Source organism: Cupressus sempervirens, chromosome 11, assembly GCF_028749045.1.
Source record: "Cupressus sempervirens isolate cs-2001-9-10 chromosome 11, ASM2874904v1, whole genome shotgun sequence".
NCBI classification, from domain to species: domain Eukaryota; kingdom Viridiplantae; phylum Streptophyta; class Pinopsida; order Cupressales; family Cupressaceae; genus Cupressus; species Cupressus sempervirens.
The window spans coordinates 799,665,256-799,737,344 of record NC_143128.1 but is presented as its reverse complement, the minus strand read 5'-3'; positions in this window follow the sequence as shown (position 1 = coordinate 799,737,344).

The following is a 72,089-nucleotide window of genomic DNA, read 5'->3' as shown; positions in this document are numbered from 1 at the left end:
AGGTCATGAACTACAAATCCAAATATCAAACTTTATATCTCATAATAAAACATCAGCAATGATGTTTTCTCCAACTTCTCTCTGCTGTTCTTATCTTCACATTTCACTCTTTGTGTTTCTTGCAATCATTCATACATTCCATACACGATAAAGGAAAATGTCCTTCCTTTATACCAAATTTATAAAATAATTCCCTAAGTCATCTATTACACCTTCTCAATTAATTATTATAGGACCTTATTAAGAACACATTACACTTGGTGATAACATTAATATTTCACCTTGTAACTTGAATATATTTCTGTACATGTAACATTATGATGAGTAAGCTTAGCTATGCCATCTCTAAAATGTCTTCTTCCCATCTTTAACTTCAGCTTGTCAGAATAACAAATCTACTAAGAGATATAACAAGTTTACCAAAACATGCTTTTGTAAACTATATCTCAAAATAGTCTTCACTGAAACTTGCATAACTACTTCTAGAATTAATATCTTATGCTTCTGAGGTTAGATGCATATACTAGGCACTTAGTATTATCTCCATTTAACCTCAATTAGTGAAAATGTTCAACTATCTATCCGTACCAACTTAGTCTTTATTGTTGTTCTTCTATCAAATACCATAGAAAATTATTATGTTGACATTAATGACAAACATAGTCATAAATATAACATGTCATCATGATAATGATCTAATCATGTTTCTACAATACTCCCCCATGGAAGTATCATCAACATTCATGCTTTGAACAAATCCATCAGGTACATTATTTGATACAATATCATAAAACTCTCCCAACATATCTGTAACTTCTACAGGTACCTCCTCTACTTCTTCTTTACTATCTTTTGGAATTATAGGAAGATTCATATGCTCATGCTTCATAACTTTGAGAAACTATTTTCTATTGACAAAACATATTCTAGCACCACTACATACCTTTCCTTCTTTCTCCTTCAATGGCTTCAACTTATGCTTCATTCCATCCTTGGTGAGAGTGTAGGTAATTACTTGCCCATTGTATATAGGATGGCTATCAAACTACCACAGCCTACCTAGCAACATATGACATATGTGCATAGGTATGATATCAAAAAGTACCTCATCTTGGTAGCTTCCAATCTTGAACTTTACTGAGCACTGCTCATTAACCATGACCTTGTGGTCATCTTGCACCTAAGAAATACGATATGGACATAGGTGTTTCTGTCTCTTCAACTTCAACTTTGTGGCCATCATTTCTAACACTAGATTTTTAATACTTCCACCATCAATGATCATATCACAACACTTATCCTCATATCTGTACCTTGTGTGAAATAAGCTCTTTCTTTCATCTTGTTCATTCTAACCACTCAGTAGGACTCTTCTATTAACTAGGACTTCTCTCCTTTTAGCATCTTTAAAATGTGATGATCTAGCATTTTCATCAACATGTGCAACTCTAACCTGGCATTTGGAATATTCATATGCTCTATGTCCTTCTTCTCTACATTAAAAAAATTTCTCACAAAATCATCCTCTTCTAGATCCTTTTCATCTACCTCTTCCTCTCTAATCTCTATTATTATGATCATGGAAATGATTGGAATTTTTTCCCCTCTAATTTTTACTGCTACTTCATGTATTCCTAAAATGTGGGCACACTTCTATGATTCATTATATCCAAGATTGCTCAAAAATGAGGTCTCGAGTGGTAGCGCATAGTTCTCTATTCATGGAGTGCAAGGGTTTGTAATGGAGGCCCTCAGTTTGACCTAGTTTGTACCCATTCAAGTAAACCATGAAATGAGATATTCAAGGATCAAAATATAAATACAAATGAAGATGCAAACTAATCTAAATGATGACAATGCAAAGCAATGCAAGAAAGGAAATCAAATATATGAAAGGAAATAATAATACAATATTAATCTATGAAAATAAATATGGATCTAAGCTGATATGAAAATTCAAGGATGAAACCTCATGATGGAATCCATGGATGTATGAGAGAAGAAGACAAGAAGATAGAAGTTCTCCACAAAAAGCTTTAGTATTCAAACTCCTTCTTCAAAAATTGCTCTCCAAACCTGGAACATAATAATAGCATAATAATGGATGTCAAAAATGAGGAGAGGGCTCTCCTTTATAAAGAAAAATGTGGAGGTGGGAAGCTTTTCACAACCAATATGAGATAATAGAGTTTGATCTATGTGAGACAAAATACCACCAATGAGAAAAGAGGAGAAGAATTAAACGAGGGAAGGAAAAATGAATTTATTTAATTTTTATTTATTTCATTTCCTTTTTCATGTGGGATTTATTTAATTAAAAGGGAGCAAATTCTTTTAATTCAATATGAAATATTTAGTTAAATTAAAAGAGGGGTTTTTCTCTTAATTAATTAAATGTGGATGAATTTAATTAAAAGAGAGGTTTTCCTTCTAATTAAATGGGGACTTATTTTATTTAATTAAAAGAGATATTTTATTTTAATTAAAAAAGACTTAGGATAAAATGATCAACCTTAGAAAAATAGATAATCAAATTTGATCAGGGAAATTGATTTCAATTCATTTAATAAAATATTGCAAACCATTGATTCAGGAGATTTGATAAATTGATAAATTGAATAATGGGGGCCCATAGTCTAGGTGACCATTTTATGGTGGATACATTTCTAGCCTCATCCTTTTTCTTTTTATCATCATTACAGCCTCCATAAGATCATCCACCATATCTTCCATCGTGACCTCTTTCACTATTCTTATTGTCAAACTTCTTGCTTAGTTTTTCCTCAAATCTAAGGAAAAACTTGTATACCTCCTTAATATTGTTCATTTGAACCAAACTCAACTCATCATAAATACTTGGCCTTAACCCATTAAGATATCATACCACTTTCTCCTTATCATCTTCTATATGGCTAGTTCTAATGAGAACTCGGTAGAGCCCTTTAGTTTACTCTTGAACAGATTTTCTAGCTTGCTTCAACCCTTGTATTTTCTTCAATAGATCAAGCTCATCATCCATGGAAATAAATTGATACTTTAGTTTAGCTATCATTTGATCCTATCTGGTGATTTTTTCCTTTCCCTTTCTATTTTTCTCTAACTGAACCTCCTGCCCCTAGATCTTTGCATGTCCCTTCAATTTTGTCTTCCCAAACTTGACCCTATCAAGATCCTCAATATCTTCATATTCAAAGTACTCCTCCAACTCATTGATCTAGTTTATTAGCTCCTCTAGGTTAAGATTCCTCAAAAATGTGGGAACTTCAAACTTAGGTCTTTTATCAATCTTGGGGATGGCCTTAAAAAGCCTCTCTTCCTCTAGGTTTATAACTGCCTCTACTTTGACATTTTCTTCTACTTCATCCTCATCCTCAATTTCATCTCTTACAAGAATATTTATTCCTCTATTCATTTTTCTTCCAAAGATTTCATTTTAGCTTTGGAGGACTCTAAAACCCTTAGGTGTAACACCTATAGCTCACCTACTATGCTCTTTTCATGGAGGCATTTTTGCACTTTCATTGAAACTCTAGTGTAAACTACCTCACAACTAGAAATCTATCTACATGCTCATCCCAAATCACAATCCTAGTGTGAACTGCCTCCCAAACAATGATCTATCCACACACTCAAGAACTCTAGCTCTAATACCACTTGATCTATCCTAATGTCTAGAACTCTAGCTATAATTTCACATGGGTGCCTTCATTATAGTAATCTTGCAAGAGTAAGCTACGAACTACCACCTAGAGTTGTTATAGCCTTTCTTAAATAGGCCATTTTATGCCTCCCGAGAAGGTTCTAGACATTGAAACTTAATACCTAAAGCCAAAAAACCCTAAAAATACACATAGAGTTGCCCAAATACATATTTGACAATTATTTTAGAAATTTTGGGTAGCCTAGCATTGGAAGGCCATAACTCTCAAACGCTATTATAACCACTTTTTGAAAATGCCAACTCTTGATCTACAGGCTTGGAATAGTACAAGCACCCTTTTGTGGAGCTTTTAAACCTCATCTAGACAATCTAAGGCCTCCAATGGTGAGCTTGAATATTTTTCTTTAAAAATTTCCACTGAAAATCTATAATAACTTCTTTGATACTTAAGTTGGAGCAATGAGATTTTTATGGTAGGCTTATAATTCTAAAATGAACCTTCATTTAAAAAATATGAACATTTTGAACTCATATGACAAAAATACTAAAAATAATACGCTCCCACAAATAGTAGCCACCCTATCTACTAGTCCTTATTAAAATAGAAAAGTCTAAAAGGAAAATATTTTTGGGTGATTCAAGATTTCTCTTACAGCCAGGATGCTCCTGCATCACATCTTTCTATCAAAGGCATTAAAATATATTGTAAGAAAAATGTTCTCCTCTAACCTCATTACTTGGAATAGCTTGTACATCCCCTTTTGAAATCTGACATTGATGTCAAAAGTAGACTCATTCTGACTTTTCTTTATATTTATTAACTCATTCAATATAAAGCTAGCATTAGTGTTATCTCCATATTGTTCTTTGAAACAACTTTCAAAGTCTTCCTAAGAGTTAACACTATTATTTCACAATCTTCTATACTAGTCTCTAGCATCTTCTGTGAGGGAATGAACAAACAACTTCATGACTACATCTTCATGTTTAACTTCATAGTCATTCAACGCATCCTTAAACTTCTTTAGGCGTTATTCACCACTGATAGTATTATTCCTAGAAAAGTTTGTAGCCTTATCTCTCAAATCATTTGGAATGGGATTTGGATGACCAAGGATGCCTAACAAAGATACCTTCTTATATCTCTCCATATACATAGGTCTTTTTGTAAAACCTATTAGACCAACAAAACTAGATGCAACAACTTGGGTCTAAACATTTGTTTTTCCTAAATGAACACCAGTTTTCTATCTTCCTATGGTAGAGGAGGAGGAAGGGCCAAGATGGGAAATAGTAATATTACTTACTATGGGTCCACAGGCTGTAGAAGGAGGCACTCCTAATGAAAATTAATTTTGGTTTTCATTTAAACTAGAAGTAGATGTTAGAAATTGGATTTCCTTTCTCATTTTTGCTACTTGGGCTTCATTTTCTACCTTTTCAAGTTCTTTGGCGACCTCTTCCCACTCCTTATCCTTCTCCAACTCTACATCTATTTTTGACATGGTAAGGATATTTTTTGATGTAATAGTGGGTCCATTTATCTTGACACTAGTTATCATCTTCTTACCTTTATCAGTGGTCTTAGTGTTGGAAATATAAGATAGGCTAAGTTACTAAAAAAGGAGAGGTGAATCAGTAACTAATAAAACTTAATCTTAATTCACCTATTAATTCCTTATGTGTATTCTAATCTAATTGCATGCATGAAAAATTGAAAGCATTCAAACATTCATAACACTTTGACACACAATATAGTGACCTAGAAACCTTCCAAATCGAAACTAAAACTAGGGTGGGGATGATACCCATAAGCTTTAGTACTTTAGTATAAATTTGGCTACTTACAATGATCACTTCTGATGATCTGCCATGTTAGGAGCAATAAGGACTACTAGGTCCACCTTGCAAAAGTATTTACAAGCATACAGTGAAGTATGTACTTGATAAAGAGATTTACAAAAGACTATTAAGTCTACCTTGTGCAAGGATTTAACTATTCCACCTATTAGGATGAGCCAGTGGTTGATCTTTTATCTACAACCTTGATTCACTGAATGAGATTCCTTTGAGTGTAATGATCACCTTGCTATGAAAGGTAAATCTTTGTTACTCCTTATAATACTTGTAGCCTTTTTACTTTTCACTTCTACTCTTGTACATATGTTTCATACTCATATTTTTTGGATGCGATATATTTCATTACATATATACCAATCCAATTTACAATTCATCAAAGTCATCTACAATACAAGTTTCACCAAAATACACAAAGTTAGAGCAACTACAAGTACTTGGGTTCTGAAGACAAACTTCGTGAGGTTCTGATACTTGTCAACCATTGTCAACACTCGGCATCATCATGCACTTGGTAGATGTAGAAGTTTGGTTCATACTAATCACTTCCTAGTAGTTTGAACTTGGTTTGCATTGGTGAATCAATGAACACTATGAAACTCAACATATATATTGAATCACTTGGTTGACACTGCATAGCTTAGTCAACATTATCACTGTGAGCTCAGTATAAACTGAATCACTTGGTTGACATTATATATCTCAATCAACACTAGATTCACATTGCTAAAGCTACACACTTAGTATACTTTGGAGAACTCAGTTTGCACTAAGAAACTTGATAAACACTATGAAGCTTAGTTTACATTAATAATCACCAACCTAGTAGATACTGCTCGGTGTGAATAGAATATTGATCCTAGAACTCAATAGCAACTATAGAACTTGATAGAGCCTAAATTACTTGGTTAACACTGATAAATATAATATAAACTTGGTAGCTAAAAACCATCTGATTAAGTGTGTGCATCACTAATAAAAAAACTTGATTTTAATGTCAACACTTAGTGGTAAGATCAACCACTTGGACCTCACTTTCCTTTCTGATAGGTCATATGAGTGGATCTAGACAACTATCAGATCTTCTTTTTCTTGCATAGTTTGCTCATACTCACAAATTTTGGATCTCATATTCTCAACATGTCCAAATAGATCTAAACGTAATGCAGTAGAATTATCTTCTTACTTTTTATTCTATTCCTACAAGATAGCCATTATCCTAAGCAAGTTATCTCTATCAATGAGAGCATTCATGGTAATATGTTCTTTCTCCTTTTCCAAATGGATGTGTTTAGCATCTTCTTTAGCAACTCTCTTCCTAAGTGCTTCTACCTCTATCAATAGGTCATCAGGATTAGTTTTGGTGGTTTCTAAGTTTGTAGGGTCACTTAGGTCAATCAAGTTTCTTTCAATAAAAGGGACATGTCTAGGGTGAGCTTTACTTGACTGAATGTTTCTAGGTCTCAAATGTTGGTTTATTCATCCTAAACCACTTCGTCTAAAAATAGTATCTCCCATGGATGATACCATCTTATCTTGGTAAAGTTGATATTCTTTTGAAAAGGCATTGTAAAAAGATCACCCAAGCCTATTACTTTCAGACTCAAAACTATGGGACAAAACTACCTTCTCAACTATGAAATGGTACTATGAATTATGTTTGGGCTTCCATGTATGGTTGGACTCCCCTTTCTCTTTAGGCTAAACTTTCTTACCAACCTTTGGTAACTATGTATAAAGCAGTATTTATGGATTCTCCCTTACATATGCTCTCATGCTTTTTCTCCTATTAGCCATCTCTTACTTATAATATTAGCACTAGTTAACAAAACCTTGACTGAGTCACCACCCACTAGTGGAAAAGAAATTTATTATGGCTAGAGGACAAGAAACTTCATGGGAAAATGGTTCTAAAAATAGATTTGACAAAAGGGGGCCGACCCAAAAAGACTTTTATAATGTTTACTTTGGGATATGCAAACTCTATTTGGCAATAAGGAACATGCAAGCACATCACACGTCACATAGCTCCTATGGTATTGGGATTTTTGTAAATTCTAAAGGTTTGTCACTTAAAAGGATCCAATACCAAAAATGGGCAGAAAAACCAAAGGACATATCACTACAAATGTATGGCTTACATCAAAGATTCTAATACTTTGGATATGATTTCTTTTTATAGGCTTCCTCAGCAAAGTCACAATTTTATTGGTGTTTCAAAACTACATGTCCCAAAATGATACTAAGATTCATAATGAAGGAAGATGCCTAGGGGCTAGTTATTTACCATACTCAGCAAGAATTTACTCAAATCTAGACCAACTTGAACAAAGCACAAAAGGCTTTCTACACTTTAGGCTCTGAAAGGCCAAGGTGGGTACTCCTAGAGAATAATTTCTTATCTATTCTCTAATATTTTGCATCTTATATCTATCCCTTATAGAAAAAAATGGTCAAAATCTTCTTGAATTTGTAAATAACTCCTTGGTTTACAACAACCAACTATAGCTTAGAGGAAAACTATTATAAATAAGTGAATGACCCACAATGTAGTTCTTTGTTATAGAAAATTAAGTAGTTTTTTTCTTTTTTTTTAATGTGTATTATGCAACCAAATGACAGTATCAATTTGCATCTAAATTAATGACTAGTTCCTTATCCATTATTACACAGACTCAATCTAGTTATCCTTTACCTATTTTAATTGACATACAATTAAACTTATTAATTTTTAACCCTAAATTCCATTCTTATGATATCCCTACCATATACTTAGAAATCCTATCAGTTCATGGAAGCATTTACTTATTTCCTTGAATTAAAAAAAACAAAAAACTAACATACAACCTATCCTTGCTACATTAAATTGAAAGAACTTTTCTCATTCAATCTCAAAGTAACAAGCACATGATAATGGAGACATATATTCAAAAATTTCCCTTTTTATTAATCTTCCTTGAAAATAATACAATACTTATATGTAACTCAAGACATAACTCAAAATATGACAAACTTTATCATTCAATATTCACTATATTCTCATATTTGCAAATTTCAAACAACAAACAATTTATGCAAAAACTATACCGACTACAATAGCATAAACACTAAAATTATACAAGACTCGGACCCTCACTCCACATCTTGGAAACCCTTTTATATATAAGGATTGAAAAAAGCTTTATATGGGAGGACACATGTCAAAAATTTATTTGAAAGAAAATACAAAGATATTTTTACATTGTTACTTTACAAAACATTCTTTATATCTGGACAAAAATTGGTAAAATAGTTCTAAAATTGGTAGGTAGTATTTTCTCTAGGTGTCTTCAACATGAAGTTGTTTGTATTATAACAACCTATTGTTGTCACTTCCTTTTATCTCTATTTTTTCTTTTATGTAATCTTGTTGTTACTTTAACTAGTTAATCACTATCCCCAAATGGTAAGGCCTTTATGCCAGCTATGACCTCCCAAATTTCCATGTCAATTTCAATGTCAAGCCAAGTGGCATCTCTAATTCCATTCAACTCTTCAAGGAACTTATTCCATTTTGTATCTTTATTGGCTTTGACCTTAGGAGTCACTTTACCCATTTTTTATTATAGTTTATATAGCATATTAATCAAATTATAAACTACTACAATATCTACCTCACCATTGTAGTATGCTATTAACATGGAGTGATTCAAAATTCCATCAAAAGAGGATGACCATTCTTAACATTCCTTCACTACTCCATTACTATACAAAATGATAGGTACAAAATTGTGGGTTCTTGTGCCACTTATTTTTATTTTGTCTTAAATCAATTACAATTTTCCCACAAAGAATCTATTTAATTCCTTCACCCTATGAATAATTCCCTCACAAAAATAATTAATCCTTTTGCAAAGTCTTTCTTTTGTCTCAGCATGGGAAAAAGGCTCTCAAAATTTGGATGAAAGGGGCCCATGTAGTGAATGAGGGAGATAAAAGGGCAATTGCCTCTAAGCAATGATACTTTTCCCCTTGCAAAATAATATAGTTATCATGCACATTTTATGAAGCATATTTCAAGGAACCTATTTTATGGATCAGAAATTTCTTTATAGTTTTGATTTCTATCTCTTTTCTTCATTCTATTTCCTCTTCATTAGTAGCCATGGCTTTTCCTATCATATCCTTTGCTTTAGATGTGTAGCCAAGCTCTATTTTCATAGATTTATCCTTAATCTTGGTGGTAGATCTAACAATTTTCTTCAAAACCACTATCTCATTTTCCAATTGGAGATTCTTTCATTCCAGGACATAGATTTTCTTCATGTCCTCCTCATAGTGCTTCTTAGTCTTGATGTACCTCTAATAGGCTCCTTCTAATTTTTCTTAAGGAAATTAATTTTGTTCTTTACTAATAGTGATGCTAAAGTTGGTAACCCATAGATCTAGCTACTTGATGTGGAATAAACATTCCAAAATATCACATTTCCCCAAAGGGACTCCTTAATTTCCATGAGGGTTGTCTTATGGTATTTTGGAGCTAAACTCAATACTTCCATGGTTTGGGCATCAATATTGTTAGAGTAAATAATTAATTTACTAATTATTTATTCTATTTACTTAAGCTTACTTAGGTAAATGCATTTTATTAATTAGTTGTAGTCTAGGAGTTTGTAATAAGTTGTTGAAAATACGGGAATTTGTTCTCTCCTAAGTCATACTTATCCTCTCACCTTGTTTGAGGACTTTCCACCTCATGTGGATTTATGCTTAGTTATCACACTTATCTCCTAGCATCTTCTAGCTTGTTCTCGGATATTCTTGGAGCTCTTTATATTCGGTTCATTGTATTTTCATCAACTCCAACATGGTATCAGAGCCTCCCTACTACTACTTGGTTGAAAAATTTTTGAATTCATGATTTGGAGTCACAAACCCTAGTTTGTTTATGTATTTTTTCTTCAAATCGAGGGAACAGCAAATTTTTGCAGCACTTTCAGCCCAAATGGATGCTACCATTAGATTCAAAAGGAACTTTTCTGTTAGGATTCATATAAAATTTATTGATTTTGGAGACAGAGCTCTAGGAGGCAAAAAGATTTTTCTTGCAAGCCCTTCTGTATAGATCATATGGACAATTTTGTGCATAAAAATTTTTTAAAAAGTTTTTGGGCATAATAGATCCGCCGCCCATGCTCAGCTTCGACAGGGTTCTGCCTCCATTTTTCTTAGCCACCGCTTGTGGATAGCTCCGCCTTCACTCAAGTACATGTCAGCATCTGTAGTTAGTCTAGTCAGTATCACGTGGAGCATCATCAGTGTACCCTCTGCACATTGTAGCCAGTCAGCACCACATGGGTGTGACACATGGCATGTGCACCACATGGAACATTTCCACATGGCCACTACCACATCATCCTATCTACCATGTGGCTACCATGTCGACCTACCACGTGGCTTCTTTTTTTGCATTGACAAGCTCTAGGTCGTCAAATTTTTTGTAATCAATTTTTGACATCAACATGATGTCAGCACTATGTCAACCTTTCTTAGAGATCTCCAAGGTCAATTTTGGACCTACCTTTGGTTTTCTTACCATAAATTGAGCATACAAAGGTATTTTTTTGATCTAAAAGAAGTATCGAAAAGCCGGTTCTAGGACAGAGATATTGGTGTAGGTATTTTTAGGTTTTGATGCTTTTTTATTGCCTATTTTTTAGTCAAAGTCTAAAGTTGTGTTTTTGACTTCGACATGCTTATCTTTTACGTCCCATGCCCATTTTTTGAAAAATTTATATTTTTGGAAAACTAGTTTTGTCATCTTTTTAGAAATGTGGTCATTTTTCTTAAATTTTGGCCCATGCTCTTTCTATCATGTTTTTAGAATTTTTTCTATATGGTGGATATCTTGAGTGTTTTAAGCCTAAGGGTCATTTTCCTGGCATGGTTTCCTTTGTTTTGAGTTGTACTATGTTTTGTTGCAGCTTGTTTTTGGTTTTGATCATTGTAGCTATCATTTTGAAGCACTTTTATGTATCACATTGAAATAAAGTGCCACTTTTTCATTTTGAGGGTCATGAATTTTGTTTTTGAGTCAGTTGTACTTGCACTATTTTCATAAAGCACCATGCGGGGGATAGTTGTTTTTATTTTAGGCATTCTCCCTTTGTCAAATGAGTGTCCCTTCCACAACATTAGCCCCATGTAGCATCAGTTTGACCATGTCTTTATGGGTGTGTTTTACCTCTTTCCCTCTCTCATCATTCTTGGTTCATTTACAACAGACTTTGGCCCACCTTCTCAATTGCCTGTCATCACACCCCATCTGCATTAAGGGAGGGTGATGTTGTTGTTCTAATGCATCTATGGTTTGATGGTTCGATAGTGTGAGCTATGTATTCAGTGGTTGAATCTATATACAAGGCGATTGTAGTGGCTGGCTACCTATGCATTTTGGTGAAATAGATCATCTACCATATAGACATGCTCGGTTTGTACCCTCTTCTTCCATGGAGGTTCTTCAGATCAGAAATTTTCTTCTTTATGGCTAATTTACAGGTTCTTCATGCTTCAGTGATGCTCTTCATGATCACTCCTTGTTCCTATTTTAGGGGACATTTCCCTAGTTGGAGGCTTCTTATGTTCTTCACTAGGTTCTCACCTCTTTTTGGGGGAGGGTTTTTCCCACATGGTTTTCTCTCTTTCCCCATTTACAGAGGTTGCATCTCTTTTTCTTTTAACATAGGTATCTAACATGGCCTCATTGCTAGGACCCATTTTGCATTTCTTAGTTTTGTGAGCTTAAGGAATTTCCCTAAGTCGCACTTAAGGGGGGGTGTTAGAGTAAATAATTAATTTACTAATTATTTATTCTATTTACTTAAGCTTACTTAGGTAAATGCATTTCATTAATTAGTTGTAGTCTAGGAGTTTATAATAAATTGTTGACGATATGGGAGTTTTTTCTCTCCTAAGTCATACTTATCCTCTCACCTTGTTCAAGGACTTTCCACCTCATGTGGCTGTATGCTTAGTTGTCACACTTATCTCCTAGTGTCTTCTAGCTTGTTCTAGGAGATTCCTAGAGCTCTTTATATTCAGGCTTCCTCATTGTATTTTCATCAACTCCAACAAATATTATATCTAGAACCTCTCAACTACCCCTATTGATTCTTATCTTCAAATTTGTTATTTCTTTCTTGTCTCCTCATTTGATCTAATATTAATGAAGAGCTTATATCCCATCTTGGTAAGACAATCATTCCACTCCTCTATATTATCTCTCTTTCCTCTTCTATAGTTAGAGTCCCACTTATATGATCATACTATTATAACTTCTTGACCATCTCAGCTACTATTTCATTAAAGTCCCCTAGCTTCATCTATAATGATAATTCATTTTGCTTCAATTTAAATAGGAAACTTTTGAATTCTTTTGTTTTGATGAATTTTTCATCACTTATCAATTCATTATCCTCAATGATTCTACCATCAATCATTTGAGCTTGAAGTTCTAGCTTTTTGTCCTAGTACCCATCTTCAATGGCTTGAGTGATCAAGTATCTTATCCTTACATTATCAAAATATTGACTACTCCTTGGTGGAATCTGCAAGGCTTTTTCTTTGGGCTTCTATAGAATCTGAACCATCTTTAGCTTCCTTCTCTTCTACTGAGCCCACTCTAAGCTTTTTGATTGTTTCTCATCATCACTGACTCCAACAATAATATCCTAATCAATAGATTCATGGTCTACTTTCTTTCTAATCTCCTCAAGGACTTGAGATGAAATCTCATCAAAAATTTCTATGCATTTATTGAATTTAGACTAGTAATCCACCTCATGATAGAACCCTTTAAAGGATGGATCAGCCTTTCTTATTCTTGCTCAAAACTCATTACATCTCTAAATTTGATCATCCTCCCTTTACACACATTATTATCTAAAAAATTTGCAATTACATCCTCTTCCTATAGACCCTTGGCTAGAGGTAGATTGTATCCCCTCATTTGTTTCAATCTAGTCCTAATCACACCATAAGGATCATATGTTCTAGCATGATCAGTTGGCAATTTATAATCTCTTAAGAAGGCATCAATTTCCTCAACTTTTTCCTAATCTCAAAATCTCCAACTTTGGAGCATCTACACAAAAAGGTGCCCTTTCTAAAATTTCAACATAGGTACCCTATATTCAATGAAATTAACTACTAGAAAAACTCCATAGTCCCTAATCTTTCTGGAACATATTTTGGGAGAAGGTGGGGTGGCTAAGGGCATCCATAAATCCTAATTAGTGTATAATCTTCCAAAAGAAAAACACTTCCCAAGTCATGCCCCAATTGCTTTCCCTCATCATAACACAAGTTAGGCTTAACCAATTTCATAACTCTCCTACATATTCTTTCTACTATAGCCCCTAACATTCTCATAATAGGGTATATAAAATCATTGTAGAAAGAAATAGTGTTAGAATAGGGGTAGAACCTTTGTCATACCCTTGTTTACTATTGCACTGAAAGTCTCTCTCCCCATTCATATGTGCTCTCAAAGAAACTTTGATCAATGAATTGTACATTCTTGTATATAATTAGGTGCATGAGTAGTGAGTAGTGATGAAATTTGAAATTTTCCATCCTTCCCTCCTATGTTTCAATAATCTCATCATGAATTCTGCTAGCTATGTATGTAATAGAATCATAACCTATATTACTTTATGGATCCTAAATGTTCAATGCCATGATGTAGTATGCACTATGTTGGAAAGGTAAGAGGAGTAATGGAGAGGGAAGGGATGAATTAATTACAAGAAAAAAAAATTAAAGATCCATTAAGATGCCAGGACAAAAAAAAATCAAACTCTTCTATTGTAACTTGATTAGTACTGAAACACTTGGTTAACATAGTAACTCAATTTACACTAATGATCATTGTCACTCGATAAACACTAACAATCATTGTCACTCGGTAAACACTTTGTTAATACTAAATATATGCATTATTACTGATTAACACTAAATATGCAAATCTTATGATAATAAGTGTGATTAACCTTAATTAACTTAGTTACAAAATCATAAAGAATATACCATTAACACATATGACACCAGGATTTAACATGGAAACCCAATTTGGTAAAAACTACCAATTGTAACTAGTTATTGTTTTTCACTCTTCTAAAGTGAGCCCTATTAGAAGCCAACACTATTAAAGGTTACAAAAAGCACTATTAGGTGTGACCCTATTAAAGGATTTAGTTCACCTATTAGGAGTGGCCTTCTTAGAGTTCTTTAGACAGTTCAATCTAGAAATGCCACCTGATTAGAGGATTTGGAAAATAGGTGTTAAAGCTAATTCTATTAAGAGATTTGATTTATTGCTACAATTATTAGAAAGTAACAATGATATGACCTTATTTTTTATGCAAACTATATTTTTTGATTTCAAATATCTATTCTGGCTTGAATACTTGATCCTCTTTGATCAAAATATTCTTTGTAGCTTGGTTAATTGTCTTCCTTGATTTGTCTTTTCAATCCCATGCTTCCTCCATACATTCTCAATTCAATCCTCAACTTGACCTTAGACTTATATGTTATACCTTGTCAAGTTAGATTGAATATAATTTTAAATAATTGAAATTTATCCCATGAGTTGGCTAGAATGAACCAACAAAATTGATACGGGAAAATTCTTTATTAGCCAACCCAACTTGGTCAATACTAACTAAGAAATGATTTTCCTTTAGACTTCCTTTGGTAACCAAGTGAGCTCAGTTAACAATGGTTCCATGCCAAAAAAAATTTGGCTACCAAGTAGACTCAGTAGACATTGTCTTCCGAAAAAGTCTCTTTAGTTTTTGAGTGAGCTAGGTTAACACTCACCCTAAACTTGGTTAACACTAAGATGCTTGTCATACAATGAAACTTCCTTTGACTCTTGAGTGAGCTCGACATACACTAATTGCATGGTATATACTTGACATTTATGTAACATCAAAGATAAAATAAAATTAAATGATTATATCCAACATTCTCCTTCTTTGGCATTGATGGAAACACAACATATTATGATACATATAAATTTTAGAGAAAATAGAAGGATAATATCCTTAGTTTCATTCTAATTCTCATCCTTGAGAACTCCCTCTATCAATGTGAACTCCCTCTAAAATCAATCTCTAATTGCAATATCAAACTCTTCCTCTTTGACATCTTTGGTATATAATAGTAAACTCTCCATATTAAACATACAATTTCTCTGATATATAATAGAAAACTCTCCCTCTTTGACATATGATGCCAAATAGAATAATCAATGTAGTCTCCATGTACCTTGATGCATTGATTCATATGAAACTACTCTAAAAATATTGCATCAACTTTTCTAATATTCAACATGCTTTGTTGATGCATCACTAAAGTCTAATTAGTGAGCTTTAGATAGGGGAATCAACCCTAGCTCACCTCTAAGATACAAAAATGCATCCTTAGGCAATGAATTTTTGAATATGTCTACCTTTTTTATTTTTTATTCACATATTCCAACCTCACCTCTTTGTCTTGTATAGATTCTCTCAATAAATGATATTTTATTACAATATGCTTGGTCTTGGTATGCATCATTAGGTTCTTGGATATGTTTATTACACTTGTGTTATCATAGAAGATAAGAACTAGGTCCTTGATCTCCTCCTTCATACCTAACAAAAATTGCTCAAACCATACAATTTTGGAATAATTAAGTGTTGTAGCAACATGTTTTTCTTATATTTAGACTGAGAGATATAGTTCAACTTCTTGCTTATCCATGATACTAGCCTCTTTCCAAGAAAAATTTCTACACTAGTACTCTTTCTATCATGAACACTTCTTTCCCAATCTACATTGGTGAATGCATTTAAATCAAAGTTTCCTCCTTTCTTATACCATAAAACATACTCTTAAGTGTTTTTTAGATACCTTGTGATATTTTTTATTTCCATCATATGATTTTCTTTAGATTAGTAGAGAATCTAGCCACCATACCAACTACTAATGCTATATCATGTCTTGTATGCACTATATATTCAAGTTTTCCAATCATTGATTTGTATGTAGTCAGATCTACCTCCTTGGAATCATCATCTTTGGAAAGCTTACATCTAGTAGACATAGGTGTTCCAACTGGTCTAAAATCCTCCATTCCAAATTTCTTCAGTATCTTGTTGATGTATTTTGATTTAGTAATATAGATATCATCCTTCATCTATTAAATTTACAATCCAACAAAGAATTTGATCTCTCCAAACATTGGCATTTTAAATTCCGTACTCATTTCCATAGAAAAATATTTACACAAATCATCATTTCCAGTAAATAATGTATCATCCACAAAGATTTCTAGCAACACAATCTTCTTATCTAGTCCTTCTTTGATATAAAGGTTGGTGTTATCATTAGTTATTTGAAAACCAATATTTATGAGATAATTATGTAACATTTTTGTACCATGCTCTAGGGGCTTGTTTGAGACCATACAAAGCTTTGTGTAGTCTACAAATCATGTCCCTTTTTCTAGGATCAATGAAACCTTTTAGCTACTCTATGTAGGCTTCCTCATCTAAGATTCCATTCAAGAATGTTGATTTCACATCAATCTAATATACTTTGAATCCTTCGTGTACTACATATGCAAGCAATATTCTAACACCTTCAAGTCTAGCAAGAGGATAAAAATTTTCACCATTTTCAATACCTTCCTCTTGAGCATAACCCTTGCAAAAAAATATTTCCTTGTTTCTTCAAACCTCTCCATTCTCATTCAACTTATTTCTGAATACCCATTTTGTGCCTTGATTAAATTCTTGTCCTTGGGTCTGTGAACAAGACTCCAAGTTTTATTCCTCTCTTTCTAATCAATCTCTTCATTCATTTACTCTATCCAAATTTCATTCTCTAATGAATATTTGATAGTTCTAGGTTCAAATTTAGTAAGAAAATGTGTAGCTTTTAATTTTTTCCTTGTCATTATAACAACTAACAAATCTCCAATGATTTTCACGGGTGCATGATGCCTTCTGACATATCTAGCAAGTCTAGGCTCCTTTCTAATTTCACTAGGTTCACCATGAACTTCTAAATCTTTCTTGGGTCCCACTATATGTGACTTGGGTCCTTTAGATGACTTAGTTTTCACTTTCTAAAACTAATGTCCTTTTAACTATGACTCGGGTCCTTTTGACTAACTTGGGTTGCACTTGCTGCAACTCAGGTTAAATTGGGGATTTTGGGGACTCAAGTGGTGAAGAATATTGATTTCCACTTGCTTGAATTGTAGGTACACTATCAAGCTCATAGTAAAAAAAATTTTTATAGTTTTTAGGTTCTTTCCTTCTTTGTATTAGCATGAATTCTTATGATACTACATTGGGAGGAGTATCTTAAGCATTGGAGAGTATTGATATGTTACATTCATGACTATGTTTGTCATTTATGTTAATATAGCATTATTTCTATAAAGACTAGAAAAGTAGTAGACATAGATCTTAATCTTATGGATAATGGTTTGATTGTCTAGTCATGCGTAGTTATGGATATGTATAGCACAGTTTCCTGATGAAATTGTTAAGTGTGTAGAGTCTAATTCGATGGCATACAAAAATTGTACCTAACTTATAGAGAGATTTTCAAAGATGGAGTATCAAGAAAGAAGTTCTTGATGATTTTTGTCTATCTTACATCCTAGAGGACAATCAGATGATGATGTTAGCGAGTGTGCATGCCCTAGCATTGTATGTGTGAAGTTTTGTATAGACTATGAGCTGAAAGTGCTATTGTAATTAAATTAATTATCTTAGTTCTATTAATTGGGAAAACCTCAAGGTTGACTCAAGGAATTATTATGAAGATATAGTATAAAGGAATGGTTTTTTCCTTGATTGTAAAAGTGTACAAAATATGATTGAGATTATTTTTGAAGTGCAAATTGTGAAAAGAAGAAGAGTTCTTACTAAATGAGTGTAAGTTATCCAAGGGATTATTGGATGTGTAGTTCGAGATCTAGTTACAAGATCTAAACGAGTAGAAGACTAGCTTATAGGATAGAGATAGAGGAAGGAAGTACAATTCAATTCTATTATTCTACAAGGAATAATATAGAGATCATTTGGATAGTGGGTTCATGGGTCTTGCCCTTGAAGTTGTTTGTGTAATGGGCCTAGTTGTCTTCTACAACTCCTAATAGTTTGGTGTAACTGCTAACAGGGTTAGAATCTCTTCACAGCGATTCAAAGTCTCCTTATAGGAACTCATTTGTGCTAAATTTTGTAATAGACTCCCTATCAAGGAATATTTATATTAGTACATTTTTTGGTCTCAAATTGGTTTTGACAATTGAGTGTCAACAAACTTAAGAAATTTCTTAGTTGATGCCGAGTATGATATAGATGCCGAGTCATTCAACTACTGAGTGACTAATAGATGCCAAGCCAGTATGGATGCCAAGTAAACTATAGGTGTTAAGCAAGACATGACTACTAAATTTGCTAAGAAGAACATAACTACTATAGGTGTCGAGCAAGATAGATTTCTATTGGTGTCAAGCAAGAAAAAATTCCTATATGTGTCGAGCATCAGTAATCAATAAGTGTTGAGTAACATAGAATCAACATAAGAGTTTGTGCCCTCACAAGCTCAAATGTAAACCATTTTTGAGCTAATATATGATGAATCTTAAAGGATTAGAAGGTAAGATCGAATCTATTTCATTCCCTATGCAATCAACATGCAGCCAATCATTAAAATGGAAAGATTTGAGTAAGAAAAATGGATGAATCTCAATCATAGATTCATACCTAACCCTAAGCCATGAAACCTTTTTAAGGAGGTTGAAACCCCATTATTTAGTAGTGTGTGGAAGTGTATGAGGATGCATAATAGAGTATGCTAGAAGAAGAATACATGCAAGGAGTGAATACTAGTAAATTTTGAAGGGGTGGAAAGACTTAGAAGAAGGATAGCATTGTAGTATTAGTTAACATCAGAATAGAGCATCAGAACTTTGTATAGAGTCATATTAGATCAAGGAGGATTAGACCAAATTGTATAGAATAAGGATCTAAAATCAACAATTAAATATTAATTAAATCTTCCCACTTGTGAATTCCAACAATTAGTATTAGAGCCAAGTTCTTACAAGAAGAAGCCTTACAACTTGAAGAAAAGATCCAAAAATGGAAGTCTACAAGCTTGGGAAGATCATAGAGAATTAGGATATTGAGATACATCTCATTCTACATTCTCTAGAAGAAGCTAGGGAAGAATTGAGGAAATCCCTAAAGAGAAGGAGAGAAATTGTCATAGCTGAGAATGATACATAGTACAAGGAGATTGATACCTCAAAAGTGTTTGCCAATGGAGATTCTAGGGAGTTTTATGTAGTAATTGCAAACCTAATGGAGAAGAATAGAGCTCAAGTAGAAGAAATTACAACTCTTAAGATTTAGCAAGAATCACAAGCCATAATACTTTGTGAAGTGACTGAATAAAAGAAGAGAGCTATTGAAGATAAAGCTATGCTAGAAGATGACAAGAGAAATCTTGTCAACACATTGGAGGAGAAGTAAACTAAACTTGCAAGAGTTTCCAACATGCCACTAGACACCCTAAGTCAAATGATGAATGCCCATCATTAGTTGAATGTCAAGGACAATGAGATCTCCACACTAAAGATGCAAAATGAGCAACTACAAAATTATTTGAGAAGAGAGAAAGAAATTGTAGAAAGCTTCAATAAACCTAATGAATCTATCAACTACTTTAAATAGCTACTAAAATCACCAAGATCCAACAATGACACTTCAAGACTAGGATACACCAGCACTAAAAAAGGAGAGTCATCGAAGATTGTAGAAGAAAGAAATAACAAAGGTAACAACACAAAACCCACTTGTCATTTATGTGGTAAAAAGGGACATGCCTCTAATGTGTGCAGGAGCAAGAATGCTAACCAAAATGAAAAACCTTGAAACATGGGTCACTATCACAAGTGCAATAAGTAAGGTCATCAGCCACATGACTATAGAACTAGAACCATCAGGACACCAAGATTTGAATGTCACTGCTACAATTACAAGAAGTATTGACACAAAGCTTTTGAATGTAGATCCAAGCCTACATGGTCATCAAATAAAGGAAAAAGATATGAAAATTCCTATAATTGGGATTATAACACTAGGCACAGCTATCACTACTATCAAGAGTACTGACACATCCCTAAAAATTGCATAAGAACACATTTTTGTGGAAGCTACAGGAGATGGTTGAGCCAAACTACATGCTTCACTTGCTTGAAGACTGGTCACATCAGCAAGAATTGCCCAATAAGGACAAAGGCACCTAACTCTGAGTTCAAAAAAGGAAAAGGGAAGGTAGATGTTGGGTATGTTAGAGGAGAAATGAATAAAACATGGAAAATAAGAGATGGAAGTAGCACATCCAATGAAGGGATCACTTCACCTAAAAGGTCAAGTGGTCACACTTCATCTAACTAAGCAAAAGAAGGTATGTGGGACTAATATTCAAAAAGTTTTATCATACATCAGTTCCAAGACAAGTCAATATTGAAAAGGATAGATCAGCATGAATAAAGATGTAAGGTTAATTCTTCAAAACTTTCACATTGTCGCCAAGTAAGAAAAGTTGTCCTCAGATGTCGAGTAAAGTCCTAGTATATGCTGAGTTGTCTACCAAATTTAGTAGGAGTTGAGTTAGAAGTGGATGTTAAGTGAAGGGAAACTCTGGTGTATGCCAAGTAATTGGAAAAATCAATGGAAGTTGAGTGAAATAGAAATGCTTAAGGAGCCAAATGGACATTTGTATGAGTACTAAGCATTTAATGCTAGGTACTGAAGGGTATTTGTTTGAGTTTTTGATCATTTCTTCATCATCGTGAACATAGAGCAAGAGAAAAGAGACCACATAAATGACTTAAAAGAATATATTAAAGAATTTCCATGATTTCAACCAAGATTCAACATCATTTTGACAATTCAAGGTATTTACACTAGTGTCAAGCTACGCAGTTACAAAATTTCTTCGTGTTAAAACCCTAGTTTGAAGATATGGTATCTAGCTCTAGGAAACCCCAGGATAAGGAGTTGTTTGAGGTCCAATTGGTTAGTAATGAAGTAAAAAAACCAAACTTTAGACCAATTCCTAAAGTTTCTTACAAAAATGACCCTATTGAAGCTTTATCCGTAATTCCACCCAAAGTTGTGATGGTGCAAGATATTAGGAGATGTTAAAACTATAATATTGGTGCAATTGGGGATATGGAGATTACGGATGCATACAATAAACTTTGTGAGAATGGGGTTTTTGAATGAAGACTTTGAAATTGTTGAGAGGAAGGGCTTAACCCATGCCCTAGACTTCCCTATAGTATTTAAAATGGAATGGGTAAGAATTGTGCTAAGTAGAATCCATGATGGATTCCTATGGTTGGAACGTGGACCAATCAAAATGTCAAAAAGAATTATACATAAAGTAATCAGGTATCCAACCCTAGAATAGCCAAAAATCCCAAGGAGTGATTCTAAAGAAGCCATAGAGAAGAACACTGGCACAAAATGGAACAAGAGAGGGATGACAATTGATACAATCAAAGATCCTCTTGTAGAATTTATAGTTAGGGTCATACCCCATAAATTCTACCAATCAAGCTAACTTAACAATGTACCCTGTATTGCAATGGACATTGGATACAAAATTGTTAAGAAGGATCACACTTATGATCTAGCAAAATTGAAATTACAACAAATTATGGAGAATTTGGGAGCCATAAGAAGGTCCAAGGGTGCTCAATGTAAATTTGGAGCAATTTTTATATGCACATTTTTCTATGTTCAAAATGAATTCCCCTCTTTTGGAAAGGTAAGTTGGAAAACAAATAGGTCAACAGTAGTACAGGTGAATGAGTATATAGAGCAGATGGGGGCAAATTTTGAGACTATAATGACTAGCTACTTTGAAGACTTTAAGAAGTCTATGAAATAGGAGCTAAGGATACCTATTTCATTAATTGAGTAGCACATTAATGACATATGTTTTCTAGTAGATATTTATTACATATATATCCAAGTAGTAGTACCAAGGGTAAGGTGGCTAAGGCCACTTGGGTATGAAATCAACATTGATGGGGCATCTACAAAAATAATTTCTCTACTTGTAGAGGAAGTAGATAAAAGTGCCCAAACCTTTGGCACTTATGATGTTGTAAGATTCAAGGTGGACATGGAATTGAAAACTACCTCTACCCTAAAGAAAAAGGATAGATTGGTCAAAAAGCTTAAGGCTAAATTTGGTGAAGACATATCAAAAGTAGAGGAAGAAGATGAAGAAGATGAAGAAGAAGAAGAATAGGGCTAGGAGCCACTAGCATTGACCCGAAGGCATAGGAGAAGATGCAGAAGAGTAAGAAGGTTCCAAGGAGGAAGAGTAAGCCAAGGAAGCACTTAAGCCAGAGCCAAAGAAGAGGAAAGCCAACAAATAGCCTGTAGCTCAACCCAAAGGCAAGAAGATAGAAAAGCCAAGCCTAGAAAAGCCTAACACAAGGTCAAATACGAGAGCAATAAAAGAGGCCAAGGAGTAGGAAAAGAAGAATACTATTGAATAGAAAGGTCTAGCCAAAAAGAAGTTGAGGAGAAAGTATGTTGCACCTCCTAAATTAGATGAAGAAATAATAGAGCCTAACAACAATGGTCAATTCAGAATGGTAAGTCACACCACTAAGTTTGATTTAGAAAATATTTGTGATAACATTAGAGATAATGTAGACTTTTCGGGCTCAAAAGGCATAGATTTTAATAAGTTGACTAGAGAAGAACAAAACATAGTGGAAGAATCAGTCTACACTATGATGGCAAAGTTCAAGAATACTCCACTTGAACTAGACAATTCAATGCCTAGGGAGTTAAATTCTATTGTGGAAAATAAGTTGCATTACTACCTCAATATGGAAAAAGAAAAAAGAGATTCAACATTAGCTTGAGTTATACCAGAACTCACAAAAGGTCAAATTAGCAAGGCAAATAAGAAGCACAGGATAAAATTTGCACCCAAGTATAGAGCCTTTAATATTCTTCCAAATAAAATTAAAGATGTTCTCAAGAAGTCCACTCAAATGTGGAAATTAATTTATGGCTTAACAACTATGAAAGAAGGAGAGGCAGATCCCTTTGAAGGGAGAAAAAATGAAGAAGAAGAGGAAAATGATAAGGAAGACAAAGGAGAAAAGGATAAGGAAGATAATGCAGTGGACAAGGAAACACAAAAAGATTGTTTAGTAGTTGTTGAACAACAAAAAATAAAACAAAGTCTACCAGACACACAAATGCAACCACCAAGTCCTCCACATGCAACTGCCACACCTATAGATATAGTAATTTTACAAGATGTTCCTAACACTTCTGGTCAAAACATAAATCCACTAACTGTAGAAGACCTTAAAAGGATTCTTCACAAGACTACCCTACAAGCTCAATTCTATACAAATCTAGTCTTGGTGAGTGTGCAAGAATTACAAAAGGTAGTAGCTAAAATTACAAGGGATAAGGTGAATCCACAAGAACCACCTTCTCATATCCCAATAGCTACAAATGGACAACCCCAAGAGCAAGTTGCACAAGATACGTTAGCTAAGGTTGACTCCATAATTGCAGTCACTACAACCACTGAGGAGCAAGCAAAGAATCAAATAGGATAGATTGATAATTTTGTTCCTATAGCACAAGAACAAGGTGCACCCCCACAGATCACAATAATTGATCAAGGAAGAATAGAGGAGGATACCCCAAATGAGAAGGAGCAAGAGGCAATACAAACATTGGTCAATTTTCCTACAACAGGCAATACAAACATTGGTCAATTTTCCTACAACAAGGACTCCAACAATGCCTTAGAAGCTAGGCACTATTGCTATGCCACTGTAAATATCTACACTAGGCTCAAGCTCAATAAAGGTTGCAAGGGTACTTCACTACGGAGACCCTGTATTAGATGAGGACATAGTAATTCCCAAGTATGACTATGAAACTATGAATATTGATCAAAGCAATGAAGTGCAAGAGGCACTAGAGAAGAAAAAGAAATAGGAGATACTCATAAATGAGTATAAATAAAGGCAAGATTTGATTGAAATAAAAGGCATCTTTTTAGATGCATTTAGCTTGCAAGTACCTAATGAAACCAAGGAAATCATGGAGAAACTATCTAGTATAGTGGACTAGGTATAGAATGAAGACCTTGATACTAACACCAAATTATTAGAATGGTTAGAAAAGAAGTTCCAAATGAAGGTGAACGAAAGAATATCAAGTGAAAGAGCACTATCTCAAGTGGAACTAGCCAAAAAAGATCAAAACGGTAAAAGTAGTACTTGAGAACATATTCTTATTGTACTCAAAATTGTGTGACCCATCAATTTTCACACAAGAGACCAACCAGTGAATAATGAGCTTGGAGAGGAACTTGAAAATATCAAGCATGTTGCTACCCAAGGATTCAGCTCAGAGTGACAAGCATTTTCAAACTATGCTTTACACTCAGAAGGAATTAATTGTATTAACAATAGATGAGGCAAATTTAAAGGCCAAATTGCTACAAATTCAATATGCCCTCACCCCACACATGGGAGTTTTGCACAAAGAACTGGCCTATGCTAATAATTTTTTAAAGAAAGACCCCAATCTTTCTACATTGGAAGGCCTAGTTCACCTTGCAATAGAGATAGCCATCCAACTCAAATCACTGGAAATTGCACTAGACAACTGGGATGCTTCTCTTAAGATAATAATGGAGGTAAATAAATCCTTTTTGGCAAAGTATTTAGTTAATGTATAGAACCCTTTCACATAAGTATCAAAAAGGGGGAGATTATAAAACTAAGAGGGAGATAAGAATGCCAAAAGGATACAATAAATGCAAGGGAAGATGTGTGAAAGGGGGAGTTAGTGCAAGGTTAATAGAGAAAGAATGACAAGGAAAGGTATAGATAAAGAGTATCAGAATCAACATGAGACAAATCCAACATGAGAAGTTGTGGATATAACAAAGGCACATGAAAAGGCACATCAGCTTAGGGGGAGTTTACAAATTTTGAGGAATCTTCACAAAATGTTTGAATAATTTTGAAGTTTTGTACAAAATGTATATTATACTTGAAGAGATCAGATTCATAATGTTTAGTTAAGTATTTTTGACACTCATGTCAAAGGTGGAGATTTTTGGTTTCATATTGGTTTTGACAATTGAGTGTCAACACACTTAAGAAATTTTTTAGTTGATTCTGAGTATGATATAGATGCCGAGTCATTCAGTTGTTGAGTGACTAAAAAATGCCAAGCTAGTATAGATGCCAAGTAAACTATAGGTGCCAAGAAAGACACAACTACTACATGTGTTGAGAATAACAAAGCTACTATAGATGTTGAGCAAGATATATTTCTATTGGTGTCAAGAAAGACATAATTCCTATATGTTTTGAGCATCAGTAATCAGTAAGTGTCGAGTAACATAGAATCGGCATAAGAGTTTGTGCCCTCACAAACTCAGATGTAAACCATTTTTGAGCTAACATATGATGAATCTAGAAGGATTAAAAGATAAGATTGAATCTATTTCATTCCCTATGCAATCAACATGCAACCAATCAAAAAAATGGAAAAATTTGAGTGGGAAAAAAGGATGAATCTCAATCATAGATTCATACCTAACCCTAAGTCATGAAACCTTTGTAAGGAGGTTGAAACCCCATAATTCAGTAGTGTGTGGAAGTGTATGAGGATGCATGGCAGAGTATGCTAGAAGAAGAATACATGCAAGGAGAGAATACTAGAAAAGTTTGAAGGAGTGAAAAGACTTAGAAGGATAGCATTGCAATATCAATTAACATCAAAATAGACCATTAACACTTCATACAAAGTCATATCAGATCAAGGAGAATCAAACCAAATTGGACAGAACAAGGATCTAAAATCAGTAATTAAAGATTAAGTAAATTTTTCCACTTGTGAATTCCAACAATATCATCTTATGGGTGCCATCTCCATTGGGGTTTTCCCTTTGATCAAGTGTTTCCCTAGTTAACATATCTAGTGTTATTGTGTATGAGCATCTTGTTGTGGTTTCAATTTAGATTACTCATATAGTTAAGATTGTTTAAGATTTTTAATTGTCAAATTAGTTGTATAATTGATTCACAGCCCCTCTCAATTATATCAGTGAACTATGCAATGTCCTGCCAAGGGATCCAAAAGAAATAACCTAGAGTTTTACTAAGTTTGCCAACATTTTTTTTTAACAAGAAAGATAAGTCATTCACATCAAGAACATAGTAGTAGAATCAATAACATACATTCAACTATAAGCATGCATAACAGGTTACAATCCTTAAGGATCCCAAGATGTTGAGTCACATTTAAATTTAATTAATACTAAGTCCATCAAACACCACATCCATATGAAATAATAATTTAAAAGTCCAATTTCCATTCAAATAATATACATTTGTTATGAATGCCTCTTGGAAAATGAAATTTGGAATGCTCAATCATCCACTTTACATTTCATAGGGTATGAAAAGCTAAAAGAATATACATATGTAGAAATAGAAATACATCACCCTCCTCAAATCCATGATACAAAGTACAATACAATAAATGAAAGAATCCACCATATAAGATATAACCATCCATCATAATAGATATAAACATCCATCATGAAATATAACAATCCATCATAATGATACATAGATAGAATGAAAGGAAATGTAGACAAGGAAGCTCCAGCCATGGTCACTATGGATAGATCTCAATGGTAAGAGTAAAAAGCACTACCACTCGACTGTGTGGAACCTAAATGGCTCACTCCCACCATATTAAGGAGATAGTCTCAAGTCCCAAATAAGATATCAAATCAATAATCAAAAGTACTCTCCAAGTATGGGAATCCCTAAAAGTAATCTAACTCAATTTTTCCAAAATAGATCAACATCTATACCCAGAGGCACACAAAGACACATAGGAAACATACTATGTAAGTGGGCATGTGTCATCACATGAATCATGCTAGAGTTACCCTAGGAATCTCTCAAGACCTTGGCCACCTAGTGATCCCTATGCAGCTACTAGTATCCTCTCGTATTGACAAGGCATACAACAAATGCAAGGTCACAACCAAGTGTTCTCTCTACTCCCATCCTAGTTTGTACTAGCACTCAAGGCATGGGTGAGAACATACAAAGATTCGTGTTAGGTTCATTTCATTCCCATTTAGTGTAATATTTCCACTTATTAAACAACTTACAATGGGTTACCCTAGGAACCACTTAGGGCCCCGACCCTCATTGCAAGCCACTTCCCGACACTACATATAGATTACCTACCCTAGGCTCATAAAATAACAAATCAAAGAATCATATAAAATCACCTCAATCCTATACAAGTGACTGGAAAGCATCAAAAGATAATTCACAATAACACATCAGTTGTTTATGAGCAATTGGAAAGCATTCCAAAAATACTGATCAAAGACTCATAATGGTTAAGTCAAACATGTCACAACATGACATCGCCAAGAACAAAGCAAACAGACACCCCAATCCTATCAAAGTAACTAGAAAGAAATCCAAATATAATTGATGGTGGACTAAAAATGGTTAAGTAAAGAATGTCATACAGTCACCTCAGCATCACACAAGAACACTAGAAAGTATTAATAATCAATAGATCAACACATGTCATAGAGCATACCAGACACATTACCATGATTTGGTTTTTTAAAAGATCGAGATCAAAAAATTTGCATGACATCACAAACACATAACCCCTAAGCCTTTGGGAACATCCTAGGACTGGTCAACCTAGGTTAAACCCCAAAACCCCAAATCATAGACAATACATAGAAATAGAATAGTCTCACAGATTGGTTTGATTTAGAAAATGCATCATTGAATTAAAACTAAGGTTTTCAGTTTCAAGTTTAATATATGTTTCAAGTATATAAAAATTCTTAGTTTATCCTATGAATATTTACCCAATCATTTGTTTGAATAAAACATAGAATTACCCCTCCATTAATTTTAAAACAATTTTCTAAAATACTCAAAAGATAATTATTTATTTATTTAAATTATTAAACTAATTTCCATTGATTTTTAATAAAATCATTTACACTATTTTATTGAAATCAATGTTACTAATAATTAAATAAATTTCTCTTTTCTAAGAAGTGATTTCCATTATTCAATAAATTAATTAAATTAAATATAAATTAATTAACTATTGTGAATATATATAATAATTAATTTTTAATAAATTATATTAAAAAATAATAATATATAAAATAAAAATTAATAATTATTATTAATTAAAACTTAATTTAAATTAAACTAAAATTTTAAAAAAATTGTTAAACATACACATTTAAGGCTCATCGGCCATATGGTTTGTAGCTACTACCATGTGCCAGGCCGACTACTTCAGTACATCTACACACGCAGGCCAAGGGTTGGAAAAAGGTAAGTGGGGGTGGGGTGAAACTCCCTCCCCATAATTGTGCTTTTTATTTTATTTTTAAATTTGTTTTTAATTAAACTTTAAAACAATTCTCTCTCCCCCCCCCCCAAATCTGTAAAACTATTTATTTTATTTTATTTTTATTTTTATTTTTAATAAAATTTATCCTTCCAACCAATTTCTCCCTTCACTAATTTTATATATATATATATATATATATATATATATATATATAATTTATTTATTTTAATAAACATTTACAATTATAGTCTGATAGAAGAAATATCATTAACCATTCAAATTTTTATTATTAAATTCAAACCCTTCCCAATTTAATTTCTAAATTTTAATTCTACCGAAGGAGGATTGCTCTAATGTTTTAATTTTCTCATGTACAGACGAAAACTATATGCATATAAAAATTCCAAATAACAAGATTTTTCGTAGTAAAACATAGACAAACAAACCATAGTGATGAAGAAGAAAGGAAAGGAAAGAGTATAATAAATTGTGCAAATAATCACAAGTGTCTACCTAGACTATGATGCTAATCGCTATGCCCAAGAAGACTGTAGAGAAATTCATCCTCTTAGAAACTTCTCCTTTCCAAAAATTATTTCCTCTTCCAAAATTCATTGGGCTTCAAAAATGAACCCTCAAATGGTGATATGGAGTTCTCTCCAAAAATCGGGACACTAATTTTGCATTCACCTGAGAGAACTCTTTCCTCACCAGACTTCAACTCTAAATTAACTTTTCTTAATCTTTCTTTTATCTTTTCCATGCACATATATTGAATTATTAAATAGTTTTATTTACTTCTTTTACTTGACTTCTCTTTTAATTACTTTATTAATTTTTATCTCATGTGCACTTTATGCAACTAAAATATCCTTATTAAATTCACTTGTTTTTATCTTTTAATTAATTTCTTATATTTTAATCTCGTGCATGCACTATGCGAACTTAAAACTTTTAATAAATTAATATATTTTCACTTTATAATTTATTTCAAAACTTAATTGATAAAATATTTATTAACTTAAACAATAATATATTTAGCATTTATTTAAAAATGAACTCTAAATAGATTATTATTAAATTAAATAAATATTATCACGTTCTAAATTATTCTTATAACTTTTATCTTCAAATTTAATTCTTTTTATTTACTTTATTTCCCAATTAATTAAATATTAAAATCTCATAATAATTTTCTATTAAATTAAATCATTAATTTAATCTTTTAATTAGACTTAATTAATAGAAAATTAACCATAGACTCATAAAAATAAAACATGAAAACCCATCATAGAAAAACACATACAAAATCAAACTAAAGGGCTATAATCATGAATTAACATCATTCGACACATTCAAAAGGTAGACAACTCATATATTTTTCCTAATTTTCTATGACAAATGGCTTAAGGGTTTAGGATTTGGACTTAAGAATTTATCTCCCCTCTCTTACCATTGAGATAATGCAATAAGGTACACTCATCCTGGCAATTTAGGGAAGTCGATACCCAGTACCTACAACCTACATAAAATCCACACATGTACAAACACAATATTCTAAGCTAAATAGGCAATGGTAGGAAGTGGTGCATCAAGTAGATTCTGACTAGTAGGTGACTATGACCCCCTTCCTTAACCGCATCAGAAACACCATACATAAAGAAAACATACACGTGCACCATACACATGTAGTATAGGGTAAGTATCCATAAGAAGACACATATGATAATTCATCTAACTAAACATCATCAATAATTGAAAATATTGTAATAATCATCATGCATACATGAAGTATAGATTACCAAGTAATCTCATCATATATCAACTAAATCTAAAACAATATCTGATAATCTCATCCTAAGCATAAAACTAGCCTAAAAGAGTTTGGAAATAATAATAAAATACAAACTAGGGTCAGGCACTACATCCACCCCCCCAGACTTAAACTTACTCCTAGAAGCCTACAAGAATGGTAATGCTCAAGAACTCACTTTGTGGGTCCCATTGGACCCTTTTCCCCTGTAGGAGGATTTGACTCTATTGAAAACACTACAATAATAATGACATAAGAAAGAGAAAGAATAACTAGGACCAAAGGCTCACCTAGCTATCCAAACCATCCTGCAAGAGTTAACACAACTAAAACAAACACAAAGTACAACACCAAGGAGAGAGAGAACAAGGATATCTTTATTGATTCATCAAATATTCAACATATATGCCCAACTATAAGGCCTTATGGGTTATGACCAATTACAAATACATTCAAATCTAGACCAACCAACTTCAAGTTCACTTCTTCTACCTGATCCAAATAGTTCTATCCCTCATCTCTTACTCCCTCACTTCTCTTCCTCTAAACTCAAACCTAGACCTCTTTAAATACTAGCCAAAATGGCTTACAAAAGATTCTAGAACAAGGAAAGCCACAAGTCAGCCCATAATAGATATTATCTACCTATACCAAAATTAAATGCAAGAAAAGTTGGCCCAAACTAGAACTAGACATAGATAACTCAAAAAATGAAGACTTCATAGAAACTAACACTCAACATCTACACGAGCTTGGAACCCAAAGGATCACTTGGCACCAACAAGAACTCAACACCCAAAGGATCACTCGGCACCAATAGGAAATCAAAACCCAAATAATCACTAGACACCAAATAGGAACTTGGCACACAAAGGATCACTTGGCACCAATAGGAACTCAACACTCAAAGGATCACTTGACACCAATAGGTAGAAAGAAAAAAGTGTGGGATTGCAAGGAAACCTAGGATGCTCCTACATCAAACAACTAGGGTTGGAGAAATGATTCTCCTAAATCATGCAAGTGTCACAACCTAAGCTGAATCCAACTTATATCGAGAAATCGATGTAGCATCTTCAATTGGTCTATTCTTCTATTTCACCAAATACTCATAGTAATCTTTTCCTCTTGTACTCTTGCCAACTCTCTAATCCAAAATTTGTTCAACTTCTTCAATCTGCTTCTTAGGAGTATCATCAAGTATAGCCATTTCATCATCTAACTCATCATACTTGTATAAATCAACAACATTGAATATAGGAGATATATCCATGTCATTAGGTAACTCAACTTTATATGCATTACCACTGTCAAATTTCTTCAAGATCTTACACGGTCCAAAATTCTTCATCTTGAACTTACTATATGTTCCAACTAGAAATATTTCTTTCTTCAAATGAACCATCACCTCATCACCAACTTGAAAATCATGGTGTCTTCTAGACTAATCAACATTCTCCTTATACTTCTGATTACTTTTTTCTAACCTTAACTTCACTTCCTTATGCAAAGATTCCATAAAATCAGCAAATTCTTCTCCTATAGCACTTCTCTTTTCTTCACCAACAACATCTCTCAAAATTGATACTCCCCTAAGATGCATTCCAGTAATGATCTCAAAAGGTGTTTTCCCTATACTCCTATTCACATAATTGTTATATGAAAATTTAGCTTGTGTCAATACCATCTCCCAATTACTTGGCTTATTCCCAACTAAACATCTTAGAAAATTACCCAAGCTTTTATTCACAACCTCTATCTATCCATCTATTTGTGGATGGAATGTAGAACTAAACTTTAACTCAGTACCCATCTTCTTCCATAAAGTCTTCCAAAAATAACCAACAAATTTACTATCTTTGTTAGAAATAATACTTCTTGGTAATCCATGCAATCTCACAATCTCTTTAAAGAAAAGTTTAGCAACATGCTTAGCATCTGATGTCTTCTTATATGGTATGAAATGAGCCATCTTAGAAAATCCATCCACTACAACAAATATGGAATCATACCCTTTCACTATCTTAGGCAATCCAAGAACAAAATCCATACTAATGTTAGTCCAAGGTTTCTCAAGAAGAGTAATTGTTGTATATAAACTATTATTTTGACTTGCCCCCTTTACAATTTGACAAACTCCACAACTCTTTACAAATTTTTGAACATCCTTATACATTTGTGGCCAATAATATTTCTCTTTCAGCAAACTCAATGTCTTATCAATTCCAAAATGTCTAGCCAATCCACTACTATGCTTTTCCTTAATCAAGTTCAACCTAATAGAACTTCTAGGAATACACAATTAAATACCTTTGAACAACATACCTTCTTGAATGAAATATTCATCATACTTACTTATGTGATCTGTCAGATTTGGTGCTCTACACTATCTCCATGCCTTAGAAAAATTAGGATCAGCATCATACAACTCTTTCATTTCATCAAAATTAAGAACTTCAACCTTCATTTCAGTCAACAAAGAACATCTTTTACTCAATGCATCACCAACTCTATTAGTAACTCCACTCTTATGCTTAATGACAAATGTAAAAGTCTACAAGTACTCAGCCCACTTCATATGTCTTTGATTCAATTTATGTTGACTTCTCAAGTATTGTAAAGCTTTATGATTAGTATATAGTACAAACTCCTTAAGAATCAAATAATGTCTCCACTTCCTCAATGTTGGAACAATAGCATAAAATCCTTGATCATACACAGAATACTTCCTTTTAGTATCATTCAACTTTTCACTAAAGAAAGTAATAGGTTTACCTTCTTAACTTAATATAGCTCCTATTGCATTACCACTTGCATCACATTCAACTTGAAATACTTTGTTAAAATTAGGCAAAGCCAATATAGGAAACTTAGCAACCTTTTGTTTCAAAGTCTCAAAACTGTTCTCAGCTCCATGTGTCCACTTGAATTCCTTTTGTTGGATACAATTGTCTAATTGTGTGTTGTCTTTGATGTTACAAAAATGTCATAGCAGTTGGCAATTAGTGCATACCGAGCTCACTTGTTCAGCAAGGTGATTTTCCTTGTCTACCAAGCATTCCTAGATATTAATCTACATAGACAGTGTCTACTAAGCTCACTTGGGTGTCAAAGGAAAATATGGCAGAAAATAGTGTTAACCAAGCTTTGATGGTTAACAAAGGAAACATGGTTAGATTCACTTTCTACCAAGTTCACTTAGTATCCAAAAGATTTTGTAAGTTCATAATGTTAACCGAGCTTCTATTGGTTAACACAGGAAATCATTTTAGGATCAATGTTTACTGAGTAGGGTTAGCCAATGAAGGATTTTGTTGATTTGAAAAATAAAGTTTAATTATTTCAAGTATTGTTTCTAGCCAACTATGGTAATGATTATTTGTAGTTGTAACTTGTAATTGGGCCAACTTGATAATCTAAATGGTATAAATGAAAAGTCAATTTGAGATTATAAAGAGTGTATGAGTGAGTATGCAAGTGTATTGATTGTTTGGAGAGAGGGAATTTCAAGGATGGTCAAATGTCCTTGAGGAGTAACAAAGTTATATTTGATCAGAGAGGATCTAACATTAAGCAAAATAGAGATCTGTAATCCACAATTTAGTTGCATCTCATTTAGGTCATTTCATTGTTACTTTCTTACAATTGTAGTGGTGATTCCAAAATCTCTTAATAGAGTAGGCTTTAATAGCAAGTTGTAAATCCTCTAACAAGGTGATAGTTCTATTGAATTTTTTTAAGACCTCTTGAAAGGCCACTCCTTATAAGGTGATTAAATCCTCTAGCAAGGTCACACCTAACAGTGTGTTTTGTAACCTTTAACCAGGTTGGCTCCTAAAAGGGCTCACTTTAGAAGAGTGAAAATCAGTAGCTAGTTACTTGGTGGTTTTTCTCATATTGGATTTCCAAATTAAATCTAGTGTCTCATGTGTTCATGTTATTTATTTTATGTTTGCAAGTTAATCACTATGAATGTTTAAGATCTGTTAAAGTATAACATATACTGCATTTACTAAGTTACAACAATTTTTGTATATTTACCAAGTGATAGTAGTAACTAGTTTTATTAGACATTTATGGGGATCTATGGATTTTTTTTTGTGATAATTTAGTCACCCCCACCTCTTAGTTACTCCATCTACATTTTTAACAATTCATATCAGAGCTTTTGGTGCTTGCAAGAAAGGTTTTAAGGACCTAAGCTAAAGATAAGAATATCTTACAAGAGAGAAATTCCAAGGCTTAACAAAGATAACTTTTTAGCTTGGAAGGGGCTTATGAGATTCCATATGGCTTCCGTTGGTGATTCAAAATTAAAATACCTTGATGAAGAATACACAACTCCTAGTGGTACATTATCTATTAATGACATTGTTGAGAAGAAGACTCATAACACCATAATGATAGACATTGCATCTGCTCTAAGCTATGAAGAATTTGATGATGTCAAAGACTGCAAAACTACTTTTAAAATGTGAAACAAGCTAAAAGATATCTATGGTAGTGATAAAAATGTGAGGAGAGCCAAAGTTGAAAGCCTTAGAGGAAAGTTTTATTAGATGAGAATGAGAGAGGATGAGTACATTGCCAAATATGTTGAAAGTATCAAAGCAAGTGTCAGTGCAATCAAAGCATCTAGAGGAGAGATCAATGAAGAAAAAATTATAAGTAAAGTTCTTAGAACATTACTTCATATCCATGCAATTATGTTATCTACTATTCAAGAAAGAAGGTTTGAGACAAATCATAAGATAACTTTGAACACTTTAGTGGGAAGATTGACAACATTTGAGCTAGATAACTATGACAACTATGTTCTAGCTTATAAGAATATTGAATTAACATTTGAGGCCAAGCTTTCACTCAAATAAAATGGTAAGAAAATAAAGGACACTTAGTTAGAAAGTGAAGAAGAATTAGAGGAAAGTTCTAATAGTGACCTTGAAGTTGTTGAAGCTCTACTTGCAAGGAAATCATCTAGATGTAGAGGAAAGAAAAAAGGTAAAGTTCCCTTAATCTATTTTTCATGTGAAGAAGTTTGTCTTATTGCTACTAGGTGCCCTAACAAAGATAAGGATGAAAAGAAGAGTCACAAGTATAATGGCAAGAAGGATTTCAAAGATCATAAATCATTCAAGGACAAACGTAAGAAAACTTATTTTATGGCTAAGGATTCTGATAATACAAAAGATGAAATAGTTTGTATTGCTGTAAAAGATGAATCTAATGATGATGATGAAGATAAGATGGAACTTATCTCTCATGTGAGAAAAAATGATCATGCATCATAGATAGTGGATGTTCACATCATATGACTAGTGATAAAACAAAGTTTGAACACTTTGAAGACTATGATAGTGGTAGTGTAAGGTTTGGAAACAATGAACCTTGTTGCATAAAAGGGAGAGGCCGAACCTCATTAACCAAAGAACTTGTATGTGACAATGCCTATTGGGTTGAAGGACTAAAACATAATATGTTGAGTGTGGCATAGTTAATCAATGTTAGATTCAAGGTGGAATTCATGCATGGCAAAGCAAGACTACTAGATGACAAAGGAAAATTGATTGGTTTAGGCAAACAAACAAAAGGTAACTATTTTATCTTGATCTTGGTGATTGTTCATGTTTTATTGCTCAAGTTGAAGATAGTTGGTTATGGCACAAAAGGTTATGTCATGTAAACTTTGATAGAAAGCTAAAAATAAGAAAATTCAGTAAAGTAAGAGGCATTCCTAGTTTGAAGAAAGCTATGCAAGACTTGTTAGATTGGTAAAATGAGAAAGACTAGTTTTAAAACCAAAAACTATGAATCTAAAGATATTTTGGAAATTGTGCATATTGATTTGTGTGGACTTATTGGAGTTAAGAGCTATATTGGAGAAAAATTATTTATTCTTTTTGTTGATGACTATTCAAGAATGATCACTATTATGTATCATAGAGAAAAGTCAGAAGCATTTGAGAAGTTCAAATGGTATTTGGCAAGACTAGAGAAAGAAATAGGGAAAAGACTAAAATGCTTGAGATTATATAGAGGTGGTGAATTCATCTCCAATGAATTCAATAACTTTTGCATTGAAAGAGGAATCAAAAAACAAATATCAGTTCCTTGAACTCCCAAGTAGAATGGAATAGCTAAAAGGGGAAATAGATCCATTATGGCTTGTACAAGAACATTGATAATTGAAAATAACATTTCTATCAAATACTGGAAGGAAGCTATCAGCACTATAGTTCATAACTTAAACCAAGTACAATTGAAGAAAGACTCATTTAAAACTCCCTATGAGTTTATAGAAAGGACTAAAGAAGAAAGAAGAAAGGAACCAGAAGACTATAGGAGATTTGTTTACATTAAACCTGATACATTGTCAGACATATCTATCAATCAAGTGACTACTACTTGTGAGTCTTCCACAGTCACTGAGTCACAAGAAGTTCAAACTAAATCACAATCTAAAGCTACTGAGTCAATGCCTATTGAGTCTAAAGGACCCAAGCTTTAGATAGATCAGCTAGAGCTAGAAGTCAAAATTCAAATTGAAGATAGTGGAACTCAGACAAAAGGAAAAGAGCCTATATTGGCCAAATATATTAGGAGGCATCATGCACCAGACAAGATTATTGGAGATAAATAAGAAAGTACTATGAAAAGAAGTAAGCTAAATGGTACATGTTTACTTGCTGATTTTGAACATAGAAATGTCAAAGATGCATTGGAGAATGAAAGTTGGATTGAGGCTATGAATGAAGAGATAGAGAAAATAGAGAAGAAAAGAACTTGGACTCTTGTACTTAGGCCTAAAGACAAAAATGTGATTGGAACAAAATGGGTATTTAGGAATAAGTTGAATGAAGATGGTAAAGTAACAAGGAACAAAGCTAGATTGGTATATAAAGGCTACTCTCAAAAAGAAGATATTGATTATGGTGCGACTTTTGCTCCGACTACAAGATTGGAAGGTGTCAGGACCTTGCTTTCATATGCATCACAGAAAGGATTTAAGGTATATCAGATGGATGTTAAATCTACATTCCTCAATGGTATTTTTGATGAAGAAGTCTGCATTGAACAACTAGAAGGTTTTGTTGATCTAGATAGAAGGGACATGGTCTGCAAATTACATAAAACATTGTATGGTCTAAAATAAGCTCCCAAAGCATGGTATGAAAGATTGCATAACTACCTTATTTAGATTGGATTCTAGAGAACTATTGATAACAATAGTTTGTATATCAAGGAAGGATCAAATAACAAGATTCTTTTGGCAAAAATATTTGTGGATGATACTTTGTTTACAGAAAATGATGATCTATGAAAAGAATTTTCAGAACAAATGAAAAAAGAATTTGAAATGTCTATGTTTGGTAAGATTAAGTTCTTTGTTGGTTCATAGATATAGCAGAGCAAGAATGGTCTCTACATTACTCATTCTAAGTATATCAAGATACTCAAGAAGTTTGGTATGGAAGATTGTAAACCAATTGGAATGCCCATGTGTACTGGACTAAAGGTTACCAAAGATGATGAATCAAAAGAGGTAGATCAAACCTTATATAGATCAATAATTGGAAAGTTACAGTATGTAGTCATACAAGACCTAATATTTCTCTTGCATTTGGTATAGTAGCAAGATTCTTAGCTAAACCTAGAGAAAATCATATGATGGCAATCAAAAGAATCTTGAGTTATTTAAAAGCTACTAAAGACTATGGTCTATGGTCTCATTGATGTTGATTGGGTAGAAAATCTAGATGATAGAAAGAGTACAAGTGATGGAGCATTATTTCTTGGAAAAAGGTTGGTATCTTGGACAAGTAGAAAGCAAAATTGCAAATCCCAATCTACAACAGAGGTAGAATATGTTGCAACAGTAGTGAATTGTTCAACTATTATTTGGTTTAAATAGTTGTTAGAAGGAATGAAGGTTGAGATCAAAGAACCAATTGTCATGTTTTGTGATAATACAAGTGCAATTAACATATCTAAAAATCTAGTTCAATGCATTCCAAAACAAATAATATTGCTATAAAATATCATTTTGTTAGGGAGTTGGTGTAGGATAAAGAAATCAGATTCGAATATGTCCATATAAAAGAACATATTGCAAATATATTTACCAAGCCATTACCTAAGGATGCATTTTTATATCTAAGAGGTAAGCTAAAGGTCATTCCCCTATTTGAAGCTCACTAAAATAAAATTTTAGTGATGCATCAATAGGAAGCAAGTTGAAGATCTATCAGTTGATGTAGCATAATCGAGAGAACATTGCATATGAATCAATATGCAAGGTACATTGATACTCATTTGGTATGTGTTGTCTTTGGCATGTGTTGTCAAAGAGGTAGATTTTACTATCATATCTTTCTAAAAAATTTATGAGAGAGAGTTTATAGTCATTTCTTAAGAAGCTATGTAATTCTTTCACAGGGGGAGATTACTACTTAGGAGAAGTTTGTGACATAAAATCTAAGAGGGAGAAACTTTTTTTCATGGAAAGTCTTGTTTTCAAATTTCATTATGCTATGACATGTTGTGTTACCATCAATGCCAAATAGGTATATTGTTGGATACAATTGTCTAATTGTGTGTTGTCTTTGATGTTACACAAATTTCATATCAGTTGGCAATTAGCAAGTCAATTTTTCTTGTCTACCAAGCATTCATGGAGATTACTCTGCGTAGATAGTGTCTACTGAGCTCACTCAAGCATCAAAGGAAAATATGGTAGAAAGCAATGTTAACCAAGCTCAAGGAAAGATGGTTAGAGTCAGTGTCCACTGAGTTCACTCAGTCTCCAAAAGATTTTGCAAGTTTGTAGAGTTAATCAGGCTTCTATTGGCTAACACAACAAATCATTTTAGGATCAATGTTTACTAAGTAGGATCATCCAATGAATGATTTTGTTGATTTGAGAAATAAAGTTTATTTATTTCAAGTATTGTTTCTAGCTGAATATGGTAATGATTATTGGTAATTGTAACTTATCATTGGGCCGATTTGATAATCTAAATGGTATAAATGAAAGGTCAAGTTGAGATTCTAAAGAGTGTATTAGTGAGTATGCAAGTGTATTGATTGTTTGGAGAGAGAAAATTTGAAGGATGGTTAGATATCCTTGAGGAGTAGCAAAGTTATATTTGATCAGAGAGGATCTAACATGAAGCAGAATAGAGATCTGTAATCAAAAATTCAGTTGCATCTCATTCAGTTCATTTCATTGTTACTTTCTTAACATTATAGCAGTGATTCCAAAATATCTTCATAGAGTTGGTTTAACAGCTAGTTGTATATCCTTTAACAAGGTGATAGTTCCATTGAATTTTTCTAAGACCTCTTGCAAGGTCACTCCTTATACGGTGATTAAATCCTCTAACAAGGTCACACCTAAGAGTGTGTTTTGTAACCTTTAACCAGGTTGGCTCCTAATAGGTCTCACTTCTGAAGAGTGAAAATGAGTAGCTAGTTACTTGGTGGCTTTTCCCATATTGGGTTTCCACATTAAATCTGGTGTCTCATGTGTTAATTTTATTTCTTTCATGTTTGCAATTTAATCACTGTGAATGTTTAAGATATGTTAAAGTATAAAATACATTGTATTTACTGAGTTATAGTAATTTCTATATGTTTACCGAGTGATAGTAGTAACTAGTCTTATCAAACATCTAAAGGGATCTATGGATTTATTTTTTTGGTAACTAATTCACCCCCCCTCTTAGTTACTCCATCTATATTTCCAACACCTTTTTGTCTCCCCTCATTGTCTCAGTCATAGCATTAGAAACAACATTGAAATTCTTTATAAACTTTCTATAAAAACTAACCAAACCATGAAATGATCTTAACTCACCCACATTCTTAGGTGTAGGCCATTCCAAAATTGCTTTAACCTTCTCAGGATCCATCTTCAATCCATAAATTGAAATCAAAAATCCTAAATACACAATCTCCTTTTGCATAATAGAACACTTTTGCAAATTAATCAGCAACTTTTCCTCTTTCAACCTCTGCAATACTTATCTAATATGCTCAAGATGTTCTTCCTTAGTCTTATTGAATATCATAATATCATCCAAATAAAAAATCACAAACTTACCCAAAAATATTTTCAAAACTTCATTCATCAACCTCATGAAAGTACTAGGGGCATTAGTCAAACCAAAAGGCATAACCAACCATTCATACAAGCCATCCTTTATCTTGAAAGCAATCTTCCATTCATCACTTTCTCTAATTCTGATCTAATAATAGCCACTCTTCAAATCAATCTTTGTAAAATATTTTTTTTACTCAAACAATCCATTATGTCATCTATCCTCAGCATAGGAAACCTATATTTCACTGTTATCTTGTTAATGGCTCTGGAATTAGTACACATTCTCCATTCTCCATTCTTTTTAGGGGCTAATACAAAATGTATAGCATATGGACACAAGCTTTCTCTAATCAAACCTTTCTACAACAACTCATGCACTTGTTTATTAAGTTCTTCATTCTCTATAGGTGTCAATCTATATGGTGCTTCATTTAGTATCTAGCTCTAGGAATTAGATCCATACAATAATTTATACTTCTTACTAGAGGTAAACCATTAGGAATATCATCAAAAATAATGTCTTTATACTCATTTAGCAATTTTGTAATTTCTACTGGTACTCAGCTATCACTATCTACTGTCACTTGGTCATTACTAGCTTATGCTACTCAGTCAATACTACCAACACTCGGTCCTCTAGGGATTATAGCAAAACAAACTTGATTCTTCTTCACTTCTTTTTCAAATTGTTTCCCATTAACCATGCAAATTTTTATTGCAATACAACTAACCTCATCTGTAATTTCAATCAAAGGCAGAAATATTTGTTTCTTCCCATTTACCCAAAGAGTATATTGATTCAATCTTCCATCATGTATAGCATATCTATCATATTGCCAAGGTCTACCCAAAAATATATGACAACAATTCATACGCATAATATCACACAAAACTTCATCAAAGTAATGTCCAATTTTTAACTTCACAAGGCATTGCTCACTTACCAATATCTTATGCTCATCTTTGATCCATGAAACATGATAGGGTTTGGGGTATTTCAGCCTCTATAATTGTAACTTTGTAACTAGCTCTTTTGATTCCAAATTTGTGGAACTTCCACTATCAATTATCACCTTGTAGCATTTTCTATCCATCTTACATCTGGTCTTGAAAAGACTTCTCCTTAAAACAAGTTCCTCATCACTTCCCTTATTACATAAGGTTCTTCTCACCATCAAATTTTCTCTAGCCTTAAGTCCATATGGTGAACCCTTATCTTCTCCTTGAATCACAACATTTATGTTACTTTGCCCACTTTTAGATGATCAACATTCAAAAGATCTATGTCCCTCTTTACCACATCTAAAACAATTACCATGAAATCCACCTCTAGAATAAGAATTTCCTCTTCCTTGATAAGAATTAGTGCCTCCTTGATATGAATTACCACTTTTTCATTTAGTCTTGTCTTTTCATCATTCTTCCATTTATATTTTCCTTTATCCTATACAAAATTATCAAATCTACTACCTTCACCATAGGATCTACCTCTGCCTCTCTGGAATCTACCACCTAAACTGCTTTCTCTTTGTTCATGCTTCTTTGTCAAGATCTCCTAAGATTTCAAGGCATTTTGATATGCTTCTTCCACACTTTCCAATTTACCAAAACTTATTTCATCTTGTATTCTAGATCTCAATCCATTAATGTATCTTGCAATTTTCTCAACATCATCATCCAAATGTCCATATCTGATGTCCAGTCTATAGAATTCCTCAGTGTACTCCTTCACACTCATGTCCTTTTGTCTCAAATTTTGCATCTTTCTTAGCAAGATAACTTGGTAATCAACAGGAAGGAATTTTTTATTCACCTTTCTCACCATCTTCAGCCAAGTTTTGATCATTTCCTTTCCTCTCCTTTGTCTATCAATTTGTAAATGCTCCCACCACAATGAGGCATGACCTTTCAATCTAGTAACTACAATCTTCACCTTTCTATTATTAGAAGTGTTTTCATACTCAAAGAACTTCTCCATATTAGAGATCCAATCCAACATAGCATTGATATCAAATTTTCCATCATAAGGAACAACTTCCACAACAGGCTTTGAATTTTACCTAGACAACATTCATAACAATCTTTCCTCATCTTGATCTTTTTCAATTTCTAGATTATGGTTTGGTGCTATTTCTTCATCATCACTTACATCATCAAGATGTGCTCCTCTCCTTTGGGTTGTCTCCATAGCATCTAATCTGGTTGTAATTTGTCTCAATGTATCCAATATTGCATTATTAACATTTCCTCTACCTTGAACCATCTTCACAAATCAAGTTCCTACAAGATTGTAACCCTTTGCAAGCTATAGGTCAAATCCATAGATCTACCACCCTACAACTAAATCTAAATTGGGTTTCTACACAATCCAATCTCTACAAGGATGAACCTCAAACTCTGATACAACCTGATGTGGGTAAGAGGAAGAATAACTAGGGCCAAAGGCTCACCTAGCTATCCAAACCACCCTGCAAGAGTTAACACAATGAAAGAAAACACAAAGTACAATACCAAGGAGAGAGAGAACAAGAATATATTTATTGATTCATCAAATATTCAGCATACATGCCCAATTATAAAACCTTCTAGGTTATGACCAATTACAAATACATTCAAATCCAGACCAACAAACTTCAAGTTTTCTTCTTCTACCTGATCCTCTTAGTTCTATCCCTCATCTCTTACTCCCTCACTTCTCTTCCTCTAAACTCAAACCTAGACCTCTTTAACTACTATCCAAAATGGCTTACAAAAAAATCTAGAACAAAGAAAGCCACAAGTTGGCCCATAATAGATATTAACTGCCTATACCAAAATTAAATGCAAGAAAAGTTGGCCCAAACTGGAATGAGACACATATAACTTAACAAATGAAGACTTCACAAAAACTAGCACTCAGTATCTACATGAGCTTAGGACCCAAAGGATTAGTTGGCACCAATAGGAACTCAACACCCAAAGGATCACTCGTGACTAATAGGTTCTTGGCACCCAAAGGATCACTTAGCACCAAATAGGAACTTGGCACACAAAGGATTACTCAATAGGAATAGGAACTCAACACCCAAAGGATCACTCAATACCAATAGGAAGAGAGAACAAAGTGTAGAATTGCAAGAAAACCCAAGCTGCTCCTACATCAAATAATATCTAAGATAGCAAGGTGCTATAATAACCACAAAACATACTAGTTTCGATCACTTAGAGCAATATGATTCTGGTTTAATAGTAAACTAAAAACCATATTTATCCAACATTCATTCTTTTAACAAATACTGAAATAGATCCCCTAAAAACAACAACAACATAATCCTCGCAACAAAAATAAAGGAATGCAACCTAAAGCATATATAAAAGATACATGTTTTGCAAAAAGAATAAGTTTTCAATTTTTAGTTTTGCCTATATTTGGGTTTACGTATAATTTTAGTTTTGAAGTCTAAGTGTTCAAGTTTGAAAATATACAACTAAAAGTTTAAGTTTCAATTTGAAAAAGATACACATACCAATGTAAAGTTTTTCATTTTTGTTCAACTAGTGGTGTTCTAATATACTGAGAGCTCCCAATGCAGAACTCGGGCTCTAATACCAGATGTAACACCTTGCCAAGGGATCCAAAAGAAATAACTTAGAGTTTTACTAAGTTTTCCAAAAAAAAAATTTTAACAAGAAAGATAAGTCATTCACATCAAACACATAGTAGTGGATGCAATAACATACAATCAACTATAAGCATGCATAATAGGTTACAATCCTTAAGGATCCCAATATGTTGAGTCACATTTAAATTTAATTAATACTAAGTCCATCAAACACCACATCCATATGAAAGAATAATTAAAGAGTCTGATGTCCATTTAAATAATCTACATTTGTTTTGAATGCCTCATTTCAAATGAAATTTGGAATGCTCAACCATCCACTTTACATGTCATAGGGTATGAAAGGCTAAAAGAATATACATATGTAGAAATAGAAATATATCATCCCCCTTAGATCTATGATACAAAGTACAATAAAATAAATGAAAGCATCCACCATACAATATATAAGCATCCATCATAAAAGATATAAACATCCATCATGAAATATAACCATCCATCATAATGATACATAGATAGAATAAAAGGAAATGGAGACAAGGAAGCTCCATCCATGGTGACTACAAATGGATCTCAATGGTAAGAGTAAAAAGCACTACCACCCAACCACATGAAATTTAAATGGCCCACTCCCACCAAGCTAAGGAGATAGTCTCAAGTCTCAAACAAGATATCAAACCAATAATCAGAAGTACTCTCTAAGTCTGGGAATCCCTAAAAGTAATCTAACTCAAAGATTCCAAAATAGATTGACATCTATACCTAGAGGCACACAAAGACACATAGGAAACCTACTATGTAAGCAAGAAAGTGTCATCACACAAATCATGCTAGAGTTACCCTAGGAATCTCTCAAGACCCTGGCCCCCTAGTGATCACTATGTGGCTACTAGTATCCTCTCATACTGACAAGGCATACTATAGATGCAAGGTTGCAAACAAGCATTCTCTCTACTCTCATTCTTGTCTATACTAGCACTTGAGGCATGGGTGAGAACATAAAAAGACTCTTATTAGGTTCATTTTATTCCCATTTAGTGTAATGTTTTCACTTATGAAACAACTTACAATGGATTACCCTAGGAACCACTTAGGGCCTCGATCCCCATTGCAAGCCACTTCCTAACACTACATATAGATTACCTACCCTAGGCTCATAAAATAAAAAATTAAAGAATCATATAAAATCACCTCGATCCTATACAAGTGACTAGAAAACATCAAAAGATAATTCACAGTAACACATCATTTCTCTACGAGCAACAGGAAAGCATCCCAAAAATATTGATTGAAGACTCATAATGGTTAAGTCAAACATGTCACAACATGACATCACCAAGAACAAAGAAAAAAAACACACCAATCCTATCAAAGGGACTAGAAATCAATCCAAATATAATTGATCGAGGACTAAAAATGGTTAAGTCAAGAATGTCATACATTCACCTCAACGTCACACGAGAACACTGGAAAGCATTAAAAATCAATAAATCAACACACATCATAGAGCATACTAGACACATTACCATGGTGGGGTTTTTTAAAAGATTGAGATCAAAAGATATGCATGACATCACAAACACATATCTCCCAAGCCTTTGGTAACATCCTAGGACTAGTCAAGCTAGGTCAAAACCCAAAACCCCAAATCATAGATATTACATAGAAATAGAATAGTCTCACAGATCAATTTGATTTAAAAAATGCATCATTGAATTAAAAGTAAGGTTTTTAGTTTCAAGTTCAATATATGTTTCAAGTATATAAAAATTCTTAGTTTATCCTATGAATATTTATCCAATCATTTGTTCATACAAAACATAGAATTACCCCTCCATTAATTTTAAAACAATTTTCTTAAATACTTAGAAGATAATTATTTATTTATTTAAATTATTAAACTAATTCCCATTATTTTTTAATAAAATCATTTGCATTATTTTATTGAAATCAATGTTACTCAAAATTAAATAAATCTCCCTTTTCTAACAAGAGATTTCCATTATTCAATAAATTAATTAAATTAAATATAAATTAATTAACTATTGTGAATATATATAATAATTAATTTTTAATAAATTTTATTTAAAAATAATAATATATTAAATAAAAATTAATACAAATTATTATAAGTTTAGGATTTGGACTTAAGAATTTATCTTCCCTCTCTTACCATTGAGATAATGTGATAGGGTATGCTCATCCTGAAAATTTAGGGATGTCGATGCCTAATACCTGCAACCTACATAAAATCCATGGATGTACAAACACAATATTCTAAGCTAAATAGGCAATGGCAAGAAGTGGTGCATCGTGTAGATCTTGACTAGTAGGTGACTACAAATCCCTTCCTTAACCACATTAGAATTGCCATACATCGAGAAAACATACACACACACCATACACATGTAGTATGGGGTACGTATCTATAAGAAGACACATATGATAATCCATCTAACTAAACATCATCAATAATTGAAAATACTATAATAATCATCATGCATACATGAAGTATAGAGTACCAAGTAATATCATCATATATCAACTGAATCTGAAACAATATCTAATAATATCAAAATAATGCTACTAATCCTAAGCATAAAATTGGCCTAAAAGAGCTTGAAAATAATAATAAAATAAAAACTAGAGGTAGGCACTATAGACTATAAATTATAACAATTGGTATTAGAGCATCAGGTCCTTGAAGAAAAAGATTAACATTTTTGGGAGATTAATGGAGAATATGATTAGGAAGGATAGTCCAAGATTCAAAGGGGCCAACTATGATAGTTGGAAGAAGAAGATGAAGACTCATCTATTATCCATGGGTCTAGGATATTGGATCTTGACAAGAAGTCAAAAGGCAATTATTAAAGAAGAAGACCTTGAAGGTTTTACTGAAGAAGAGAGAGATCTATTCATGTGTAACATAAGAGCAAGAGATGCCCTACTAACAACACTTCCAGAGAATGAGTACAGTTAGGTAAAATTACTTATAACATCTCATGAAATTTGGAAAGCTTTAGAGTCTAATTTTGAAGGTGACGGTCATGCAAAAAGAATGAGATTATAGAATTGGATGTGTATTTCAAGATACCAGAATGATGAAAGATGAATCTGTAAGAAGTTATATTGGTAGAATATTAGAAATGGTTGTAGGTATTCAGTCTCATGGTGGAACCAAGGAAGATGATGAAGTCATATGAAAGATTCTAAAAATTTTGATACCACCATTCAAGCCAATAGCATAGATGATTTAGCTAGTGATGCCTTGCAGAAAGGATTTCACTAAGGAAACATTATTTAGAATATTAGAATCAATTGAAGCAGATGTGAGATAGTCTAGAGAACTTGCAAGAGTTGACCTAATTTGACAAGGAGTGAAAGCACCCTTAGAGATTTTATTGGCAATAGCAGAGCTAATGAAAACAAGAAGATTGAGGATGTTAGGATTAACCTCATATAGAAATAATAGTTACATGCAAATATAACCAATATTAGAAAATAATAGATTGCACAAAAGATAACACAAGACACCAAGATTTAACATGGTTCACTCAATCCTTGGGCTACATCCACCAATAGCAAGTCCAATATTATTATTATCCAGTGCTTACAATCTATAATCCCTTATATATCAATACCAACACAAGAAGCTAAAATATCACCATTACATTATGAAATCCCTAACCTTTAACTTTTTTATACAAGCTTTTGTTGGGTACAAAATTAGGGCTAGAATAAGTCATCTAATGGGAAAAATAGCAATTTATGCCTTTTACAATATAAGGACATTTTTGGCTTCAAGTTCACTCCCCCAAAAACCCTCATGGGGGTGTTTCCCCTCAATTCCACTCTATGTTGTGACAAGGACTGCACTTGGGGTGCTACCCCAAGACCCCACAGGGCACTACCCTTAAACCCCTATAGAAATAATATGGGGAGAAATTGGTGCTGAATAAATCTTTGAGTTTTATTAGGTTCCACATCACAACAATCTCCCACTTTGAGACTAATCAAACTCAACAATAACCTCCCACTTGGAGACTAGTAATAACACTACTAAACCTATAGCTCCCACTAGAATATCAAACCACCCTAGAATTTTTTATTCTTTTATTCTATTTAGTCAAGAAGACCAAGAAAAGTTGAAGAGTAGTTTAGCTTCTCTCTTTTCACTACCTTAGTAAACATATCTACTAGATTTTCATCTATATGTATCTTCTGCAGCTTTAACTATCCATCATCCAAAATTGATCAAATGAAATAGTACCACAACTATATGTATTTTTTCTTTGAATGTAGAGCTAAATTATTTGCAAGATGAATGGAACTACAACTATATATAAACAAATAATTATCCTTTTGAGGGTGTCCCAATTCTTCCAATAATAATTGAAGCCATATCATCTCCTTGGCTACCTCTGTAGCAGCAACATAGTCTACCTGTGTAGTGGATAAATCATTAACCTTCTGTAATTGAGAAACCCAACTTACTACTACCTCACCAGCAACATTGAATGTGATATAATACATTATATATATATCAATCCAATTATACAAATTACAAAGTCAACCACAATACAAGTTTACAAAAATATTACAAAGTTGGATCAAATATAGACACTCGGGCTCTGAAGACTAACTTGGTGAGGTTTCGATACTTGACATCCACTATCACTAATTAGAAAAATAATGTACTTAGTAGATGTAGAAGATCAGTCCATACTAATGACTTTCAAGTAATCTTGAACTCAATCTACACTGGTGACTTGGTAGATACTGTGAAACTCGTCATATAAATTGAATCACTTGTTTACCTCTGCATAGCTCAATAAATACTATTACCTTGAGCTTGGTATGAATTGAGTCACTTAGTTAACATTAAGTAGATTGGTTAACAATGGACTCACATCACATTAACTACAAACTCGATAATCACTGCACAAATTGGCTTGTACTGGTAAACTCAACATACACTAAGATGCTCGATTTATACTACTGATCTTCACACTAACTGTAACTGCTTAGTAAACACTAAAATTTGTTCAAAGGACTTGGTAGTAACTATAGAACTTGGTGACAACTAAAATTCTTGGCAAACATTATTAACTATACAATAAGCTTGATAGATACTTACAATCTAAATAAGTGTATGCCACTAATAAAAAACTTGACTAATATGTCAATAATTCTAACGGTGAAAACCACATTTTGGCAATATCAAAACCAAAAATAGTAAAAATAAAAGATGTATCTATACCTATGAATTGTGGGCCTCTGAACCTCACAGACACTTCAACGTAGTCATTACCTATGAAGTCATCCTAGAATAAACATCGTATTGTTTACCCAAGATAGTGCAACCCCGACAATGTAACCCATTGCCTCCTATCTAAAGGGGATTTGCCTAATTAATGTCCTCAAATTTGAGGTATAGGCAACTAGACCCTCTAAGAATGAAGTATTTAAATGCAACTATATGATTATGCAGATTAATCTATATGTTATGCAAGCATAAATCTAAGAAAAGATAAAATAAACTAGATTATATGTATGCACATTAAATCTAAATGAGAGAGAACAATTAATCTAAATGATATTAAGCTATGACAATAATAAGAAAATGAGTATGCAATTTAGCAGCAATTCGATAGCATAAGAATTCAACATCTGTAATGAGGAAATGAGCATCTCTTAAATAGACTTTCTTGGAATCTATCAATGGTTAAGAATGATTTCAATCAACGGTCAAGATTGAAGATGAGGTTCAGTTAAGATGGAATATTCCCAAATTAGAGGGAGTTAATTGGCTCATAGCTGAGTGTAAGAGTCAGTCAACTCAGTTAGACTTCAGTGTGAGAGCAAGTGATCTGGGTCACTTCTAATTTGATCAGTAGTGAACTAGGAATTTCCATTCTTGAACTGAAGAGAAAATTAGGAGAGATATTTAATTTAATAAAATGAGATATGCTCTCATAATTACCTTTTTCTATTTAATTAAATAATTCCATTTAATTAATTAGAGACATTTTTCTTATTTAATTAAATAACTCCATTTCATTAATTTAGGAATAACTTCCCATTTAATTAAATGACTTTGTTTAATTAATTTAGAAGTAGCTTCTCCATTTAATTAAATAATTTCATTTAATTAATTAGAATAGGAATATTTATTAAATTTAATAAATTTAATCCTGTAGCACATTAGCCTTAGCAGATAATTTAATTTAATAAAGTATGAACACTTTAGATTAAATTAAATTGAAATCAAATAGGTTTAACATGGCTAATATGAGTGTGTACTATAGAGATTAAATAACAAGTATGATGAATGCAGATTAGGGTTTTTTGCATTTGACAATTAAGTCAAGTAGCAAATGTTAGAACAAGAATTTGCCTAATGAAATAGGACTTTAGAATTGATTAGAAATAGACCATAATTGGTGATCATGGCAATGAGCCAATTTTGGGGTATTACATTTTGCCCCTCTTTGAATGAATGTGCGAGCAACACCTTCAATTCAAAGAAAATTAGAAAGCATGATGCGAGGATCAAGAAATGAGATTGGTTCTCAAATTGATGATACGAAGACCAATTGATAAGCTTTTAAGGACCATCTCTAGAATAGAGCTTAATCCTAAGGAATCCAAGTAGGATACCTAGATACCTAAAATTGATAAGCATTTAAAAGGTTTCTTCATAATGAAGTTTGACCTTTAAGGATCTAGATACAACACCTAGATACCCGAGATTGAAAGAATTTAAAAGATTATCTCTAGAATGGAGCTTAACCTTTAAGGATCTAGATAGAACACCTAGATACCTAAGAGTGATAAGAATTTAAAACATTATCTCCAGAATGGAGCTTAACATTTAAGGATCCAAATAGAATGTCTAGATACCTGAGATTGAAAGTATTTAGAAGATTATCTCCAGAATGGAGCTTAACTTTCAAGGATCCAAATAGAACACCTAGATACCTAAGATTGATAAAAGATAACAAGGTCCAATCATGAGTCGTAGAATCATCCCCAGAACAAGGCTTGATCCTCAGGAGTCGGGGTTTAGACTGTCCCAATACCTATCCATCAAACTCTGAGAAGAGTTGTTATAAGGTTGATCAGTTGATGAAAAGATAAGATAGATGGCAAAGATGCCAGATAGAAGGGAGCAAGATGTCCTGGGTGATGAGAGGCCTCGAATGATGAGGACATAAGATGGGAACAAGATGAGCCAAGCAATAAGTATTCAATGATGTAATCATCTTACCCCCTTGGGAGCAAAATATAAAGATGACACACCAAAAATGTGACATAAAGTAGTAGAATAAATGTGAGATGTAGTAGAATGTTTGAAGTAAGCAGAAGATGATTCAGAGTTGAGTTGCAATGATTTCTTGATCCCAAAGACCAAGTTTGACCAAAAATTGACCAAATTTGACCATGGTTGACTTGAGTTGAGTTTTCAAAAATAAATTTTAAAAACATGAAGAATTTTGAGTTGAAAAAATTTCAAGAATCGCAAAGTATCAGAAAGATTTGGGTTGCACAAGTGTTCAATCGTGTCGGTCCCCAAAATTTTAAAACGCATTTTTGAGGCACTTAGGTGTGTCAAATTTTGAATTCGATCCCAAAAATGGATTTGGAATGGTCAAATTAGCAAGGGAGTGATTTTTGCACAAATCGGAGCACTTTGAGAAATTAGGTCAATAGCTATATAAGGGCCCAAGGGGTCATTTTCAATTCATTTGTGCTCTTTGTCTTGTAGTGAATTGAGCTCTAAGTGAGACATGGTATTGAATGTGAGATACCCTCGTTTTGAGTGCTCCAAACAACATAGTTGGCCAGTAGACTATGGACCACTAGTGAGTCATCGATTTCCCATCTTTGTACTTTCATTTTCATGCTTTATGGGGTCATTTGTTGCATATTTTAGCATGTTTTAGTAGTGTCCAAATGGTCTTCATGCAAGACTATCCTTTCTCATGCAAAGATGATCTCTTCTTGCATGAAGAAATAGGGTGTGTTGTTTCTTCACGTGCATTAGTGAGGTTTCTCGTGCAAGAGACACCCACCTCTCACATGAAGAACTAGATTCTTTGTGTTAGAGAACTTCATTTCTCGCATGAGGACTTCATTTCTCATGTGAGAAGGAGATTCTTCGCATGAAAGAGATAAGCTTTGTGTGAGAGTCGGATATCTTCACGTGAGAACCCATGATAGCAGTGTTTAAATTTTTCAATTTTGCATATAAAATTTGCATTTTTATTAGCTTTGTTTTGCCATTTCATTCCGGTATTGATCATTTGCTTTTCATTGTTTTTTTGTGTGTGTGTAGGAGGTCTTTGACAATGTCTCATTCAGATCACACTATCCACCATATGGAGAGTTATTACAGAGTCTTCATGATGCTAATCGGGCACACATTGCTCAATTGGGTTTATCCTCTCTATGTTGAATTCCAATAGTGATGGTGAATCATAGCTTACTCATAGCTTTGGTGGAGCATTTCCATTTGGAGACAAACACCTTTCATTTTCCAATGGGGGAGATGATGATCACCCCAGAGGACATATGGAGGATACTACGGATCTCATTCCATGGTGCACGAGTCATGTACGATACAGTGCCCTGAGCAGGCACAGAGGCACTTTCTATTGTATTTGGTAGAGAGCTACAAAGAGGTCGAGCCATCAGCTGGGATGAGCTAATGCATACATACAGGCTGACATACAAGTTGGCATCTGTGTTAACCATATTCTTGAGCTGCTTCTTGTGACCTAATAGAGGACAACATGGTTTGGAGTGTGGGTGGGGAGTGATGCTACACCGGATGGTAGAGGCACCTGAGATTTTTGGATGGGGTCAATGCATATTGGCCCACTTGTACCATGAGATGCATGAGATAGTCTTCCATGAGAAGAAGACTATAGCCACTAGAGTATAGATGATTTAGATCTGGGCTTGGGAGCACCTTCCTGTATATAGGCTGATTTTTGAGGATGCCAAAGAGCTGATGGAGCCGTATATCTGTATATATCGTGGGCACATTATCCAAGTCTTCTTGGGTAAGATAGAGCACTAAAGGACATGTCTTGATGACCTCGTCTCCATCATATGGTGGCCCTGGCGAGAGACTCGGGACTAGGATGATGCCCCAAGGGAGCTACCTTGGATGTTCAACTCGCGACCACTGTTGGGTGGGACAATGCAGATCATAGAGAAATTTGTGATTTCATGGGTGTGGCAGCAGTACAGTCGACCACAAGATATTTTCCAAGAGTATTGTGCATACGCCAGACTTGCAAGGGATGTAAGGTAGGGGTGGCCTCCATGTATGGATCTAAGCCAATCTATGATAGATGTACAGAGCCTAATTGCAGTTCAGTGGGACTACCTACTAGAGCTAGCAGATACAGGGATGACACCTACATATCAGGCTTATTTGATTAGCCATCCATTCCTAGGATTCACTGATCCACTAGGGATGACAAGTCTGGCAGAGAGATAGGCATCACAGCAGCAGTAGGCACAGCCACAGCCGCAAGTGCAACCATAGGTCTGACACTGAGTATAGCAATTGTAGATTCCCCCACAGAAAATGGGATCAAACCTAGGTGCCAGGGGTAGTGGGATAAGACATGGTCAGCGATAAAGGCAAAGGACAGAGGAGTAAGCCCCACAGTAGGAGGTTCCATAGCAGCAGGTGCCACCATAGAAACAAGCACCACCATAGCAGTAGGCACCACCATAGTGTTAGGCACTTGAGATGCTCGATGAGGATATGCTGGATTAGCCTACGGCTGGGGGACAAGACATAGTATGATGCTACCAAGAGTGGATTTGTCAGGTCTCCCGATAGTTGGGAGACTTACAGATATAGGTAGCTATCTAGGACTCTTAGCTGGTGGAGTGACAGTGAGAGATTGATCAATGGAGAGAGCTCATTGAGACTACTAAGCAGCGATTGGAGATTGCATAGGAGGAGATCCACCTTCAGTTGGCTCAAGCGACCTATTACTTTGCTACATATTTGATAGTGGTGCCTGATGAGGCTCTGTAGGTGTAGTGATTTTCATAGTATGCTTAAGAGTCTGGAGGTGCACAACCTCCTACTAGACCTTATATGCCACCACCTCCTCCTCTGCCTGTGGCTCCTACCCCTGCTCCTCCTAGAGATGACAACACAAGGCAGAGTTAGATGCTATGTGTCTAGCTCTTGATTTTTTATCTCTGGCTATGTATTGATTGGTGTGCCAACACCATTTTGTATCATTTTGATTTATAGCACTTGAGTACTGCCCATTTTTGTACTGACCCATTCTTTTGAGATATACATGTATATGAGATTTTGAGTCAAGTATGAGTGTACATGTCATTGTCTATTTTGCTTTACTTTGATGTACATGAGATGTCAATTTGATGATTCTGAGATGTATGTTGTACTTTGATATGAATGCATATGTATTCTGATGTGATGTGATGTGATGTGATTATGAGCATATAGAGTAGATATTATGAATATATGGATGCAATGAATATGGAAATAGACTGACAATCTCATGTAGTGTTGTGTGTTTATTGCTTGACAATGACAAGTATTTCATCAAGGAGCACAAATTAATGAATTGAATGCTTGTGTAGCCATGAAGAAACTTGACATGTTTGAAGGTGCCCCCGATCCTTCCTCATGCAAGGGAGAAATAAAATCACAACCAAATTACATGCATATGCAAGTGAAGTATGTAATGCAAGACTTATGTTAAATGCAACCCTAGGTCTAGTTACCAAGCCTTGATGATTTATCATCACTGGACATAGAACAAAGCTCATATGTTATACAATTCCCACTAACATTTCAATCATGGGAATATGAATAGAATGTATGTTATAGGTTTGTCAGGATTAAATGTAAGCATTTGAGGCACAAGAAGCTAGAATGACCAGAACATTTGTCCCTTTTAATATAGCAAGCTAACATAAGCATCAAAGCATAAATGCTAGGATGACCAGAATGTTGTTTGCATGATAAACACACCAAATAAATAGGAGATCCCTCTTATGCTAAGTAATTATTATTTATTCTATTCGCAATGACCCTTGCATTCGTAACCTAAGACAAAAGTGTGCTCGATATACTTGCAATGACCCATACATTCACTTAGCAGGATGAGTATCAGTATTTACTGTAGCATGAAGAGTTCACTCCAATAAACAAGGAGAAGAACCAACATTATTGACATATTCATTTAAAAGGATTCAAGGTACAAACACCATCCAATATGAGATGGAGGCTCTTAGAGTGGACACCCCTCTTATAGGAATATGTCAACTAATTTGAACTTAACCACAAACAAAAAGCAAAGAAAAGATCATGCCCCCAGTCATTACTTCTCTAGTTGAAGATAACATCATTGAGTTGCTCGAGGAGATATGATAAAGAAAAAACAAAGCAAACAAAGAAAAGAGCTCAGCATATCCTAAAAAGTATGTCATTTTTAAGTTCAATATTTTTGGGATTGATGTCAAGTGTTAGTGTCTAGAACATGTTTGAAAGAAATCTCTTCAGTAGGGTGACAATAGTAGGCAGATGCAGTCAGAATGACTAGTGACTAAGGTCAAAGTGTAATCTTCATGATGAAGAACCTAAGGAGGACTGAGCAACAGTAGATAGACATAGCCAAGATGACTAGTGACAAATGCAAGAGAGATCTTCCATAAAGAAATTTGGAGATGTGACCCAAGCAATAGTAGGCAGACACAGCTAAAACAACTGGTAACTATTGTGAAAGAGATTCTATGAGAAGAATCTTTGAAAATGAGGGACACTAGTGATAGTAGGTAGATGTAGTGAGGACCACTAGTGACTATCGCGAAGGACATTCTATGAGGAGAATATTGAAAATAGTGACACTAGCAATAGTAGGCAGATGTAGTGAGGACCACTAGTGACTATCGCAAAGGAGATTCTATGAGGAGAATCTCAAAAGTAGTGACACTAAAGGGGAATTCCCTCGAGTTGTAACAAGACTCAATCCATGGATACATGAGCAGAAAGTAGGAAAATCAGTAAAGCGAAAGCATGAAAGCTACTGTATAGAATAGCCAGAAGATGTGCTACAAGATGGAGCGTTGGGAACAAAAGGTGCCTGTTTACCAGATTTTCACCTTCTTGGCAAGATTTTCCTTTTTTTGCTACCATGATGCCTATTTCCAAGTTTTCACCAATGACACTTCTTTTTTGTTTTTCAATTTTTTTTGTATTTTTCATTTTTTTTTTAAAAATATTTTTAAGATTTTTCACTTTTTTTGTGTTACCAAGGCGCCTATTGCTAGGTTTTCACTAGGGTAACAATTTTTTTTAGGACTTTTTCTTATTTTTAGGAATTTTTTTTCAGGACATATAAATATGTACAAAGAGCTTGCTAATATTAGATCAACTATAAAACCACTTCAGGTGGAGAGTGTTGATAGGTTCTTTAAGTACTTCTCCTTTGGTTGTGGAAAGCTGATAGGTGTAAGATCCATATACTGCAATAATGATGTAAGGACCAAGCTAGTTTGATTCAAACTTTCCCTTTTTTACTTGTTGTTGTTGATTCTTGGGGTTCTCCCTCAGGACGAGGTCACCCAACTAGAAGTCACATGGCTTGACCCTTTGATTGTAGCTTCTTGCCATTCGTTGTTGATATCCTCATAGATGATCACATGGCACTTGTCGATGTTCATCCAGTAACACAAGCTCTTGAAGCTAAGCTATCCTATAGTCATCATCGGTGGTAAGGCTGTTCATAGAGATTCTCAAGGTAGGAATATCGACCTTTATTGGAAGCACAACATTTGCCCCATACACCAATGCAAAGGGAGTTGTGCCCGTTGGAGTTTTAATGCTTGTCCTATATGCCCACAAAGCTAGATTGATCTAGAGATGCTAGTCTCTCCCTGACTTGCTAACTGTGTGATGAAGAATTTTTAGGATCACCTTATTGGATGCCTCAGCCTAGCCAATACCCTGGTAGTAATAAATGGAACACCAATGTTGTGTGATTTTGAATTTCTTGCATAGTTCCTTGAGGTCTTTGTTCTTGAATTGTCCTCCATTGTCAGTAATGATTGAGGATGGTACACCATATCTGTAGATGATGTAGTTTGTGATGAAAAGTGCTACAATTTTTCCATCAGCAACTATGAGAGGGACTGTCTCTACCCACTTCATGAAATAACCATGATAATGAACTTATGTCCATTAGAGGAGGTTGGGTGGATCTGTCCCACCAAGTCGAAGGTCCATTGTTGAAATGGCCATGTTGTAGTAGAAGGAATCAGCTCTCTGGCTGGAGCGTGGATGAGATTCTTGTGTAGTTGACACTGCTTGCAAGACCTAGCATACTTGATAGCTTCTTGCTCTATTTTGGGCCAGTAGTAACTAGCAAGAAGGATTTTGCGAGCTAGTGTCAGACCATTGGAATGAGCTCCGCAAATGCCCTCGTAAATGTCAATTAGTGCACATTTAGACTCTTTGGGTTCTAAACACCTAACGAGTGTTCCGTTGAGACCTCTCCTATACAAATCATTAACAATAATGATATAATGTGAAGCATTATGAATTAGGTAATGTTTCTCATTATGGGTCAGACCTTTTGGAATGGTTTGATTGCAAAGGTAGGAATAAATGTGATGGTAGTGAGATGATTCTTGTCCTATAATAGAATAGATCATCTTAGAATCAAGGGTGTCATAGGCTAGGTGGTGTAACGCTTCCACCAAGAACTCATGTCAAAGATCATTTTCAGGCATTTGTAGCAGGGAGGCCAAAGTGGCCATGGCATCAGCCACTTTATTATCTGCTCATGGAACTTGCTGGAAGGTGATGTGTGTAAAATACTTCTTTAATTCATCAACCATGCGCTTGTAAGGAATTAGTTTCTCATCCTTTTTTTGGTACACATCATTTACCTAGTTGATGACAATATGAGAGTCACCAAAGATATCTAACTAATCCACCCTCCATTCAATTGCAATTTTCATGCCATTGATCAAAGCCTCATATTCAACAATGTTGTTTGTATAAGGAAATAGAATCTTGTACACTTTGGGAAATGAGTATCTTTGTGGTGTAATGAAGAGTAATCCAGCACTTGATCCTTGTTGTGTGAAGGACCCATCAAAGAACATAACCCATGTGTGGTGCGTGAGTGTTAGAATTGACTCATCTAGGAAATCAATGTTCATTGGCAGAAGACTCTATATGGGTGCATCAGCCAGTTGATCTACAATTGCCTGTCCCTTGATAGCCTTGCATTCAATGTATTGGATGTCAAACTAACTAAGTATCATGACCCATTTAGCCAATCTTCTTGTGAGAGCTACCTTACTAAGCAAGTACTTTAGTGGGTCTATTTTAGCCATGAGCCATGTAGTGTGGGAAAATATGTAGTGTCTCAACTTCTAAGAAGCAAAGACAACTGCCAAACAAGCTTTCTCAATAATGTTTTAGTTCTTCTCATAAGAGACCAATGTTTGGCTCAAGTAGTAAATAGCCCTTTCTTTGTTGTCATTATATTCTTGAGCCAATAGGATGCCCAAAGATGTTTTAGTGGCTGAAATGTATAAAAGAAAAGGCTTCCCATGAATAGTAGGCATCAGGATTGGTAGATTAACAAGATATTGTTTGATCTGTGTTAAACTTTTCTCACAATCCTAGCTGTAATTGAATTTCACACCCTTATGTAAGGTCTTTGTGAAGGGTTGTGATCTATCCACCAATTGTGAAATAAACCTATGAATAGATTGAAGCCTTCCCTATAGTCCTCTCATCTGATTGATGTTCTAAGGTGGTGGCATGTCCATTACTGCTTGTACTTTCTCCAAATCTACCTCAATTTCTTTTGCAGAAACAATGTATCCTAGCAACTTCCTTGATGTGACACCAAATGTACATTTCTTAGGATTGAGCCGAAGACTGAATTTTTCCATACGATCTAGGATGGGACCCAAATCTTGTAGATGAGTATTGTGTTCAGCACTTTTGACCAAGGTATCATCAACGTAGTACTCCATGGTTCTATGCATCATATCATGGAAAATTGTAGTAACAACTTGTTGATACATAACACCAACATTTTTCAATCCAAATGGCATCACATTCCAATAAAAGGTTCCCCATGCACATGTGAAAGCCATTTTCTCCTAGTCTTCTAGCGTAATTTTTATCTAATTGTATCCAGAAAAACCATCCATAAGTGAGTACATCTCATAGCCATCTGTCATGTCCATAATCATATCAATATTGGGGAGCAAAAAGTCATCTTTAGGACATGCCAAGTTAAGATCATGGAAGTCTATACAAACCTTGATAGATTTATCGTGCTTGGAAACTATAACAATATTGGATATCCATTCAACATAATCAATTGCACGGATGAAACCAACCTTTAGAAGTTTCTCCAATTCTACTTTGACGAGCAAAGCAACTTGAGGGTGCATTTTCTAAAGCTTCTATTTAACTGGTTTGATGCCTAGTGCTATGGACAAATGATGCATGATAAGATTAGGATCCAATCCTGGCATGTCAAATTATGTCCAAGAAAAATTTATTTTCTTTTCTTTGAAAAAGGAAATGAACTGTTCCCTCTCTTCAGGTGACAATGACTATACCAGATGTATCATATGACAGTTTTCTTCTATGCCTAGGTTAATTGGCTACATCGGCTCTATCAGCACTAATGATCTCTCTTGAAAGTGATTGGGAAGTACATCAAATATTTCATCCGCAGGCACCTCAGAGAGGTTTTCACCCTTGGATACGTCTTTTGTTTTTACTTTTTTTGGGTTTTGATACTGCCACAATGTGGTTTTCACCATCGGACCTTTTGCATTTTTTCTTTTTAATTGTGTGACTAAGATATTTGATGTCAACCTCAGTCATGTTGATGCTCTACACATTGGTGGAAGATGTTACAGGTTAGATAGCATTTAGGTAATAGGCGAGAGCATAGTCATTCTAGAACGTAGGGACTTTGCTAGATGCATTAGGGTTCCAGTCTATAAGCTCAAGATGTGTGAGTGAGAGAGTAGTGGATGGTTCAATTGTGTTCACAGTATAGTCATTAAGTGCTTGGACCAACAATTTGAGACCTAAGACAACCTCATCCACAGGTGTGTTCAAATGCCTCAAAGTATGAATATTAGTAATTGATGACTCTAGGACACCAGTTGGATCCAACCCATGTGACCTAACCCTAGATGTTCCACCCACTTCGATTTGGTTTTCATAGACATGCACTTGGTCAATTTATTTATCAGTCGTCACTTCTGAAAGAGAGTCAAACTCATATTCCTTAGAATCAGTGCTACATGGTGAGAGATTATAGAACTCCCCAATAGTGATAGGGACATAGTCACCTTCATCCTCTGGGTTCTTACACAAATACTGAACACAGCATGACTGACTAGATTCTCCCTTTTCTAAATGATATTTGAGTTTCTCAGTATTGTCCTCAAAGAGTCACTAGTATCATCCACAGTGCTAACAAGTGGCACAAATTCATTTGGCTTAGCAAAGAATTTAGCAAGATCACAAGGAATATGGAAGTCATCAGATTCTTCCTCTTGATTATCTGACTTAGCTTGTTACTCATTTTTAGATGAACTCTCAGGTGTTGGTATGAATTTATTTGATCCCAAATGAAAAGGAACCTTCTTAATCCTAGGCCAGTTGTAACATGGTTGCTTCAAGTTCTTGTTTTGATAGGATCAATTAGGCCATTTTTATTGCACCCAATAGGGCCAGTTCCCTTGTAACCAAAACACTTCATAAGCCTAACACTAGGCCCATATTTCTTAGGAGTGATTTCTCAAGCTTTCTCTGTTAGATCCAGTGGAGCCTCTTATTTGTAAAGCCATGTAGCAATGGCTCTGTTTCTAGGTATAGCTAGTAGTGGCAGGAATAGTAACTTTGGAGCCATGAAATGGGAACTTGATGCATTGGTGGTATGTGGATGGCATAGTGTGCATCTCATGTATCCATGGCCATCCTAACAAAAATATTTAGGCCAAGAAAATGTCAATCACCTAATAGGTGACATCCCTTTTGACAGCACCAACACGAATTGGTAAAACCACAAGACCTAGAGACTTTCATTCCACTTTTTCATACACTTTGATAGTGATCTTTTGTCAAGGATCAGTAGAGTCCTCAAAATAATTCAATTGTCTAAGAAAAGTAGTAGAGACAATATTTAGGCTAGTTCCATTATCAATGAGTACTCGACAAACATGTGTCTGATGGATCATAACCTTGATGTGTAGAGGTTGATTGTGTGGGTGACTCAACGAGTTATCATCCTCCTTAGAGAAGGTCATAAGATAAGGCGAGGTCAAGTGACCTACCATGGATTAGAATCACACAAGATCAAGATCTTAAGGAACATTTTGCTTAGCAAGGGCTTTATCCAGAATCTTCCTGTGAGTAGGCAAGATTTTAAGTAGCTCAAAGATGGAAATTTGAGCATTAGTTCATTTCAATTGATCGAGAACACTATAACTTGTTGTGATCAAGTTCATTGTGGGTTTTGCACCTTTTCCAGATGGTCCATCAAGGGCTTTATCTTTGTGTTGTTCAAGATCTAAAGTAGGAGGCATAGGGCCTTTGAGCACCAACTTGGCATGAGAGTGAGTGAAAGCATTAGCATAGTGTTGCAAAGGTGTATTATCCATTGCATTGGAAGTAGGGCCCCTCAAGAAAAATGGTGTATTCGGTTTGTCATTATCTTGCTTGCCCTTAATGGTAATAACATCACAATATTCAAAATCCATAGGTTCAACCATTTTGATGACATTGTCATCATTGGAATATGTATAGTTGACCTTGTTGTAGGGTTGTGGTTTCAAAGGATCTCCTTTTTCATAAGCTGGGAAAGGTTCTTTGAATGCCTTGTGATCCAAGTTTTTGTTATGTCCATCTACCACAAGATCACCAGCATCAAACATGTCCTGGACTTTATGGTGCAAGTTTATACAGTTGCTAGTTTTGTGTCCCTTATTTTGGTGATACTCATAGAATGAGGTCTCATTCCACCATGGTGGACATGGTTGGGGATCATAGGGACGAGGGTTATCCATTGGTGAAATAAGCTTATGTTATAGCAATGTTTTGTAAACCACATCCAAAGGTTCTCCTAAGGGTGTATACTCTCGCTTGGGGTGTGTTTTCCATGATTTTCTTGGTTTGTTCCCAAATTTTTTGTTGTCAAGGGGAGGCTTCTTAGCATTTTTGGCCACTTTGAGCCCATCTATGAGATTAAATACCGCTTTAGTAGGTTTGGGTGTGACATTTTCAATGACTCCATCATGTACAATTTCTCAATTTTTGTTGACATGTTTGGTTTTATCCCTATTGGAAGTGGAACCTTGTTTATGTCTCTCTAAAGAGTGAGTTCACCTTTCTTGACCATAAATTCCTCAATACAGATAGCCTATGTGATCATCATGTCTTCAATGGTGTGTTGACCTTGAAGTTGGACTCTGTATCAAAAATTAGGTAGGAGGTCATTAGTGAAAATGTTAAGCTTCTTTGTTTCTGGAATTTTGCGAGAATACTTAGTGTACATTTGTCTCCACAGTTGGAGGAATGTGAGAAAAGGTTCTCCAGCTTTCTGTTTAAGGTTGCATAGATCTCAAATATTGACAGGGTGTTGTATGTTATGAGAATATTGCTGAACAAATAGATTGGCAATTTCATCAAACATCTTGATACCAGGAGGTAAATGTGAGAACCACTCCAAAGCTTGACCACCTAGGCTTCTAGGGAATAAACACATGAGGTATGTTTGATCATGTATAAACTGCATGGACAAAGCACCAAATTCTTGCAAGTGATCTTGAGGATCAATAGTACCAAAGTACTTGTCATATTTGGGTAGCTCTATGCCTCATGGGAAAGGTGGCATGTTTATGCTTTTGCCAAATGGAAATGGACAAAGAGCATCCAATGTGTATGTCTTTGTGGGTTTTTCTTTCTCATGCATCATCTGAGCTAGTTGGTCTTGCATAATTTTCAATTGTTTTTGGAGTTTGGAAGTCTCATTTTCTCCTTTAGGCGTGATAATGGTTTCCACATTGAAATGAGAGGGTAACTTTGCTCCCTCTTGGGCAAGTTTGAGAAAGTACTTTTCTTTCTCTTCATTGAGGAGAATTCCCATGACCTTTTTTAAATTTTTTGTCTCTTTGACATATTGCTATGTGTTTAGGAGTATTTTTACTTCTTCTTGTTCCTCATCAATATCATGGTCTTTCTCTTTCTCTTTGTCATTCCTAGGTGGTTCTTGGTGTTGACTATAACTACCATGTTTAGGTTCACGATTAGTCATTATAGGAATGTGTTCAATTTTAGTGTGTTATGTTTGAAAAGGTCCTCTAAAAAAGGAATCAGACATCATGTTTGGTAATTCAGGACCTCTACCTATCTCAGTATCCTCTTGGTATAAAGCATTCCTAATTTGTTGCAAATTTATGGAAAATGTTTGTTGAATTCGAGGTGACCTAGCAGGGGAGGGGGATTGTGAAGATGCCTCACTAGCCAAACTAGACACAGATTGTGTAATGAAGGTAAGAAACCTCTACTATGATTACGACCCTTGGCATGACCTCACCTAAGACTAAGAGGATAAAATATGTTTCTTCTTCTAGTCATGACAGTCATAGACAAGGACAAGAAGCTAAAATTTGGACAAGGACTACACTAAGACTGAGTCTCAAAAAGGATAAGATAATAGCAAGAATGATGTCCACCAAGGCACAAACGGTGTAATTTAAAGGATAGAATAGCCAAAGATTATGACCAATGACACAAGGTATAACAAACATTAAGAGATAAAGATAAAAGGTAACTTAAGAGACGAGACTAGTCAAAGTACAAGACACAAGTCTTCAGCTAAGAAAAGTGCTGCTATTTCAGGACTATTCAGAGATAGAGAGTGATAAATGGATGTAGAAAAAGGCAACATGTAGGCCACAGATAGCTAAAATAGACCAAAAGTTGTAATGCTAACACAAAGTCTCATGCAAGAAACCTTTATAGGCTGCATGAGGAAGAATTATGGACCGTGCAAGATTATACTCTAGGCCGCGTAAAAGTCAGTGATGGTATTTTAATTTTGCACGAGAAAGTTTCACGGATCGCACAAGGACTTGGGAACTTTGTGAGGACAAATGATTTTTGCATGAGGAAAAAATGATTTCACACGAGGACAAAATGATTTCATGCAAGACTAAAAAGTTTTCGCGCGAGAAGGTAGACCAGTTTTACAACAGCGACTGATTTCGAAGAGATTTTGGCAATTTTAGACTATTCAGACAGATTGTTGGTCAGTTTTGACAAATAACAAGCAGATTGCAAGGTTGATTTTCAAGTTGATAAAATGATGTTGGGATTCAAGTAAGACAAAGTGTTTTTCAGAAGACACGGGAAGCAAGCAGTAGTCGAAAATAGTCCTGCCGAGGGCAAAGCAACTCGACAGGATAGGGGAGTCTTGACCATTTTTTGTTATAAAATGGTTTGCACTTAGTTGATGACTCGAGAAAAAACACACTTTATCTCTAGAAAGAAAAATTGATAGAGAAGGCAAAACCTTTGTCCCACATCTTATGCACATGCGTGTACCTCACACAGTTATGTCACCCCCTAGAGGGTGCCCGTGTTTTTGGTATATTCAAAGGACTCAATAGTATACACTGAATGAGCACCCTTGTGGCAAGGGATGAGAATGTATACCACCTTCAAATGTCCAGTAGCATGCCTATGGTGAGTTCTATAGGAAAGATTCTTCCCCCTCCTTGCACAAAGATTATGCCTCCTTTCGAAGGTGAATTGGGTGGCTTCTAACTACAAGGTTTTTAATTGGCTTTCATTCGTATTAATTCCTAGTGGCTCCACAAGAAGAGTTGAGACTAGCAGCCCACACCAGCATCTAAAAGTGCACACTACTTGCTCAAAAAGCTAGGGGTCAGCACTGACTAGTGCACAGACAGAGCTTCTCCTTGATATGTGATATCAAGAATCAAGAGGAAAAAATTAATCCAACTTTGGAGTCTTTCACTCTACAAAGTATCTTGATTATAGTGATTTGGAATCTTTGACAAAAGGATTGTACTCACTTAGGTCATTCCTAGAGGTTGGATCACTCTAGTAGGCCCTCTAAAGGATTGACATAGACTAGTGGTTTGGATTTAAGGGTCCAAGTTTTTGATTTCCCTCAAGGGGAAAGATCATAATCCTCTACCTTATTTCCTTGCCCAAACACGCAAAAAAAAATTAATTACCGACTTGGCTTAATCAATCCAAACTCATTCTTCCTTAAAGATTCTAATTCCCTTAAAGGAAATCATTATCTTATCATAGAACAGAACAAGCTTTGGAGAACCACCAAGCTACTTGCCTCCCTCAAAATGCCATCTTTCAAAAGCATCTAGGATTATGATTCACTCTCAGCCATGACCTTTGAGAAGTCAAGAGCATATTCTCCTATTCTTCCATCTTGCATCCTACGAAGTTCACAAGCCCTAATTATCTAGTTTTGAAAGTAGGAAAATAAGACACATTGTTTTGTGGGTTTTAAATTTGATCTTTGATAATCATATTTTCTACAATCATCCTGCAAGAAAATTGTTAATCCATGTTTAAGTGGGTTTTAGAAGGAATCTTTGGTAAACATCCTACAAACAATAATTAGGCTGCAGCAAAAACTAGAGAACAGATTAAGACAAGCACGTTAGTAAAATCAAATAATCTAAAGATCAAAAAATGCTCAAAAATTGAAGCTGTTGATATAAGATCTCGTGCAAGATCTCTGACAAAGCCGCACAAAATTATTTTTAGGCTCGCACAAAATTATTTTACAGCTCACATGAAGAAAATATGTGCTGCACAAAGTTTCACACACTCGAGCACTTTCTCTCATGACACTTAGAGAATTGTCGCATGAAGATTCAGAATCTTCATGCGAAAATGAACAATCTTGCGCAAAGATTCAGAACATGTATAGAATCGTATAGACAGAAAATATAAAAATGATTTTAAAAATGTAGACTAAGGCCAAAGAAATTAATTTTCTCAGCCCCACGGTGGGTGATAGAAATGTACTTATGAATTATGGGCCTCTGAACCTCATAGACACTTCAATGTGGTCATTACCTGTGAAGTCATCTTGGTATAAACATGGTAGTGTTTACCCAAGACACCTAATAGTGCAACCCATTGCCTCCTATCTAAAGGGGATTTTCCTAATTAATGTCCTCAAATTTGAGATATAGGAAACCAAACCTTCTAAGAATGAAGGGTTGAAATGCAACTATATGATTATGCAGATTAATCTATATGTTATGCAAGCATTACTAGAAGAACAGATAAAATAAACTAGATTATATGTATGCACATTAAATCTAAATGAGAGACAATAATTAATATAAGTGATATTAAGCTAGATGATATTAAGCTATGACAATAATAAGCAAATGAGTATGTAATTTAGCAGCAATTCGATAGCATAAGAATTCAATATCTGTAATGAGGAAATGAGGGTCTCTTAAATAGACTTTCTTGGAATCCATCAATTGTTGAAATCAATTCCAATCAATGGTCAAGATTGAAGATGAGGTTCAGTTAAGATGGAAGATTCCAAAATTAGACAGAGTTAATTGGCTCAGATCTAAGTGTAAGAGTCAGTCAACTCAGATAGACTTCAGTGTGAGAGCAAGTAATTTGGGTCACTTCTAATTTGATCAACAGTGAACTAGGAATTTCCATTCTTGAACTGAAGAGAAATTTAGGAGAGATATTTAATTTAATAAAATGAGATATGCTCTCATAATTACCTTTTTCTATTTAATTAAATAATTCTATTTTATTAATTAGAGACATTTTTCTTATTTAATTAAATAACTCCATTTCATTAATTTAGGAATCACTTCCCATTTAATTAAATGACTTTGTTTAATTAATTTAGAAGTAGCTTCTCCATTCAATTAAATAATTTCATTTAATTAATTAAAATAGGCATATTTATTAAATTAAATAAATTTAATCCCGTAGCACATTAGCCTTAGGAGATAATTTAATTTAATAAAGTATGAACACTTAAGATTACATTAAATTGAAATCAAATAGGTTTAACATGGCTAATATGAGTGTGTACTATAGAGATTAAATAACAAGTATGATGAATGTAGATTAGGGTTTTCTGCATTTGACAATTAAGTCAAGTACCGAATGTTAGAACAAGAAATTTCCTAATGAAATAGGACTTTAGAATTGATTAGATATAGACCATAATTGGTGATCATGGCAATGAGCCAATTTTGGGGTATTACATTTTGCCCCTCTTTGAATGAATGTGCAAGCAGCACGTTCAATTCAAAGAAAATCAAAAAGCATGATGCGAGGATCAAGAAATGAGATTTGTTCTCAAATTGATGATACGAAGACCAATTGATAAGCTTTTAAGGACCATCTCTAGAACAGAGCTTAATCCTAAGGAATCCAAGTAAGATACCTAGATACCTAAAATTGATAAGCATTTAAAAGGTTTCTTCAGAATGAAGTTTGACCTTTAAGGATCTAGATACAACACCTAGATACCTGAGATTGAAAGCATTTAAAAGATTATCTCCAGAATAGAGCTTAACCTTCAAGGATCCAGATAGAACACCTAGATACCTGAGAGTGATAAGCATTTAAAAGATTATCTTCAGAATGGAGCTTAACTTTTAAGGATCCAAATAGAATGTCTAGATACCTGAGATTGAAAGCATTTAGAAGATTATCTCTAGAATAGAGCTTAACCTTTAAGGATCCAAATAGAACACCTAGATACTTGAGATTTATAAAAGATAACAAGGTCCAATCATAAGTCGTAGAATCATCCCTAGAATGAGGCTTGATTCTTAGGAGTTAGGGTTTAGACTATCCCAATACCTATCCATTGAACTCTAAGAAGAGTTTTTATAAGGTTGATCAATTAATGAAAAGATAAGATAGATGGAAAAGATGCCAAATAGAAGAGAGCAAGATGTCCTGAGTGATGAGATGCCCTGAATGATGAGGACATAATATGGGAACAAGATGCCCCAAGCAATAAGTATTCAATGATGTAATCATCCTACCCCCTTAGGAGCGAAATCAAAAAATGACACACCAAAAATGTGACATAAAGTAGTAGAATAAATGTGAGATGTAGTAGAATGTTTGAAGTAAGCAGAAGATGATTCAGAGTTGAGTTGCAATGATTTCAAGATCCCAAAGACCAAGTTTGACCAAAAGTTGACCAGATTTTACCATGGTTAACTTGAGTTGAGTTTTCAAAAATAAATTTTAAAAACATGAAGAATTTTGAGTTGAAAATTTTCCAAGAATCACAAAGTATTAGAAAGATTTGGGCTACACAAGCATTCAGTTTTGTCGAGCCCCAAAATTTTAAAATGCATTTTTGAGGCACTTAGGTGTGTCAAATTTTGAATTCGATCACAAAAATGGATTTAGAATGGTCAAATTAGCTAGGGTGGTCATTGTTTGCGCAAATTGGAGCACTCTGAGAAATTAGATCAATAGCTATATAAGGGCCCAAGGGGTCATTTTCAATTCATTTATGCTTTTTGTCTTGTAGTGATTTGAGCTCTAAGAGAGACATGGTAGTGAACGTGAGATACCATCATTTTGAGTGTTCTAGATGACACAGTCGGTCAATAGACTATGGACCACCGGTGAGTCATCGATTTCCCATCTTTGTACTTTCATTTTCATGCTTTATGGGGTCATTTGTTGCATATTTTAGGAGTGTCCATATGGTCTTCACATAAGACTATCCTTTCTCGCATGAAGAGGATCTCTTCTTGCACAAAGAAATAGGGTGCACTATTTCTTTGCGTGCATCGGTGAGGTTTCTCGCACGGCAGACACCCTCGTCTCGCGTGAAGAACTAGATTCTTCGCGCACAAGAATTTTGTTTCTCGTGCAGGCACTTCATTTCTCGTACAAGAAGGAGATTCTTCATGTGAAAGAGGGAAACTTCACACGAGAGTTGAATATCTTCGTGCAAGAAAAGGAGATCTTCACATGAGATCTTAAGATCTTCGCACGAGAACCCCTGATAGCAATGTTTAAAATTTTCAATTTTGCACATAAAATTTGCATTTTTTCTAGCTTTGTTTTTCCATTTCATTCCTATACTAATAATTTGCTTGTTGTTATTTTTTTGTGTGTGTGCAGGAGGTCTTTGATGATGTCTCATTTAGATCACACTATCCACCATATGGAGAGTTATTATAGACTCTTGATGATGCTGATTGGGCACACATTTCTCGATTGGGTTTGTCCTCTCTATGCCAAATTCTAGCCATGCTAGTGAATCATGGCTTACTCACAACTTTGGTGGAGCATTTCCATTTGGAGAAAAACACCTTTCATTTTCCAATGGAGAGATGATGATCACCTTGAAGGACATATGGAGGATACTATGGATCCCATTCCATGGTGCATGAGTTGTGTACGATACAGTCCCCTAAGTAGGCACAGAGGCACTTTCTATTGTATTTAGTAGAGAGTTGCAAAGAGGTGAAGCCATCACCTAGGATGAGTTGATGCATACATAAAGGTTGACACACAGGTTGGCATCTATGTTAGCCATATTCTTGAGTTGCTTCTTATGTCTTGACAGAGGAGAGCATGGTTTGGAGTGTGGGTAGGGAGTGATGCTGCACCGGATGGTAGAGGCCCCTGAGATTTTTGGATGGGGTCAGTGCATGCTGGCCCACTTGTACCATGAGATCCACGAGATAGTCTTCCATGAGAAGAAGACTATAGCTACCAAAGTTTACATGCTTTAGATATGGGCTTGGGAGCACCTTCCTGTATACAAGCTGATTTTTGAGGATGTCAGAGAGCCGATGGAGCTATATATCTGCAGATATCAGGGGCACATTATCCAGATCTTCCTGGGTAAGATAGAGCACTAGAGGACACATCTTGATGACCTAGTCTCCATTGTATAGCAGCCTTGGTGAGAGACTAGGGACTGGGATGATGCTCCAAGGGAGCTACCTTGGATGTTCAGCTCATGACCACTATTGGGTAGGACAATGAAAATCATAGAGCGATTTGCGATTTCATGGGTGTAGTGGCAGTACGGCCAACCACAGGATATTTTCCAAGAGTACTGTGCATATGCCAAACTAGTGAGGGATGTAGCATGGTGTGGGGGTGACCTCCACGTATGGATCCAGGATGATCTATGATAGATGATAGATGTACGCAACCTAGCTGAAGTTCAGTGGGACTACCTACCAGAGGTAGTAGATGCAAGGATGACACCTATATACCAAGCTTATTTGATCAGCCATCTATTCCTAAGATTTATTGATCTACTGACGATGGCAAGTCTGGCAGAGAGACAAGCACCGCAGCAGCAGCAGGCATAGGCACAGCCACAGGTGCAGCATATTGGTGCCACATATCAATGAGTAGTTACAACAATCTTCCATGACATGATCCATAAAATGGTTTAAAACTATCTTAATGATACCTTGGTAAAGAGTATACATCAAAATACTCATCTTCAAGATCTAGAACCTATCCTAGATCATATGGAGAAATGTAGTCTCAGGTTAAGTCCTAAGAAATGTGCTTTTGGTGTTATGTTAGGGAAGCTACTTGGTTACATTGTGTCAACAAAAGGAATTGATGTGGACCCAAAAAAGGTTCAAGCTATAATGGAAATCCCTCAAACTCATAACATTAGTCAAGTGAGGGGCCTACAAGGAAGACTTCAATCTATTTGTAGATTCATCTCCCAATTAGCAGATAAGTCACAACCATTTACTAAGACTTTTCTTAAAGGTGTGAAAAATGACTAGAATAAGGATTGTGATCAAAGCTTAGTGAAGATTAAGCAATATCTTGCTAATACATTGATACTAATGTCTCTTATTTATTGGAAGCCTCTCATTTTATACATCTCTACAACAAACTCATCTTTAGGTATCTTGCTAGCTTAAGAAGACAACAACAATAAGGAACAAGCTATTAGTTATATTAGTCATACATTGATCTCCTATGAGATGAACTACAACATTATTGAGAAATCTATCTTGGTAGTCATTTTTTCTTCCCAAAAGTTGTAACACTACATGCTAGCTAATACTACATGACTGATTGTAGAGATTGATCCTGTCATGCCCAAAATTTAAAGGGAAGAACTCAACTATATTTTTTTTCCCCAATTATCATTATTCAAAATCAAAGTGACACCTTACTAGTTAGATTGTAATGAGAAACATTATAGTTCCTAGATCACTAGGTACCTTAAATGGTCTTAATTTATAGAATCCTTGTGTGTTACAATGTCATTTTGATCTATATTTTTTGTATGTAAAACTTGTTGGAGTCCTATCAAGGTAAGGAACATATTAAAGTTGGTTTAAACCTAATACCAAGAAGCATAAGATAGGG